Source organism: Hibiscus syriacus, unplaced genomic scaffold (assembly GCF_006381635.1).
Source record: "Hibiscus syriacus cultivar Baekdansim isolate YM2019G1 unplaced genomic scaffold, ASM638163v2 tig00110384_pilon, whole genome shotgun sequence".
NCBI lineage: Eukaryota > Viridiplantae > Streptophyta > Magnoliopsida > Malvales > Malvaceae > Hibiscus > Hibiscus syriacus.
The window spans coordinates 4,079,870-4,142,596 of NW_024062715.1; the positions used below are offsets into that span (position 1 = coordinate 4,079,870).

Below are 62,727 nucleotides of genomic sequence, written 5' to 3' on the forward strand. Positions count from 1 at the left end.
TCATGTTTTTTTTAATGTTTTCAAAATGCCCCACAATTTAAGCATGACCTTCAAATAGGATGCGGACAAAATAGTGCAATTGTTACACTTCATTGCTAGACTTCTTAGATAGCATTTCTGTTTTGGTTATAGGGAATCTTCTATTTTTTTCAAGCTTCATAGATTCCATAAGCAGAGATAGTACAAAAATATTGATCTAAAAACAAAATTCTTGAGTGCTTTTTTGTGGTCAACTATAACAGATGTTTATTGACTCCCTTAGTCCACCCTTCATCAAAACTCATTATCAATCCACACTTACTTTAGGCCTTATTGCCTTTATTTAAATTATACTTTGTCAACTTTGATATCCTCGCTTTAGATTTTGCTGGGAGATTCATCTCAACACATAGAGACTAGTGTCATGATCTGAATGTAATCGTATTCATAACGTTAGGGCTATTGACATGTCCCATTAGTTTAGTAGAATACCCTTAAAGTATTCAACTATTAGAAAGTTTTCGACTTGACAAATTCGAACGATACTCACTTCATAAAGCTCGGAAATTACCTCCATAGTTGTTTCAGGCATTACCTCCGAAGATTAATAGCTCACTACTTTCAGCAGAGTCCCAACAATATTAAAATTAGCTTTCATTAATTTACATTATTCCTTGATTTTTCAATTTTAAGATTTTCTAAGCTCGTCAGGAAGAATCTGTTACAGTTTGAATGCGAGTAAAAGTCAGGAAAATTCATCCTTAGAGCTCAATTTCCAAAAAACTATCTAGCATTGTCATGAATCAATGATGCTCCATTTTGTCCACTTCTATGCTTATCTGAGCATCTGATGGTTTCATTGTGTGAGGATAATGTCTCTTTGGGTAAAACATATGAGTATGAAGATGAGACAATGCTAAATGGATTTTATTTTTCTATGAATTTTTATCTTGTCATATATCAAATGGTTATAATCTCATTTTTTAAATGTGCATTTTACTATAATCTAACCTCATTTTTATCTTATTTATTATATTTGATATTTCAAAAAATTCTCAATTGCTCATAGTAGGAAAAACAAATGATTGTTATTCGATTGAAAAAAATTCGGACATAAAAACAAGACATATTATTCTCAAGCAGCACAACTCCATGATCTTTTCTTGTTTCTTTCCTGGGATGCCCCATTTACTACCAAGTCGGGATTTTGACTCTCTTTTAAGCCTCTTTCCTCAACCTATGCCACAGACTCCTATACTGAATTTTTTTCAATTAGTGGAGCTATCACACTCACTGGTAAGGAATTTGCACCATCATTGATTAAAAGCTTAGACATTTGGTTCAATCGAAATCTGGTCCCCATGATTGAATGCCCCACAACTTTTGGTGGCGTCTAAATCTTTAGGATAAGGAAGATGATGAGTTGCGTGATTAGAATCACTGGAGGTAATTCCTTCATGAATTTTTTCTGAATGTTTTTCATGATTAATGTATGTAAAGATGCTTAAATGTCATGCAAAATACAAAGATGTACCAAGGTTTCGCGTTGACTTATCTGGACCGATTTGGGTCACACACCTTGTTTTAGTTGGTGAGTCTCTCAGCAAAGATTTTCTGCATACACAAGAGCTCGAACCTGAGACCTTACTTAAGTGATATCAAGTTGCTTACCACTTAAACCAATCTCGTTGGTTATTTATTAAATTTTAAATCAATAATACTTTAACGTATGCAAATATTTTAATATTTACATCATAATATTGTACATTTATTCTTTATATAATATAAATATAAATATATTCTATTGTTTAATTAAATATAAACTAAACTTCGTAAAGTTGATGGATATTTTAAACCAAGCATTTTTCCAATCTTATTTTCAAATCTAATACCTTTTTAAGTCTGAACCACTAGTGTCCCTCACTTGTATCTTTGGATGGTCTAATTAGAACAAGTTTGGTAGGATTATAAAAGTAACAAAGATTTTCTATCAAATAAGGTTTAATAATATTTCAGATTCTAAAACTTTTAAATGAAAAAAAAATCAATATAGTTTCAAATTTATTTTGTACTTAATGTGATTTTTAAATTGAGAAAAATATTAATTTGGTCATTCGTTAAACAAAAATCGGCATTGAACGTTATAATATTAATGTGGTAGTTTTCGATATTGATAGGATCGTTCATGATATTGGCATGGTGATATGTTATGAATGATGATGTGGTAAAGGGAATTAATTTTTTTTTGAAAAAAAATTAAGGGTTTAATTGTTTTTTATAAAGTTTAAAGGTTTAATTAATTTTTAAAAACAAAAAAATATTTAAATTTTAAATATAAAAATCATTAAAATATTTTTTAAAAATATATAAAAAATACCAAAATAAATATTAAAATATCAAAACTATATTAAAATACTTAAATACTATTAAATTTTTAACAAGTAAAAAAATAAAAATTACTATAATATTTTCGACTAAAACGATGTTCAATAAATGAGTAACAGAATAGAGACAAATAATTTTACGATGAAAACGTTCAAAATTTTATTTTTATTATTTATAATTTATATGATCATTTTATATTTTTTTAATATAAAATATTTTTTTTATTTTATAAAAATATATCAAATACATTTAAATCTGATTTTATAACTTATGAAAAAAATAAAATAGATTTAAATAATAATTAATAAAATCAATGTAAATTACACAAATGGTCTCCAACTATAAGACATAGTTTTGTTGAGTATTTCGACTATTAAAATTTATAAAATAATATTTCTAAGCATATGACATTATTTTTCGTTAAAAATTTTAAGGTTGTCTGAACATAACGTTAGCATATTAATTAAGATATGATAGTTGTTTAAGATTTTAAGATCATATTTTATCATATATCAATTAATAAATTAATGTCTAACTTAGATTATAATAATTTTTGTAACGAAAAATCAAATGAAAACTAAGCAATAGTAAAATGAAGTTTTAATTTTCTGGATTCCTCTAACCATATACGGAGTGTGGACTTTTGAAGAGAACAAACAAATATAGTATAAGTGAACTATTCCCTATTTATATATACAAATTCAGAGCTATAAAAAAAATAGTAAGAAATTAAGAAGACTTTTTCTTTAATAAATGCGAAAGTGAAACCTGCGACCTAACCGGCCACCGTACCGTTTTGTTAGACAACCAGAGGTTAGGACCGAACGAAAACGGTTCATTTGTTCATCACAATTCAATTCCGCTTCCCATCTACCGCATGGCGCCAAAAAAAAAATCTAAAGGCAAAGCCTCTCTCTTTCTTTCATTTTTGCAGCCATTATTTATTTATTTATTTATTTATTTTTGCCTTTCATCTCTCATTTTCTTCTTCATTGTAAAAGGTTTTGTTTGTTTTTCCATTAAAGTTTCAATCTTTTTGTTAACCTCTATCTTGGGTTTCCTTTGTTCTTTCCGTTTCCATTTGTTAATATGGTTGTTCATGAGTGTTGGGTTATGGTTTTTGCCCTTGTGTTCTTATTCCAATCTCAGTTGTTCAACTCACAGAACCTGATATGTAATCAAAACGACTGGATTGCACTCCAGGGTTTTATGAGCAATTTGACAACAAAACTTGAAACTTGGTCAACAAATTCATCAGCTGTTGTTGTCACTGGGAAGGAATCACTTGTGATCATTCATCTTGCGGTGGTAAGTTCTACTGTGCGGCGGTTAAAAAACGGCTAAAAAACGATGTGATTGGTTAAACAAGTGACTGATTAAAATTTAGACCGAATATGTTATATCATTTAACCGGAAATATGATTAAGTTCAATAACATATTAGGTAACGCTTATATAATGTAATAGGTAGCGCTTATATAATAAAATAAACATTTAACCGGAAATATTATCAAGTATAATAACATATTAGGTAGCGTTTATATAATGCAATAGGTAGCGCTTATATTGACCTATTTTCTAATTAAACCGGTTTATTTATACCGGTAACATTACAAATTTACATATTATATTATAATTATCGGTTTCGATGTTTTTGGGATCGATACAATTTTAAATATACCGACACTTTATGCGTGCACCTCGTTGGACATTCATTCTGGAAAAAATTATCGACACATTTAAAAAGTGTCGATACATTATGTTGACCTGTTCTCTCATAAAACTGGTATATTTATACCGGTTATATTGTAAATTTACCTATTACATCATAATTATCATTTTCGATGTTTTTGGGATCGATACTTTTAATAAATATATCGACACTTTATGCGTGCACCTCGTTTGGGCATTCACTCAGTAGATGAATCAGGGGCATTGCATAATCTTATCTGGTCGGATTCTACATCCAGATCAGATTACACATGCTTCGGTGATGTAATTGCGTTCGACACAACGTACAAAGATAATTTGTATGGTCGGCCAATTATGCCTATTGTCGGTGTCAATCATCATCATAACACAATTGTGTTTGCTACTGCCATAACCACTGACGAGACGTCCCAATCTTTCGAGTGGGTGCTACAGAATTTTTTAGAAGCCATGATGAATAAATCGCCTATTTCAGTTGTCACTGATGGGGATAGGGCAATGCATATGGCTATCAAATTTGTTATACCTTATGCTAAGCATAGATTATGTTCTTGGCATCTTTCTCGCAATGCATAAGCTGCCATTGGTGACCCAAAATTTTCAGCAGCATTCTCAAAATGCATGGTTTCCTGGTGGATAACCGACTAATTTGATATTCAATTGCGTTCGGTTGTTTCAGAATTCAACGTCGAAAAGCATCCATGGGTGATTGAGAAGGGAAATACTCGGCACTTATGGGCACAAGAATATCTAACTGGTAATTTCTTTGCCAATATTCGCTCAACACAAAGGTGTGAGTCTATGAATTCTTCACTCGCGATTGCACTGAAACACAATAAGACATATTTAGATGTTGTTCGTGCAATTGAAGATGGAATTAGTATAATGCGTATAAACGAGTTGAAAGCGGATTACTTAAGTTCACAGACGAAGCCCTTCCATATCACAAAACTGCTTGACCTTGAAAGTCATGTTGTTAAGATTTATACGCATGAATCTTTTCATGCGTTCCAAGATGAATTTCAATGGGAGACATTGTACCGGATTCAGGAAGAGATTCAGTCCTTATCAGATGAATGTCAAAATTATATTTTGACAAAGTACAAAGAAAAAAAATAGGACATTTGAAATTAGTTTTGATTTTTGTACAAAAACCCTAAATTACTCCTGCAGAAAATTCAAAACCGTCTGAATTCCGTGTCGCCATCAACTTCACGTTTTGAAGCACTTGGATTACACATATTTGCCTGGGTCTTTGATTCAAAGTAGGTGGACTAAGGACGCGAAGGCTTCTGCACCCAGTTTTGTTGACTTGAATGTGCCTCCAGAAGTAATGCAAATGGCAAGGTTCGCTGCTCTACGTCCAACGTCAAGTAGGTTATGCTAAATTGCACAAAGACAGACGCGTCTTTCAAAACCGCAAGAGATGAGATGAAAAGACTAATAGAAGAATTTGAAAACTCATTTGGTTTGAATGATTCAGTCAACCAGGGCAGTGTAGTAAACAACATTCGTGACCCTCAACGAAAACAACGCAAGCGAAAAGAAGTACCAAAGAACATGGTCGAGAAGAAAATTAGGCGATGTGGGTTCTGCAACGGCAAGGGACATAAAAACTAACATGTCCTCAAGTAAAGCTCAGTTTGAATACAAGCACACAACCTACATCAACCGATTTTTTCGAAGATAGAATGGAATGGTCATTCAGTCCCGTACATGATGACAACGATCTCTATATATCGTAAGTTTCAACATGACTCCTATTGTGTATAAGAAACATGTACAACAACATATTGTAAACTTTTATCATCTCATACATAATTACATTCACATACAAAATTATAAATCGTATACAAAATTATGAATCATATACAAAATTTCCTCTCTTAGTCTATTTTGATTGTAGCTTACGAGATCGTTTAATATTCCATATGCATCATCACATAAATGCCAAACAATCTATAGACTAGAGTCTCCCACAATCATGGTCGGAATCAGTTCTGTAAATGGGATTATCCAGGTTAATCATGTTGACTACATAGCCAATAAAACTTGGGGGTCCAAATGGTAAGCTAGGAATTGGTAAGGTAAGCTTCCTTTGAGGATTTAGGGTTTAGAGCCCTCTAACGAAAGGAGTGCATGATTGAACATTACGTATAATAGTTGTATTCAGTTGTTGAAGAATTGTTCTTAATTTTAAATAAGGATAGTTGTAATGATATACGTTCACATTTCGGGACCAATTAGTTAGATGCATGCAGTACCCTATATCCTCAAGGCAGAGCACAAGAAATCTGGTACTTAAAGATTTACCAAGAGAGGTACCTTTTGCTCTAAATGAAGACCGAACCTAGAATCAACTTTGCAAATATGTCTATACTGCTGAAGAGAACCTGCTGAATGATAGGATTTGCACACAACTGCAAGCATTTTAAACCCTAAACCCAACTACTCACATGGAAAATTATGCAACATAGATGTAATCAAGTTTTCCCATAAAATGCTTGCAGTTGTGTGCAAATCCTATCATTCAACAGGTTCACTTTAGCAGTATAGGCATAATTGCAAAGTTGATTCTAGGTTCAGTCTTTATGCAGAGCAAAAGCTACCGCTCTTGGTAAATCTTTAATTGCCAGATTTCTTGTGCTATGCCTCGAGGATATACCGCATGCATCTAACTAATTGGTCCCAAAACGTGAACGTATATCATTACAACTATCCTTGTATAAAATTAAGAACAATTCTTCAACAACTGAATACAACTATTACACGTAATATTCAATCATGCACTCCTAACGTTGGAGGGCTCTCAATCTTAAACCCTCAAAGGAAGCCTGCCTTACCAATTCCTAGCTTACCATTTGGACCCTACAAGGGATTTTATTGGCTATGCAGTCAACATGATTATGAGCTTCCTTTATCCTTTCGCATTCAGTCAGACTGTAGAGATTTGAATCAATTAAAAGTTATTAAATACTTTAATCCAATTACCATTTCAAGAACAATTACATGAATACATTGATTCTTATAGGTCGCTTTCGATTTTCTTCAATATTGATACGCTGGGGCTCCATTCAAAAATAGCAAACTTTAAAACCTAACCCCTCTTTCTGAAGACTAACATTCTAAAAAGTTAGGGTTTCGACAACATACCTATCGAACACATGAAGGGAAAAAAGTGTCCAATATGGAAATCAATCAAAAACTAATTTGAATACCATAATATTGATAAATTTACATGAAGAACTGATCGTAACTGTTATGAACGCTGGTATTCATCGGAGTGGAAAAGTTCTTTTATGCCTTTAGGGTTTATCGATTTAAGGTTTATATAGCGTTACATATAAATATTGAACAAAAAAATGAGTAATTTAAAAAAAGTATCGACACAACTTTAAACATTGTCGATACATTATTGTAACCCCCTCAGACCGATGCGGGTAACCCGATCCGATCTGGAGTGTCACATTAGGGCCACCGGAGCAACACACTGTAAAAATAGCAGAAAATTTAAAACTTTTCTTAAAACGTGTAAAATCATAAAATGATTTATTATTATTCATAAATGAAATAGTTTTTTTAAACTCAAATATAAAACAAAATACAATCCACTTGCCCCCTAATCTCATGTACCATACTCTGCAAGCAACACCGAAAGAACTCCCTTACAGATGTTGATAGTTGTACAGAAACAATTCCTTTCACCTGCAATGGTGAGTAATAGAGTGAGCTTCGAAAAACTCAGTAATACAGAACTACCAGATGATGCTACATGACATGTAGATAAATGGGAAGCCTTAATTTCTTTATAGAATCAAATGTATACCAATTACGGAATAATCTGGGGTTCCATTAGTAGTTCATAAGAAACCTTTCATACAGTCACGTTTTCATGAGATCGAATAGGATGCCTAGTGTGTTCCATCAGTACGATAAAATCATAATAGGTACACTAGTCAAATGATAATTTAGTAAAATCTCATAAATCATACTATAGTGGAGCTTTTTAAACTCATATTTTAAAACCATCTTACTAAGATTTAACCTAAGGGAACATCTTAGGGCCTGAGATCCTACCCAAGAAAGTTCGGGTCCTACCTAAGAACACATCTTAGGGTCGCGGGCCTACCCGAGAATGATCTCAGGGCCACAGAGCCTACCTAAGAGTCACATTAGGTCCATAAAAAATTTTCAGCTTGATCAGAGTTGTACTTTACAAATCTGAATCTCCAAGATACAATTTATACAATGATACAAATCCATAAGCCATCACCGTTAAAGTCGGTGTATCCATAAAACAGTAACCATAGATTTCAGTGTACCACATGTTAAAACAATAAAACAATTTTTTTCAAAATATAAGGAACACACTAAAGAATCCAAATATTTTTCAGATGCATTTTGTAGTTATCAGTATGGATAACATGAACTTGTGCAATTTGATCGGATTACAAGAATAAGATCTTATTGAAGAGAATTGATTTTTAACCGATCTAATCAGACATTTCAGATTGATACTTTAGAATTCCACTAAGTTTCCATGTGCATCAGGAAAACGTTCAGGAAACTTTATACATAATAATTCTAAATTTAGATTTACTGCGAGTGATTCCATTACCCAAACAATCAGGGGTATTCAGAAATATACTTTGAATTTATAGGATTTCAGCCCAATTGAACCAAATGAGGTATTCAGAATCTTTTCCTTCTACGTTACTTGCGTTTTCAAACATGACCGAAGTGATTTTATATGAAAATATAGAATCGGAGATTCAAATCATTTACAATCTATGACTATCGATCGTATTATCCAACAACTCGAGTTACACAACTCCCAAACTGATGCATGTCAACAAGTCAATTCATTATCCTTCCAGTGTATTCACTCTTTAATACCATAATGCAGATCCATAGATCATCCCCATAATCATCGCTGAATAGATCTTCCAACGGTTTTTATTTCATTTCCACGTTTCATTGATATCAGAAAATACGAACGTACTTGATTCATGGTTCATAACCCATAAGGATGATTCATCATGTAAGTTTAATAGTGTTTTCAAACTCATCCAATCACCTATTTAATCCGCAGTCATTGAGGTTACTTAGTTCATTTAGTAAGCAAGTCTATCCCTGTTACTTTAGAGTTTTCCAGAATAATTCAAATGTTCCTGAATTTCAAATACATGTTGTACTTTCTTTCAGTTCAATTTAGTCATATAATAAAGTCATTCTGGTTTTCGTGGCTGATTTGTCTCACGAATACCCACTTATTAGTACGATATACGCTCTAGAGTTGAGCTGAGCCAAGTACTTCCAGAATTATCATCGATCCAAATTTGAGAATACGAACAAACATTCAAGTGGTACTTATATCATTCAGGTAATGATATAGAACTAGTGTTGGTTGATCACTTAAGCTGCGTTCTATAACTTTTACTGGTAGCACAACATCCATGTTTATTTGGATATCTTAATTAATCCATGACATTTACTTAGTCTAGGACATAAGGGTATATTGGTCTTTTTTATGCTCAATGATCTTCCATACATTTCAAAGCTTGAGGATATTCATTCATTCCTGGCTTGGTGATATTCTTTAATCATTTCCATTACAGGGGTATTTTGGTTATCTCACAGATCTAGAATATTTCAATCATTTCCTTCTATTCGGTCTTATTATTTAATTCAAACATACCATTTATGACAGTCCCTTCGAGCTATTTCGACGAAATATCACCATCGATAAATTATTATTCTTCATGTACTTATTCATCGGAGATTTCCAGGTTAAATGCCTTCCCAGATGTTACTAACGGATTATCAGGAATTTTCCATACCAAAATAGGATCTCAATAATCAAATCAGTAATTTATCAGTTTAAAAACAAATTCTCATGTTATTTCCTCATTCAGAGTCAACTTGGATTATTTTTACCTCTCAAGGGCATTTTCCTAATTTCTTAACCAGATAATTTTGGTATTAACTCTTAACGAAAATAATTATACTTTAGAGATTCAAATGGTTAATTGCTTTCCCGAACATTCTATGATCTCGAAATGATTCCTTAACAGACTTCTAGTATCTTGTACAAACCCTTTTGGGGTTAAAAACCAGTTATCCAAATTTTCTAATCAAAACTAGTATTTCTTTTGCACATCTATAATTTTATCGAATCAATATGTCTTTTCAGAGTTATTAACCAACTTCCAGGAACAATTATTGTCATCTTACAACATAAGGGTATTTTCATAATTTTACCCTACCAGAGTATTCTCATAATTTTCCATCCAAGTATCTTTAACATTTACCCTTTGATTATATGCTACAAATCCATGATAATACCTTTATCACTAATCACAGAACTCATAATTTAATTCTAACAATCCATCTATTTCTTATATCAGTCATCTGAGCCATATTCATTTACCGAATTTTTACTGTATTCGAATCATGTGTAGAACTTCATTAATTACCCATATGAGACCAAACAATTCCATTCATGCATTTACCAATATCAACATGTTCCATATAGCATGAAAAGGTAGTAATATATTACCTCGATTTCCGTTTCATACTGATCGACCATATAAATTACATTCGAACGCCCTCGATCTTGAAATCATCCTCCAATAATTCCTCATATGCATATAAACAAGAATTATATAAAAAATGAAGCTTAATTGTGAAAACGGATCGAATCGGGTGATTAATCAGTCAAAACAGCTTATCGGGTTCAAATTTGGAAAACGGACTTCAGATTCGGATTCAGGACGTCAACAAAACCCAAAATATTACTCCTGAAATCCAGCTCACCAACTTGATTTCTAGCTTCCAATCTTTTTCTAATGAACATGGACAATCTATCATTCAAATAATTTTCCTCGCCATAAAATAACTTATTAGAATCTAATTAAGAATTTGGGGACCCAATTGTTAAAACTAAAAACTTTATGAGTCAATATAATTTTTAATTTCTAAGATTAGGGACTAAATCGATCTTAATAAAACCATTATGCCATAATCATAACAATGTGAAAGCTAAGAAACAAGGTTGAGCTTTTAACAACTTGGATGGCTTACCTTGCAATTTCCCTTTCTCACTTTAATAACAACCCCCAAAAATCATGTGCACCCTTTTTTTTTCTTTCTAAAGCCATGTACACTGCCATTCATTCATTTCACACTTTATTTCCACGCAGCTTTCGCCAATTCTCATTTCTTTTTTTTTCAAGTCGTGCTCTGAAGGTGAACAAAGAACCTTCATCGGCGACAAGCAAACACCGACGACCACCGTGTCGATCGCCGTCTCCGATCACCATTCAAGACATAAAATACATCGTTCGAACCACCTCATGCTAATCGTCACGAATCCGACCTTCAATCATCCAAAAACATCATTAATCGTTGTAGATCTAGTGAAAACCATGAGATTTTCTTGAAGTAAAACATGTCGATATACCTCCGATGAGCGTCCAATGATGCAAACGTTCTCTCTGCTAACTCAAGATGAGAAACCTTATATTCTTCTTCTATATTCTTCTCTCTTTTTTAAATGAGCTGAAAGGTCTCCAACATCGCATCTATGTTCATGGTTGCATGTCTGGACTTCATAAACTTCATTTCATCAAGTGCAGCAAGGATGTCCATCTCTTATTGAGTGGCCTTAGGTGTCCGAAAAGGACATTGAACCTAACACACCTGACTAATTATCACTACCAGCCAATATACATAGGACCTTAATAATTACAATAATTGGGGTATTACAATTATGTAGACCTATTTTCTAATTAATTGGTATATTTCTACCAATTACATTGGAAATTTTCCTATTACATTTTATTTATCAATTTCGATGTTTTTGGGATCGATACTTTTTATAAATGTATCGACACTTTATTCGTACACCCCATTGGGTATTATTTCTGGTCGACACAAATTTAAAAAGTGTCGATACGTTATGTAGACCTATTTTCTAATTAACCGATATATTTCTACCGGTTACATTCTAAAGTTTCCTATTACATTATAATTATCGGTTTCGATGCTTTTTGAATCGATACAATTTAAATGTATCGACACTTTATGTGTGCACTCTTTTAGGCATTCATTCTGGACAAAAAGTATCGACACAAATTACACAAGTGTCGATACATGATGTAGACCTATTTTCTAATTAACCGGTATATTTCTATCGGTTACATTGTAAAGTTACATATTACATTATAATTATCAGTTTCGATTTTTTGGAATCGATACAATTTTAAATGTATTGACACTTTATGCATACACTCTTTTAGGCATTCATTCTGGACAAAAAGTATCGACACAAATTTAAAAAGTGTTGATACGTTATGTAGACCTATTTTCTAATTAACTGGTATATTTCTACCGGTTACATTGTAAAGTTACCTATTACATTATAATTATCGGTTTCGATGTTTTTGGGATAGATACAATTTTAAATGTATCGACACTTTATGCGTGCACTCTTTTAGGCATTCATTCTGGACAAAAAGTATCGACACAAATTACACAAGTGTCGATACATGATGTAGACCTATTTTCTAATTAACCGGTATATTTCTACCGGTTACATTGTAAAGTTACCTATTACATTATAATTATCGGTTTCGATATTTTTGGAATCGATACAATTTTAAATATATCGACACTTTATACGTACACTCTTTTAGGAATTCATTCTGGACAAAAAGTATCGACACAAATTTAAAAAGTGTTGATTCGTTATGTAGACATATTTTCTAATTAACTAGTATATTTCTACCGGTTACATTGTAAAGTTACCTATTACATTATAATTATCGGTTTCAATGTTTTTGGGATTGATACAATTTTAAATGTATCGACACTTTATGCGTGCACTCTTTTAGGCATTCATTCTGGACAAAAAGTATCGTCACAAATTACACAAGTGTCGATACATGATGTAGACCTATTTTCTAATTAACGGGTATATTTATGCGGGTTACATTGTAAAGTTACCTATTACATTATAATTAGCGGTTTCGATGTTTTTGGAATCGATACAATTTTAAATGTATCGACACTTTATGTGTGCACTCTTTTAGGCATTCATTCTGGACAAAAAGTATCGACACAAATTACATAAGTTTCGATACATGATGTAGACCTATTCTCTAATTAACCGGTATATTTCTACTGGTTACATTGGAAATTTACCTATTATATTATATTTATTGGTTTCGATGTTTTTGGGATTGATACGTTTTATAAATGTATCGACACTTTATTCGTGCACCTCGTTGGGCATTCATTCTGGTCAAAACGTATTGACACAACTTTAAAAAGAGTCGATACATTATGTACACCTATTTTCTAAGTAACAGGAATATTTCTATTGGTTACATTGGAAATTGACCTATTACATTATAATTATCTTATTCGATTTTTTTGGGATCGATACTTTTTATAAATGTATCGACACTTTATTTGTGCACCTCGGTTGGTCATTCATTCTGGAGAAAAAGTATCGACACAATTTAAAAAGTGTCGATATATTATGTAGACCTATTTTCTAATTAATCGATATATATATATACCGTTTACATTGTAAATTTACCTATTACATTATAATTATCTTATTCGATGTTTTTGGGATCGATACTTTTAATAAATGTATCGACACTTTATTCGTGCACCTCGTTTGGGCATTCATTCTGGAGATTACTGAAAATGATTTTTTAATAATTTGTTTCGATACATTTGCACGCAGATATAAAATACATTAATAACTAGTATTTATATTTCAAAAATCCTCAAATGTCTCGGTATACAGAGAAACAATATATAAAAGCCCGACCAATCAACCAACAATGATTCAGAGATCAAATGTCGTTATATATTCGGAGCAATCAACCTAAATGAAACGCGAGGGAAATCCCGACCATCATAATTTTGAGTAACAAACAGGAAGAATGGAAAGGCGAAGAATGTCTTCCGAATATTATCCATTTCATCTAGCTCACGAAGAAACGATAACCATAAACCTATACCGTCTGAGAGAAACGTACCTGGTGTAAAAGCAGCTGTATATTTAAAATCTCGAAGGCGATCCATTTGGTTCTCAAACATTTAAAGCATCAGAAACATTTTAGACTTATGATTTGGGTGCTATACGGGTAATGCAACAAAATGCATCAAAACATTCTCGAGAATTAAACGCTAGATCTTTTAATAATAATGTTAAATAATGGAAGATACACACGTAAAGCATAAACCCCAGTACAATTAACAATGTAAACGAATAAAAGTTCTCCGGTATAATGAAAATAGTCGTAAATGACAAGTTCAGACGCTTGTCATGTACGCCTCTTATCATTGCACTGGTAGAATTTTACCATTTACATTGATAATTTAGCAAAGTATCAATAGATTATACACGTGTTACCTTCAATTATTTTTATTATTATTACAAGTTGTAGCCCTCAATTATCGGGATTTTTAGTTGTCATTTGTTGCATTTCCCTTATACCACCCAGATCATACGTCCGAAACGTTTCTGACGCTTTAACTGTTTGAGAACAAATGCATCACCGTTGAGATTTTAAATCTACAGCTGCTTCTACATCAAGTATGTTTGGCTAAGATGGTTTTGGTTTAGGGTTAACCTACCTCAGTGAGTTGGCTGAAATGGATAGTATCCGGAAGGCATTCTTCGGATATCCAATCTTCCTGCTTGTTAACCAAAAATTACGATGGTTGGGATTTCTCTAGTGTTTAAAGTTGAAAAAGAAATGGAAATTAGGAATAATCAATGATAACATGCATATTGTCTAAGTTAATAAGTTTTGAAAAAGGTAAGTTGTTACCTTAGAAATGAAATTTGAAACACTCCCGATGCTTTCATTGAGTAAGTTGTTGTTTGGATGGAACAAACGCTCGGGCTAATATTTATAGTAGAGCCGAAATTTATATTGAAATTCAAACTCAAATTTAAATTTAAATTCAAACTCCAATTACATATGAAATGAACTTGAAATGCAGTGTTAAATTGAACATGGAAATTGCATAATTGATTTTTATTGTTCAAGTAACATGCATTATGAACCATCAAGCGGGTAAAAGACAATATTGATTCCGTTCAAAGCTGAGTTGTGAGTTGATGGGGTTGTCACACTTGTCATATGGGAAAGAGTACTCACATGGAAGAGATAGATAGATTGTTTTGTTATGCACAGCCCATCCGAATGGAATATTTACCATATAAGTCACATGTTATACTGTGGAATATTAAAATACACAGTTACTGTGTTATATGTTATAGTATTTTTGAATGAAATGAAAATATACACACAATATAATCAAACCAAAACATACATACACAACAAATTTATACATAACAATGTTCAAATAATGTACCAACAACGAAATTAATCCAATGAAAAAGGGTTATTTCTAACGAAGTCCGGAACATTAGGTGCCTTCAATAAATTTTCCAAATACTCTCGTATATTACCACCTTTTTTTGAGGACATATATCAAGCTAATGAGGTGCAATTTTACTAACAAGAAACTAAATTCGCATAAGAACGAATAAATTTGTGTCATACCTAGAGCATTGTCGTCCGAATGGGAAGCAACGTCGAAGGGATGTGGACATATGTAATTGTATTTCTATATAAACACATAAATTGTTAATCAATCAATGTATGAACACTTGTTTAACTGGAAAAACATATTGCATAAACGTAACTTACCAGATTATAAACCATTTTTTCCGCTGAATCATCGACCAACCGTGTATATAGGTCGTTAAAATCACGAAACACGTTTGTAGACACCCGTTTTTGACCGAGATTAAAAATATATATTATATTGATTATTATTATTATTATTATTATATTAATATATTATTATTAATAATACTAATAATTTATAATTACATATTTTGTAGCTCAAGCCCACTACAACAAAAGCAATCTCGGAGCCCAATGCAAATCCAATAAAAATCCAACAGCCCCAAAATAATTACAAGTAAATCAGTTTAAGCACAGGAGCTATTCCCATCCATGTGCATGAGCGGCAGCCAATCACGCCAACATCTCAAGCTATCACTATTGTTGGAGCCAATCTGCAACAATAGCCAATTTTTATCTCCAAAGTCAAAGAATCATTCATCCACCATCGAAAGATCAAGCAAATGTCAAAAGCAAGTTACCTACTTTCACTATTCATACCAAATAAAGCAATGAAGAAAAAAAAAAGAAAGACAAACGGATTTGGTGAAGAAAAATGGTAACATGTGAGTTTTCTGCTACCTAGAAAAGGGGGAGGAAGTGGGGAATCGGCCATTTTTCAGAAAAAAAGAGGTAACAGCAAGGAGAAAGGGGGGAACGAGAAATGAAGGAGAAAAAAAAGACCATTCGAGCAAGAGATTATCAACAACGAGGGTCTCGGTTTTCAGGGGATGCAAAGCGAACAAAGGGGGTGGTTCATTCACCTTTCGAAAAACCAATAGAAAGACTATTGTACCATGAATTTCACCATTGTATTCGGAAAAAAAATTGAGAAAGCAATAGAGATACAAGTTGAGGTTCAAGGTATTTTTTTGATTAGTTTTCCCGTTTTTCTTTATGTGTACATTTGTTATTTCGAAACAAAAAAAAAGCAGAATAGAAGAGAGGTCTACTTACCTGTTTCGTTTGAGTCCTTGCCGGTGTAGGGAGTTTGGTCTTGTTAAGTCGCTGGAGAGATACAGAGTCATAAGGGTGGTCATCGGTGAGGTTTGGGACGTTCCTCGGGTGTTGTTTGGTTTCGTTTTGGTCCATAAGTCAATGCTTGGATGCTTGTGATTTTGTCTCCATATTATACCCGTATTTAATTTCAGTCCTAAATGGTAATGTATTCAGTTTCTGCTTGTTTACGCATTTGACTTATATTTTTAGGCATGTTATGTTTTAGTCCTCCAGGTGTTTTCTTGTGGGTTTCTATTCGTGTCCTCTAGGTTTACTTATTTCTTTTTTCGACCTAGATTAGGATGTCTTCGGTTCTATTTTGTTTTTACATTTAAACTGTAATTTGTTGAATTTGTTTTTTTAGTCCAGGAGCGAGTTATTTTGGGTTTTGATGAATTTCTGTATTTAACCTTTAGTTTTATTTCTTGTGTATTTTAGCCTTTTGAACATGACTTGTTTCTGTTTTGTGATTTCGTTTTTATCACTAGTTTATATATATATATGTTCGTTCTAGCCTTAGATGTTCATAGTTTTTTTTAGTAGTAATGTCTATATTTTTAAATGATTGGTTTTAGGCCATAATATTTTGCTTCATTTCATGTTGGTAACCTCCAATTTTTGTTATGTTTATTTTAGCCATTACATTGCTTTCTTTAGTTTGTATGTGATTTATCTTGGTTTAATTTTGGCGTGTTAAGCATGTTGTAGCATGTTATTAAATTAATTGGTCTAAGACGTGCCATGTTTGTATTTGCTCCCTAAATCTCATTTATCATAGTCTAAACAAAACATGTTTTAATTCAATCCTACGTGTTTATGAAAGCATGTTTTTAGATGCCATTATTTGTTTAATATTGACATCATTTGTCGCATAATTTGTATGTTAACCTCGTGTGCATGACCCGACTTCATTAAATAATCAGATTAAGGGTAATATTCTTTTAATTTAAAATTTGTCAGAATGGCTTCTCCCAACTTACTAGAGAGTTGTTTTGGCAATTTTAAATTAAAATTGTATCCCGTCAGTAACGCTTAATTAAATTTGGATTAATTACTTTAAAATTTGGGAATGAAAGAAAAAGAAATATTTGGCTATTTAAATTATTTGAGAAAAGATCGTTAGAACTCACCTGAAGATTTGGTCTCGATATTTTTAAATAATCGAATATCTTTTATCTTTCTAATGACTTGGTAATTTTAAATTAACATATTTTGTTGCTTTTCAATGTTATAAAATCAACATTTTTGTTGTTTAAAGGGATCATTAATCAAATTAAATTCGAACTTGTGAAATTCTTTGCAAAGACATTAATTAATCGACTAGGTACCGATTTAGGGCGTTATGGGGGTGCTAATCCTTTCCTACACGTAACCGACTTTCGAGCTTGGATTTTGGTAACGTAGACCATAAATTTGTCATTTTAATTAAAATTAATTTTTATTTAAAATGGTAACGTTTTTGGGTGCCCAATCACACCCTAATCAAAGATTGGTGGCGACTCCTCGAACCATATGTTTTTATCGTAAAGGGATTTCCAAATTTTTGAAACGAGAGGTTTTTTAAATCGCATTGTTTTTAATTAAAAATTCAAACGTAAAGAGAATAATTACAAATGGTGTGGTTTTCGAAATCTCGCTCCCCCACGTTAAAAATCGTTTCGACAGCTTGGCGACTCCGCTGGGGAATTTTTTTAGAGAGTCAGGCCGATAATCAATTAATTAATTGTCTTTGCAATTGAAAGTTATAAGTTCGTTTTAACTTGGTTTTTGATCCCTTGTTTGTTTTGAATTTTTTGTTTGCATTTTAATTTGTGATTTGGTTAACGAATAAATAGTTGTACTAACGTGTGATTTGCATGTTTCAGTTTTCTAACCTTTGCTTTAGTTTGTTGATTTTCTTGGAATCGAGGCAAAGGATTATGAGTTTCCCCCATTGTTGCTATAACCCTTCAATACTTAGAGCCTTCTAACTGTGCTCTATCCCGTTAGGTAGGGGTGAACGCTACGCTTACGTGAGAAAAATTACTTTTCTCCGCATGGGCTTTAGCAATTAACCTTTGGGGTACATGCCTTATGTTTACGAGTGAAACATTGAGTTTCTCGCATGGACATAGGGAAGTGTATCCTCTCGAATTGAACTTTATCTGTTTTAAGCCTATAATGGGTGAGGATCGAGGGTCTGGCAAGCTCAAGGGGGCACCAGCAAAGGACAATTCGAGGACCCTTTTAGTGATACCAAACTCTGCCCATTTTATGTTGAATCTCTGTCCGCAGACACAAAGAGGAAACTCATTCTAGCCTTTTCCTCGAAGTTATTTATTTTTGCAAGAAGTATGAGAACTAGAAAAACATGCGGTTAGGTTTTATATTTTCGCACAAAGCATGTGAAGTAGATACCATGCGGGTAGGATTTTTTGTGAATGACAAAGCATGTGGGTAGATATAATGTTGGGTAAGATCTACTAAAGCATGATTGGGTATCTAGCATGTGAGGGTAGGTTTTATTTGATGATTACGGTATCCACTATCTTGTTGTTTATCTTATGTGCACTAACCCATTTTTGTTCTCTCTATTTTATTTTGATTTTATTGCATTTGCATCCTCATATCATCGAGGGGTGTTAATTTGCAAGTGATTGACTAATAAGAAGGCTGACCATATTGAGGCAAGAAATTCTCCACCATGTAGTCAAAACCGGGAGATCCAGAGATGTTCAAATGATCCATGAAGAAGGGCACCCGAGGAATGAAGAGATCTGAAACTGGTTGGAGAATTCCTTTAAAGGTGCAAAGGCCAAGATGTTGACTCAGAAGATATATATAGTCATTTATAAGGACGAGAAGACCATTCATAAAGACGAGAAGAGCATTCATAAAGACATGAAGACCCTTCATAAAGACATGAAGATCATTTCACATTGGAGGTAAGAATGAAGATTTCAAGATTCAATTTAAGGACATCTGACGTCATCAAAGGTGATGGAATACGCCAACAATTTTGGAGGTGCAATACCAGATCCCATGAAGAGTACGACTTGAGGAAATGAAGAGATGAAGAATCACAGTTGTATTTTGATTACATGGTGTACTTACTGAATTCTTGTTGTCTAAGTGAATGGTTGTTCTATAAGTGGTCACTTTTAGGATTAACACCTCGTGCATTTGCATTCTGCATTTTGCATTTTGCATTGCATGTATTTATTTAAGCATTTTATATACATTAACTATGAAAACACGAAAATAACTTATGGAAGATTTTTGTTCAGTAATAACAAGATCATTCATTCATACTGTTCCTCATCATCATGAACAAATAAATGGAAGTGACAGAGCAAGTTAATGAGAAATCACAAGATCAGTTGCAAGAACAGTTGGTCGGGTCACAACAAGATACGAGGAATCAAGCATCGGGTTCTCTACAAGATGCATCGAATCAAATGATCAAGATGCTGACACCACAAGTTGCTGGTAAAGAGAAAGTGGAGGATAAAGAAAATCAATGTCATCATACTAATGCATCAAGAATGATAATTTTCCCCGGAACATCTAACTCAAACCAAGGGAAAAGACTCGTCAATTATGAGCAATTTGAAAATGAATTCAAGTGGTTGAATGAAGCCGTTAAAAATATGAAGGTTGTCAATGCCACTCACAAGGAGTTAGAAGCCAGAGAACTCAGCTTGGTCCCTGATTTGGTCATCCCACATGAATTTAGGGTGCCTAATTTTGAAAAATATGATGGCACTAGTTTCCCCCTAATTCATCTGAAAATGTTTTGCATAAAGATGGAAGGGTACTTAGATGATGATAATTTGTTGATTCATTTCTTCCATGACAGTCTTGTTGGGCCAGCTATAGTATGGTATAACCGCTTGAACAGAGAGCAGATCAAGACATGGGTCAACCTAGCTGATATTTTTCTGGGGCAATATCAATATGTTAAAGGCTTAGCCCCAAAACGCCATCACCTTCAAAAGATAAGGATAAAAGCTAATGAGAGCTTTAAAGAATATGCCCAAAGATGGAGATGAGTGGTGGCACAAGTTCAGCCTCCTTTGCTAGAAGAAGAAATATCATATGTGTTTCATGATTCTCTCCCAGCTCCTTTCTTTGAGTTAATGCTAGGAAATTCGATGAATGATTTCAAGGATCTTATGGTGGCTGGAGAATCAATTGAAGATGCAATCAGTAAAGGAAACTTGAAATTCACTTCCAAAAGCCCGAGAAATCAAGAGGGAAGAGTCAATGAGGTGAAGGAATGACACGTCCAGAGCTCTCACAGCCGTAAGAGAAAAGGGGCAGTTGGTTACTCGAGTCGTTCAAAGAAAGTCCCGAGATCAAAAAATGCTTTGAAAGTGCTCCAAGCTTCTATCGCGGATCTGTATCCCCATTTGATTAAAGGTCAATACCTCACACCAAGGCCAGTGAAAGTACAACCAAACTCTTCTGCTCACAGCTATGATCAAGATAGTGTTTGTAATTTTCACTTGGGGGCATTGGGGCATTCAACCAGAAATTGTAGGCCGCTGTTAAAGGAGATAGAGACGCTTGTAGAAAATGGGACATTGACACAAGAATTGGTGGAACAATGGATGACGAGCTAGAGTGGGGCATCGGAGTGCAACGTATAACACCCGATCGAGTCAAATGCCACTCCATCAGAAGAATAATGGGGGCATCTTAATTATACAGAAATCATTTTGTTCATCACGAAACATTTTGTCATTTGCAACATCTTGTTTGAACATGTTTTTTGGACTTTCTCATCAGGTTTTTTTATAATGATATTTAAGTGAACTCATGTTACTTTAAGGATGGTGAGCATTGAATCGAATTTATGACTTGAAATTCCTTGAATATCAATTGAATTAAAAGCTCTTTAATGATTAGAGTTACAAATCTTTGACAAAATGACAAGGTTGAAATATGATAAAATAAGGACCCTGGACCTTACCCCCAGAAGATACACTCGAACACCATACCCTTTTATTGCAGGGACCGATATAGCCTTCTCCTATCATAAAGGAATGAACCATAGGCTTGGTATTCAGGTATGCATAGGAGCGGACAACATGGGGCATCTTTTGTGTACGATGTTACAAAACTGTCTAGACCATACTTTTGTTGACGACGTTCGATGATGATTATGATCTTTACAAATGGAATAGTCGAGTAGGTGAATCTAATTTAGGTCAGTTGCTTGGAAATTGAACTCTAACGATGAGATTTTTTGACTTTCAACAACACCTAGACTATGACAGGTTCTTCTTGACAAGCTTAAGAAATTGAATATGCATACCCAACAAAATATATATATAGAGATATAATATATGGGTCTATAATAAAGCTGAGCTATTCCGCTAAGGCAATTGGTTATAGAGGAAACTCGAAGGCCCTGGCTTTATGAATAGATTATATTCAAACCATGACCTTGATCGGGTACCTGGCAATTCGGTGTATGCTCCACTGTGATTGTCAAGTCAAAGACTTTGTGATGAGATGAACCCTTCAGCTAGCCCGATAAAGACAAATTACAATAAAGCTGATTTCAGCTAGCCAAAAAATGGTAAATTAAATCAAGTTTATCTAAATAAGGAGTTGCGGTAAAGATGGACTAAGGGAGTTAAGGAACACCTGTCACAGTCAATGTCACACGAGCACTCAGAAATTTCATTTTTAGATCGATATTTCTGCACTACCTTGGTTAGAGGAGTCTATGAAGCTTGAACAAATGGAAGATTTCAGAGAACTGAAATGGAAGTGTTCTAAGAAGTCTAGTAATGGATTATACTAGTTGCGTCATTTTGTCCGCATCCGATTAAAATACCAAGCCAGGAAAGAAGGGCATGTTGGGATATTCACAATGATCAAGAAAGAAGACATTCTGGTAGTAGAAACCTTAGAAAATAGGAAGCCAACCTGAAGCCAACCCGTCAATTTTGACACTTGTCAAAGAGCTATAACCCTGAAAACATTAAAGAGCTATTGATATTTTTGATATGCTGTGAAGTCATGTTTATGATTTGATTCGATTGTGATCCTGAATTAAAGGGCAATGTTTTATAAAATTCTTTCGTTCTTTGATCTTTGAAATAGGAGAAAGAAGAAAAATATTTTCAAACAAGATAGTTCAAATGTGATAGGTCCTTAAAGTTGGTGAGGCTCATTGTGCCTCTATTTGAGAAGAAGAATAAACAATCTCAGAACATGAAGAATTCCGCAATCTTGAAGTAGATGGTCTAAAGAGATCAGAATGGATGAAGAATAAGAGCTTTTAGAATTTCTAGATGACGTTGTCAATAACCCATCAAGAAGTAGATGCTCGCCATATTTGAAAGGGGCACATATCTCTGCCCCAATGAAAATGCAAGACATTGTGTTAGAAGCGTTGATCACTTCTTAAGTAGCATAAAGAAAAGCCCTCAGACTATTTGACAACACTAGTGTATAGTGACACCAGAATGAGAACGTCAAAGTTAGGATATTTTGGGCACGAAGAGATCCATGAGTACCCATTTTGGGGCACGACTGAACCCACATCAGGTTGAGACGACAAGATTCTGACCAAGGAGGCATGAAGAATGAGCCTTACAAATTGAGGTGTTGGGGCATTTTGAAGGCCCGTACTAGTATAAGATTATTGGGGAACTAGTGAAGTCATGTTTAAGCTAGAGGTATTAATGTGGGGCATCTTTGGAAGCCTATAACGACCAATGGAAAGATCATTGAATTGAACAAATAGTTCTGATAGGACATGAATGTATGAAGAGTGAAAATGATGAAAGAGTGACAGTAGGGTTTATTGTATATGATCATCTTGTCCATGATCAGTTGCATTATTCTGGTGATTTCAAATGCATTAATGTTGGTGAACCAGTATCTCACTTTAATTTCAAATGAGTTTTGGTATTCTTGTAATACCACGTGAAAACTCTGAGTGCAACGCAAAGAGCTTCCCTGGTTGAAAGATTTGGGTAGAAGCCTTGTGAAAAGATGAATGTGTGGTCAAATGTTTGACGAACCAGTGAGTATGGTGATGAATCAGTGTTGCGATCATGGGTTGTTTCCATTACCCAAGATGAAGTTTGCCTTCTACAACGCCAAGGTTAAAAATGAGAAATGATGAAGATTTTTTTCCACGGAAGAGGCAATGGAATTTTAACAACAAGAAACTAGTAAAACCAACTAAGGTTGAATGATGGGTTGTTGTTAAACCTCTCGACCTGATATGGTATAAATGAGACTTATTTGATATTTGATTAAATGGGGTGACATGAAAAATTGGGATAAATCCTCCTTGTGATGTGTTTCAAGAGGCAAATCAGAATAGATGCGGACCTCTATGTGATCTTTACGGAGTTTGGCGTAGTCATATGCACAGTCTCCGAAAATGAGGTAACACGGTCATATTTTTACCATAATAAGAATTTGAGAGAGAAAATGTTTTCTCCGAAGTAAAGAAAGAAAACAAAGACGACAAAAAGATAGAAGAAGATCAGAGGGCTCATAAAAAAAACAAGTTGGAAATTACGAGTTGCTACACGGATATCTAGAGCAAACCATGGAAATGAATGATCAAATGGAAGAAGATCGAGCCCACTACTCTGGAGCCAAGTGAAGATTGATTCAACATTTATCCATTCATGAAGACATCATTTGCATAAAAGAAAATGCATTACACTGATACATTGAATTGCATTTGTGTTTTATGCATAAATACATGATTTTGACAAATCTTCAAGCGAAAAGAGAAGATGCAGAATGTTAGAATCCCGATGATTGAAAGGAATATTACAAACCTCAAACGTAAGGAGTTGCGTTTAAAGAGCCATACCCTGAAGAACAGAGAGATCTAGTCCATAGAAGAAGCATTGCTTTGAAGTGAAGACCATCAGATGTAGAAGAAAAACAAGGATTTTCGTGTATGAAGAAAGGAATCAATCGATTAAAGTGACTTGCACATAGTATATTGGGGCAAGTCATTGTTAAGGCTTCACCGAAGAATAGTGAAGCAGAATTACACCAGAAGATGTTCGAGTTCCATCGAGGTCAAAGGAGATGGTGTTCCTTCGAAGAAGAAAATATTTCCCAATGATAATTGATGATTGAAGATATTGAAGCATCAAGATGAGGATGACTAGTTTTGAAATCCTAGAAAGAAGGATGACGACAATTGGGCTAAAGGAGATTCACGTATCTAATGGTTTCCAGACAAGTTTTCGCGATGGAGATGAATTTTCAGAAAATTTCTAGAACTCTGAATTTTTTAGTATGATGTTTTCAAGCATACATTAATGATTGATAATGTTTTATTTTCAGGTTCGACCTTTGAAGCAAACCAAACTAAAGCCTTCACAAAAAGTGGTGAGGGAAAAGAAGATGGTGTGAGTCTTATACTCTCTGAAGAAATAGGGGGAAGACGTGATTGATGAAGATTGTGGGTCTTATACTCTCTGAAGAAATAGGGAGCAGACACGTTTGAAGATTTTCAAGTTCTATACTCCCTAAAGAAATAGAGAGCGAACCTGTTTGAAGATGTTCGAGTTCCATACTCCCTAGAGAAAGAGGGAGCGAACTCGTTTGAAGATGTTCGAGTTCCATACTCCCTAGAGAAAGAGGGAGCGAACCCGTTTGAAGAAGATATTTGAGTTCTATTCTCCCTGAAGAAAGAGTGAGCGAACCCGTTTAAAGATGTTCGAGTTCCATACTCCCTAGATAAAGAGGGAACGAACCCGTAAGAAGAAGATGTTTGATTTCTATACTCCCTAGAGAAAGAGGGAGCGAACCCGTTTGCAGAAGATTATTCGAGTTCTATACTTCCTGAAAGAAAGAGGGAGCGAACCCGTTTGAAGATGTTCGAGTTCTATACTCCCTAGAGAAAGAGGGAGCGAACCCGTTTAAAGATGTTCGAGTTCCATACTCCCTAGATAAAGAGGGAACGAACCCATAAGAAGAAGATGTACGAGTTCTATACTCCCTAGAGAAAAAGGGAGAGAACCCGTTTGAAGATGTTCGAGTTCTATACTCCCTAGAGAAAGAGGGAGCGAAACAGTTTGAAGAAGATATCCGAGTTTTATACTCCTGAAAGAAAGAGGGAGCGAACCCGTTTGAAGAGATGTTCAAGTTCTATACTCCCTAGAGAGAGAGGGAGCAGACACGATTGCAGAAGATTATTCGAATCTTATACTCTCTGAAGAAATAGAAAGCATACACGATTGTTGAAGATTGCTTGAGTCTTATACTCTCTGAAGAAATAGGGAGCAGACACGATTGCAGAAGATTATTTGAGTCTTATACTTTCTGAAGAAATAGAGAGCAGACACGATTGTTGAAGATTATTCGAGTCTTCTCTCTGAAAAAAATAGGGAGCAGACACGATTGCAGAAGATTATTCGAGTCTTATATTCTCTGAAGAAATAGGGAGCAGTCACATTTGTTGAAGATTTGTTCAAGTCCTATACTCTCTGAATGAATAGGGAGCGGACACGTTTGTTTGAATCTAGTTCTATACTCCCTGAAGAAAAAGGGAGCGAACCCGTTTTCAAAAGATTTCTCGAGTTCTATACTCCCTGAAGCAATAGGGAGCGAACCCGCTGGTCGAATATTGTTCAAAGAAGAGGGAGCAGATCCCTCAGCAAGTTTTAAAGCACGAAGATGGAACTAGACAAAAACTGGTTGTCTTTTTTGTCTTTGCCCTATTCTTGTTAACACAAGAATGCGCAAAGAGGGGCAACTGTAGACACCCGTTTTTGACCGGGATTAAAAATATATATTATATTGATTATTATTATTATTATATTAATATATTATTATTAATAATACTAATAATTTATAATTACATATTTTGTAGCTCAAGCCCACTACAACAAAAGCAATCTCGGAGCCCAATGCAAATCCAATAAAAATCCAACAGCCCCAAAATAATTACAAGTAAATCAGTTTAAGCACAGGAGCTGTTCCCATCCATGTGCATGAGCGGCAGCCAATCACGCCAACATCTCAAGCTATCACCATTGTTGGAGCCAATCTGCAACAATAGCCAATTATTATCTCCAAAGTCAAAGAATCATTCATCCACCACCGAAAGATCAAGCAAATGTCAAAAGCAAGTTACCTACTTTCACTATTCATACCAAATAAAGCAATGAAGAAAAAAAAAGAAAGACAAACGGATTTGGTGAAGAAAAATGGTAACATGTGAGTTTTCTGCTACCTAGAAAAGGGGGAGGAAGTGGGGAATCGGCCATTTTTCAGAAAAAAAAGGTAACAGCAAGGAGAAAGGGGGGAACGAGAAATGAAGGAGAAAAAAAAGACCATTCGAGCAGGAGATTATCAACAACGAGGGTCTCGGTTTTCAGGGGATGCAAAGCGAACAAAGGGGGTGGTTCATTCACCTTTCGAAAAACCAATAGAAAGACTATTGTACCATGAATTTCACCATTGTATTCGGAAAAAAAATTTTGAGAAAGCAATAGAGATACAAGTTGAGGTTCAAGGTATTTTTTTTGATTCGTTTTCGTTTTCCCGTTTTTCTTTATGTGTTCATTTGTTATTTTGAAACAAAAAAAACATAATAGAAAAGAGGTCTACTTACTTGTTTCGTTTGAGTCCTTGCCGGTGTAGGCATTTGGTCTTGTTAAGTCGCTGGAGAGATACAAAGTCATAGGGGTGGTCATCGGTGAGGTTTGGGACGTTCCTCGGGTGTTGTTTGGTTTCGTTTTGGTCCATAAGTCAATGTTTGCATGGCTTGTGATTTTGTCTCCATATTATACCCGTATTTAATTTCAGTCCTAAATGGTAATGTATTCAGTTTCTGCTTGTTTACGCATTTGACTTATATTTTTAGGCATGATATGTTTTAGTCCTCCAGGTGTTTTCTTGTGGGTTTCTATTCGTGTCCTCTAGGTTTACGTATTTTTTTTTCGTCCTAGATTAGGTTGTCTTCGGTTCTATTTTGTTTTTACATTTAAACTGTAATTTGTTGAATTTGTTTTATAGTCCAGGAGCGAGTTAGTTTGGGTTTTGATGAATTTCTGTATTTAACCTTTAGTTTTATTTCTTGTGTATTTTAGCCTTTTGAACATGACTTGTTTATGTTTTGTGATTTCGTTTTTATCACTAGTTTATATATATATATATATATATGTTCGTTCTAGCCTTAGATGTTCATAGTTTTTTTAGTAGTAATGTCTATATTTTTAAATGATTGGTTTTAGGCCATAATATTTTGCTTCATTTCATGTTGGTAACCTCCAATTTTTGTTATGTTTATTTTAGCCATTACATTGCTTTCTTTAGTTTTTATGTGATTTATCTTGGTTTAATTTTGGTGTGTTAAGCATGTTGTAGCATGTTATTAAATTAATTGGTCTAGGACGTGCCATGTTTGTATTTGCTCCCAAAATCTCATTTATAACAGTCTAAACAAAACATGTTTTAATTCAATCCTACGTGTTTATGAAAGCATGTTTTTAGATGCCATTATTTGTTTAATATTGACATCATTTGTCGCATAATTTGTATGTTAACCTCGTGTGCATGACCCGACGTCGTTACATAATCAGATTAAGGGTAATATTCTTTTAATTTAAAATTTGTCAGAATGGCTTCTCCCAACTTACTAGAGAGTTGCTTTGGCAATTTTAAATTAAAATTGTATCCCCTCAGTAATGCTTAATTAAATTTGGATTAATCACTTTAAAATTTGGGAATGAAAGAAAAAAAAATATTTGGCTATTTAAATTATTTGAGAAAAGATCGTTAGAACTCACCTAAAGATCTGGTCTCGATATTTTTAAATAATCGAATACCCTTTATCTTTCTAATGACTTGGTAATTTTAAATTAACATATTTTGTTGCTTTTCAATGTTATAAAATCAACATTTTTGTTGTTTAAAGGGATCATTAATCAAATTAAATTCGAACTTGTGAAATTCTTTGCAAAGACATTAATTAATCGACTAGGTACCGATTTAGGGCGTTGTGGGGGTGCTAATCCTTTCCAACACGTAACCGACTCCCGAACTTGGATTTTGGTAACGTAGACCATAAATTTGTCGTTTTAATTAAAATTAATTTTTATTTAAAATTGCAACGTTTTTGGGTGCCCAATCACACCCTAATCTAAGATTGGTGGTGACTCCTCGAACCATATGTTTTTATCGTAAAGAGATTTCCAAATTTTTGAAACAAGAGGTTTTTTAAATCGCATTGTTTTTAATTAAAAATTCAATCGTAAAGAGAATAATTAAAAATGGTGCGATTTTCGAAATCTCGCACCCCCACGTTAAAAATCGTTTCGACAACGTTCCAAACATTATTGAGATCTTTACAGTAGGTAACATTATCGTCTTTTTTGCACTTTGCATTATCCTGTTCACAAACAGTCGAACATAAATATATAGGAATCATAGACAAATAAAAGTCAGCAAAGTGTAATGACATTCATCTTACCCAAATGAATAGAAAATGGTCAGACAACAAAGGTAGTTTCTCAATTACACGGTCAATGTTATGCCTGAGATTGTAATCAAGTTTGAATGTTAACATTTAATTGTATATTAACGATTTTGGCTATAGTAATTCAATTGTTCAACAGTTCTAACCTCATCTTGGAAGACCAAATGGCAACAACAAAATTACCTACATAAAAATGCATAAATTCATAAAATCCTATTCTAAGGATAAGATCTACAACATGAAGAAAATGAGATTAAAGTTGTACGCTTATATGTTAAAATAATGGATACAAAAGAATATAATTAAAACCTTTTGGATGTCTTGGGATGTAGGCAATGACACCATTGACATAAAAAATTACAAGTTTTCTTGCAGGCGGTGTTGCAGACACGATATACTTGTTTGGATCATTATCATCATCACCTTTATCTTCATCGTCATCTTCATTGACCGCTTAGTTGTCCACATCTATTAAAAGAAAATAAAATACATTTTACAACGTGTAAATGTTTAGAAACATAAATAATTAATTACCTAACTCGTTTAATTTCGTTGACGTAATTCATCATGCAAGATGGAGACTTCATTGCGCAATGATGTAATATCGGCTCGTATTCCGCTCACAAGGGAATCAATATGCTCCTGAAAATTAACCATGTATTCCATCACTGTCTTAATTATGACATCATCTCCACCTGGAGCTTCTCGAGCTTCTTCCATCATTGCGTCTCCTATTGGTTTGTCGTCTTCATGGCTAATGGGGTCGATTTCCTCCCTCTATTGATCTAATCGAACATCCTTGACACGCTTCCAACCGACCTTGTCAACAAAATCATATCCTGATCTAGTAATAAATATCATGTCAATCTTGCGAGTTAATCGAACAGGGACGTCAAGAGAAAAATCAACTTTTTTCTTATTTAACAGATGGGTGATGACACATCCATATGGTAGTGAAGTTGAAATTGATGCTCCCTTTGTGACCATATATACAACTGAATTATATATAAGTTTAGCAATGTTTGGAGTCGTTTTGGATATATACTTTGCTATCCACCAATAATTGTTGTCTCAAATCATTGAATGTTTTCCCCTAGTAGACCTAATAAACCAAGTGAGTATTTTGTGAAACACTCTCGACTCTACATCTATGTGAATTGGTCTATTTCTAGCAACCTGTTGTATTGTAGGTTCTAAATCATTTTCATCTAAATCCCCTTTATTCTCTATACCTATACCCTTCGCAATAGTATCTGGAGATATATATATATAATTCCCCATGAAATAGGTATTAATTCCTATTATATTACTCTTATTAGGCTCACGCTGGAAGGAAGCATTGTTGTAGAATACTCTAACTAGGTTGGGTAATATTTTGGTTCTACACCAAGGACCCCAAAATATAAATATTGATTTAAAACTAAAACCATATTTATCATTGAACAAGAAACCCAGGTCAATGACACGTTTGGGAGGAATCTTCCTTACTTTGAAACTCCTCTTCTATCTATCTTTCTCCTCATCGGATCTAAAGTTCAGAGTTTCGAACGACCTGATTTGATCAGAAGAAGCGATTGGTTGAAAATGAGGTTATCATTGAGAAGAGTTTAGTTGAGAAAAGCTTTGAGAAAGACAGTGCCTCAAACGCTGACTTTTTGGAGCCATTTTGGGTGTGGATGTTGTTACATTGTAACACAAACACATTAAGGGAAAAAATAGTCCAAACTGGAAATCAATCAAACCCTAATTTATGGCAAAACATCGATAAATTTACCTGAATATCTTATCGTAACTATTATGAGAATGTTGGTATTCGTCGGAGTCGAAGAGTTCTCTTATGCCTTTCGGTTTAGGGTTTTTTTTATTTGGAGGTTGTATCGATTATAATCTATAATAATGAAGGGAAAACAAAAATGTGAAATTTAAAAAAGTATTGACACAAACTTAAAAAGTGTCGATACATTATGTAGATCTATTCTCTCATAAAACTGGTATATTTATACCGGTTATATTGAAAAATTACCTATTACATTATAATTATGGGTTTCGATGTTTTTGTGATTGATACTTTTTATAAATGCATCGACACTTTATGCATGCACCTAGTTTGGGCATTTATTCTGGACAAAAATTATCTACACAAACTTAAAAAGTGTCGATACATTATGTACACCTATTCTCTAATAAAACTGGTATATTTATACCAGTTACATTGAAAAATTAACTATTACATTATAATTATGGGTTTCGATGTTTTTGGGATCGATACTTTTTATAAATATATCGACACTTTATGCGTGCACCTAGTTTGGGCATTCATTCTGGACAAAAAGTATCAACACAAACTTAAAAAGTGTCGATTCATTATGTAGACCTATTCTCTCATAAAACTGTATAATTATAATTATGGGTTTCGATGTTTTTGGGATCGATACTTTTTATAAATATATCGACACTTTATGCGTGCACCTAGTTTGGGCATTCATTCTGGACAAAAAGTATCAACACAAACTTAAAAAGTGTCGATTCATTATGTAGACCTATTCTCTCATAAAACTGGTATATTTATACTGATTACATTGAAAAATTACCTATTACTTTATAATTATGGGTTTCGATGTTTTTGGGATCGATACTTTTATAAATGTATCGACACTTTATGCGTGCACCTAGTTTTGGCATTCATTCTGGACAAAAAGTATCGACACAAACTTAAAAATGTCGATACATTATATCGACATATTCTCTCTTAAAATCGGTATATTTATACCGGTTACATTGAAAAATTATCTATTACATTATAATTATGAGTTTTGATATTTTTGGGATCGATACTTTTCATAAATGTGGCGACACTTTATGCGTGCACCTAGTTTAGGCATTCATTCTGGACAAAAAGTATCGACACAAACTTAAAAAGTGTCGATACATTATGTAGACCTATTCTCTTATAAAACCGATATATTTATACCGGTTACATTGAAAAATTACCTATTACATTATAATTATGGGTTTCGATGTTTTTGGGATCGATATTTTTTATAAATGTATCAACACTTTATGCGTGCACCTAGTTTGGCCATTCATTCTGGACAAAAATTATCGACACAAACTTAAAAAGTGTCGATACATTATGTAGACTTATTCTCTCTTAAAACCGGTATATTTATACCGGTTACATTGAAAATTTATCTATTACATTATAATTATGGGTTTCGATAATGTTTGGATCGATACTTTTCATAAATGTATCGACACTTTATGTGTGCACCTAGTTTGGGCATTCATTCTGGACAAAAAGTATCGACACAAACTTAAAAAGTGTCGATACATTATGTAGACCTGTTCTCTCTTAAAATCGATATATTTATACCGGTTACATTGAAAAATTACCTATTACATTATAATTATGGGTTTTGATGTTTTTGGGATCGATACGTTTTATAAATGTATCGACACATCTGTTTACCTATTCTCTCATTAAACCAGTATATTTTACATATTACTTTATAATAATTGGTTTCGATGTTTTTAGGATCGATACTGACAATAAATGTATCGACACACTTTTTGGAAACTTTACGTTTGGGAACCATACTGGAGAAAATGTTGGAAACAAATCTGTGTTTATTAATTTTGTCATTAAAAAAGTATATATTTACCACCTACATTGTAAATTTACCTATTACTTTAAAGTTATTGAATTTTGTGGTTATTGTACATACCTAAAACGATATCCATATATCGTAATTATCAACATGACTCCTAATGTGTATAAGAAACATATACAACAACCTACTGCTAACTTTTCTCATCTCATACAAAATTATAAATCGTATACAAAATTATAAATCGTATATAAAATTATAAATTTTATACAAAATTAACCCTACATTTACATCATCGCTTCCTTTTGTTATTCTTGTGTGTCATGGCAGTTTTTGTCATCTTCTCTCTTAGTTTATTTTGATTGTGGCTTACGAGATCGTTTAATCTTCGTATACAATCCCAATCTCCAACAACCTATATTCAAATTGTTAGTACGTTAAGTATTGTAAACCACAGCGATCAATCTACGACTTTTAACAATTTAACCACAAACTAATTTTTAATTCCACTTACAAAATCACCAGTTGCCCCTGTAGAACCAATCGATTCCATATGCATCATTACATAAATGACGCAATCATATCAGTTACAAAATTTGAATACCACACATCTCAATTATGAAACCTGCATAAATTAAGCTTTCTATTTATGATAACATCGTATACCCATTCAATTCCTTATTCATCTTATGCTCCACAAATGTGAAATTTTTCAAGGGGACCTTTCCTAGAGAGCCACATGCTTCTACCCAATTCTGTTTCTTATTAAAACTATCTAATATTTTCATTTGCATTAAAAAATATGAAGTTATGATCCAAACAAATTATGCATTATAATTTACATAATTTCCTTTCATACATACCAATCTCTTAGAATCATTCACTCTCTGTTTAGCTGCTTCATATGTAAACAGACTATCATATACCGTTGCAACACGTTCTACCATATCCAACACCAACAGATACCAATGTGAATTATGGTAGTTTATTGTGATCATGATCTGCAACAAATTTCACACCCAATTTGACAAAATTCAACATTATATATCCGAAAACATCACTTGTAATTCGTATCGTGTCTTACCTTCTCACAGTCGGTGAATTTCACATAGTTATCCAATATGGGACCCCAAAAGCTCGCAATACCCTCAAATATTACTTTTTTGTTTGTCTCCAATGCCTGTTGTTGTAATTACGCAACAATCATTATTAATTTACCGTCTATAACACTATTTTCAATATTTATTAATTTAACTCACCGCTAAGTGGTATGGAAGGTAATCAATCCTCCGGAGTGACTTTTTCGCATCGTAACATACTGTCCAGGCAAGCAAATCAATAACCTAACAAAATTAATTACATAATCAGAACATATTCATTAGGTTTTAACATTTTGTACTTTCTACTTACCACACCGCCAACCCATTCCGTAGGCTTTAACGTTGCAACGTCGAATACACTAGTGTATTGATTTCCCATTGAGATTACAGAAAGACTGTATGAATCATTAGGATTAATATCTTGTCATGAAATATTTAAATATCACTCACAAAGCAATATATTTCACTTACTCCGATTCTAACCCACTATTCCATAAATAATCACACATTGCAGCTTCGAGCTCATCAATTCCGCTTGGAATATTCTCTTTTTCAACCTACAATTTTGCATACAAATTTTTGTCACAACAACATGATAAAAATCAAATTAAGTTTTCTTTTATTCAACTTACCTTCTGCTTCTTCTTCTGGGGTACAGGACATTCTGAATCCAAATCTGCATCTATAACACTCTCCAGTGTATAGATCACATCGACATCCTTCCTCTTCATTTCCTTCATCTTTTCTTCTTCCTCCATCTTTTCTTCTTCATATGTTTTCAGTTCATCGTATTCTTGCTCTACATAACTCTTCATCTCTTTTATTTCACCCTTCATTTTTTCCCCTTCATCCAAGTTTTTCTCAACCACCCCCTTCACTCCCGTAAGTTCACTCCTCAATTCCACAACCTCCTTGACCACTCCATCAATTTTTTCACCCGTCACCATCTTAAGTTCACCCCTCAACTTCTTTCACCACTTCACCCCTCAACACCTAACTTCTTTCACCACTCCATCTATTTTTCCTTCCACTACCCCCTTATGCCTCTCAAGTGGTTCTTCGACTCTTGATTGTCTTTGCAGAATATCAAAAATGAATTTTTTTTATATCAGCTAATTTAGACATCAAAATGTCAAATTTACTCTGTTTTCCCTCACCGTCATCCCCTGACCTTCATCCCCCTACAACCATCTCTTCTTCCTTCTCCTCTGCCTCCACTACCTCCTCTGCCTCCTCTACCTCCTTGCTAATAACCTTCAAAATTAAATTATAATATTAAGACATTGATTATATTCTTAATATTATTTAATTACATTAATTACCCTTTCTTGCTTCCTCGGTCTATCCAACTTCAACTTCGCCATCACTCTAACCACCTCTTTCTTCCCCTATGTACGGATGTGTGCCACTCCGGTTCTTTCATAAGCCGGCACACTATCAAAGCCCGACCAAAAATCGAATAGTGCAACCTGCATTTATAATAAAATTTATCATTTTATATAATAACTATACTATCATTTTATATAAAAAAAACATTCATCAACTCATTTACCTCTAAGATTGCTATGCACCCTTTGAGGTATCTCTGGGTGCCCTTTTTAAAGGTGATTATTGATTCAATCAATCTCGAATGGACATATTCAGCCCAATTGAATTCACCCTTCAAGCCTTTATCACAAATGAGCTTCATATAGTCCTTGTTCATTGACGTATCACCCGTTGGACAAAGAAATATCCCGACAAGGTACAATAGAACTCAGGCCTTCAGGTCATCCCCCTCGTAAGATCCACTTTTGTTTTCCTCTTCAAGTTCAGCATATGTCAGCTTCTGCTTCAAACTATATTTGGAGGCAAGTGCTTTCCAGTTCTTACTCTTAGAGACTTCTACAACACTTTTGCCTTCATTACCTACCCCCAAGACGGCTGTAACACATGGGATCCCCAGAGGAAATGAATAATCACCATATTTAACAATACATTGTTCGACATTAAATTGCTCCATCAAGGATCGACACAATTTCCTACGAATAGGTCTATCCCTTACACCTACCAATGATCCAAACCCTATTTCTTCTAGCACATTCAACTGATCCTTCTCCTTAAGGTGTTTAATTAATGAATTCACCCTTTTAATGCTGCACCTTGTCGACACTTCCTACATTTTTTAACAATATATTATGTTATTGTTCTTATATATTTTTGTATCAACATAAATACAAGTTTAATGAATACCTTCTTTTCATGTTCTTTCCTCCATTCTTTGTATTCTTCACTATCCATCTTTGACTGTGCGATGTAAGGTTCATTCTCAGCATCACTCATCGAATTCTATTTCTCCAACACATCATTTCTCACCTAATATTAAGCATAAATGTTTCTTAATCAATACATTAACGCTAAATAATACTCAATGTCAATTTCAATTTACATACCGAACCGATGTGTTTGCCAGCTTCCTTCATCCTTTGGCATTCGGTCATACTGCCAACATTTAAAATTTGTAATCAATTTAAAGTTCTTAAATACTTTAATCCAATTACCATTTCAACAATAATAACAAAAAGACATTGATACTTACTAGAAGTACATATATCCACCCTTTAGTTGCTTTCGAATCTCGACCTCAATTTCAAAGTCATCTTCGCCACCAACAATTCCAAGATCCTCTGACTTCATTTTTCCTTCATATATCAGTTTACACAAATCAAATCAAATATTGGTTACATACACTTTATTCAATATACAAATATCGATAACTACTCTTGTAGTAAAACGGTTTCCTTCAAAAGAATTTGAATGGCCACTACAACAAGTGTCGACATATTTATACAACCTACAATATCATTTTCTATCTATAATATTATAAAGAGGTATCCATATTTATTTTCTACCTATAATATTATATAATCGATCCCATATCCTTCTCGGCTTATATTCAAAATCCCCACACTAAACCCAAAAACCCTAATCCTTATTTCCTTCAAACGAATGGGAACACTCAATACTCCAAATATCGGCACATTTATACAACTTATAATATCATTTTCTACCTATAATATTTAATAAAAGTATCGATATTTATATTTTACCTAGAATATCACTTTCTACCTGTAATCAGTCTCAAATGCTTCTTTACTTAGAAAACCCCAAACAATATATAAAAACCCTATTTCTGATTACTGTAATAATAAAAAACTAGGGTTTCGACAACGTACTTTTCGATTCGACTGCAGAAACAAACAAACAAACTTCGCTTTAGAAACGCCTTCTGAAATGCAGCAACAATTACGCTTTGACTTCAAAAACTCGTCTGTTTAATCTATTTTTCAGAGGATATTTAGCTATGCCCTTTAGGGTGTGTTTGGTTCACGAAATGTAAGATTACCATTGGGAATAAAATATTACCAGGGAATAGGATTACTGGGAATATTGTATTTTGTGTTTGCTTGGTTTAGCAGGAATGTAAGATTACCGTGTTTGGTTAAAGGAATAAAAGATTATTGGAATGTATATTTGACCAAATTGTTCTTATCATATATTTGTTTTTTTTAACAAGTTGGAAAATATTTATATATTTTCTTTAAAAAATTTAAATTCATAAAATTTATATATTTTTTTTACAAAATTAAAAATATAAAAAGGTTTAATGAAAGGGTAAAATTTTATTTTAACCTCTTAACTTCATATAAAATTTTAATTATAGATTTTTTGTAAATCTAAAATAGTTTAAGGATAAATTTGTAATTTAACATTCGTAGAATTTTTATTATTCAATGACAGAATAAGAATATTTTTGAAAAGAAAAAAAATTAAGGGCATTTTAGTTCAAAACGTCGGTAATCCAACAATACCTAAGGAAAGGGAGGTAATGACATTCCCGGTAATATACCCCAAAAAATCTACTATTGGTAATATAAGATTACCGGGAATGACATTCCCGGCCAACCAAACGGGAGAATGTGGATTCTATTCCCATGGGAATCTCACATTCTCATGAGAATCTCACATTTCCCAACCAAACACACCCTTATATTTTCACCGGATATGTTATTTATATTTAATCGATACAACTACCCAAGTGTCGATACTTTTATGTCAGGTCTCGATACATTTGATAGGATAATTACCTATTTCTTTGAAAGTATCGATAATTTATTACACGTACTTATTAAAGTATCGACACTTTCAATATATATCTGGTAGCACTTTACCGATTTTGTCATTTCGAGACAGGTTTTATCATATTTTTACATTTTATATCGTTATGGATCGATACATTTTTATAAAGTATCGACACTTTATAGGCGCTATTACTGCTTCTCTTTTAAATTCCCAAAGTGTCGATACTTATATGAAAGTATTGACACTTTCAATATATCTGATAGCGCTTTACCAGTTTTGTCATTTCGATACCGGTTTTGTCATATTTTTACCTGTTATATCGTTATAGATCAATACATTTTTATAAAGTATTGACACTTTATAGACGCTATTACTGTTTCTCTTTGAAATTCCCAATTTGTCAATACTTATATTAAAGTATCGACGCTTTCAATATATCCAGTAGCGCTTTACCGGTTTTGTCATTTCGAGACCGATTTTGTTATATTTTTACCTGTTATATCGTTATGGATCGATATATTTTTATAAAGTATCGACACTTTATAAGCGCTATTATTGCTTCTCTTTTAAATTCCCAAAGTGTCGATACTTATTTCAATCTAATCGATACTTTCAACATATCTAGTAGCGCTTTACCGGTTTTGTCATAATTAAACTGGTTTTGTCATATTTTTACCTGTTATATTGATATGGATCGATACATTTTTTATTTGGATCGACACAAACCGACAAGCTAAGTTTTCCAGTTGCCAAATTTTTTAATATTTCTTCATGATTTACACCTACTACATTATTATTAATCAACATTTCCGGTAGCGCTAAACCGAATTTATTAAATATCTTTTAATGTATTCGGTAATATCGTATATTAACCCGCCTTTCCTGAGACAATCCCTCTTCCGGTAGAGTAATCAGCACTACAGCAAAAATAGTTTTTAGCGGCGGATGTACCGGCGTTTTTACTGCAAACGCAGGTAATTGTTTACATATAGCGGCGTTTTTGAACAAACGCTGCAAAATACTATACTTTAGTGGCGTTTTTATAAAAACGCCGCTAAAGAATCGTAATGTAGTGGCGTTTTTATACAAACGCCGCTATAAACTAGTATTTTAGTGGCGTTTTTATACAAACGCTGCTATAGACACGTACTTTTGTGGCGTTTTAATACCAAACGACGCTATAGACTCATACTTTAGTGGTATTTTTACATAAACGCCGCTATAGACACGTATTTTTATGGCGTTTTAATACCAAACGCCGCTATAGACATGTACTTTTGTGGCGTTTTAATACCAAACGCCGCTATAGATTCGTACTTTAGTGGCGTTTTTACACAAACGCCGCTATAGACATGTACTTTTGTGGCGTTTTAATAACAAACGCCGCTATAGACTCGTACTTTAGTGGCGTTTTAATACCAAACGCCGCAATTGTCATATAACCTAGTGGCGTTTACGTAAAAAAAACGTTGCTACTGAAAACTACTTTAACATATCGAAACAAAGCCCTAATTTCATAGATTCAGTCTGGGCATCGAAATATATCTCCCCTCCCTTTTATCTCTTCGCATCCACTCTCATCCTTTGATCCTTCGACCTCCATTGTTCGATCCATCTTCCCCTTACATTCAACCCAGATATCTCCATTCTTTTCATTCCCCTCTTTCATTGCTTTTAGACATCTCTCTCTTCCATTTCTCTCTGCAGGCACAAGGCGCAACAATGGCTTCCAAATTTCTGCAGCTCTATGGTAAAATTCGGCTTTTAAATTCCTTCAGAAACCGTTTATTTCGTATTTCTTGAGTTTATTTGCTTCTGGTTTTGATAGTCTACGATTATAATATCAGCAACAGTGATGTGAGTTTTGAGTTTAAAATAATAATAATAATTATGGCATGATTATAATATGATTAGGAATGCATTACAACTTTACCAATGTAAAAATGTTTTAGTTTTATTTGATTGTACTAGGACTAGTAGGACAAGTGTAGAATGTTTTGTTCAATCATTTGATTGTTAATAGAAATCCAAGTGGGTGTCAGAAACTAGTTCTAGTTTAAATTTATTGTAGACACATGTCCTTGTACTGATGGTCCAAGTTAAAATCTCTTGGATTAATGGGTTATTTTCTAATACTCTTAGGTTCGGTGGTTGGGAGATGATTGGTTTCTTTACTTGAAGTAAGGTTTCGAATAGATGAGAATATAAGCTTCATCTTAAATATCCTTTTAATTTTTGCTTCTAATCTTGTTTATTTGCTTCAATTTTTGATTTTATTTCCATATTTGAGTTCTTTCTCAGATATTTTATCTTGTTAACCATCAAGCCTTTTTTTGCAGGTCTCTCTGGATCTTGTGAAAAGTTTATATGCAAAGTTTATTGATTGGGATTCTGAGATGATAGATTATGAGACTGGTATTCCTTCACATGCAACGAAGTAAGTATTTTTTCCAAGAAATCAATTAGTTGGAGTGCCCTTCTTAGTATACAAAGCTGGTAGCTAAGTTGATGTCACTCAAACTGAACATTATCTGTTCAAATGTTTGAGTCTTGTATGACTTGGCACACTTAACTCTCCTTTTGTTTATCTTTCTCCCTTTTGTTTTTACTTTTCACAACTCTTACCTCTCTCTTTTTTCCTTACTATATTATTAAGTTTATTTTTACAACTAAAACTTTGTTATATAGGAGTTGTTTTTGAAAAGAATTATATGCAATTATTTGGCTACATGGTTGGATTCTGCCATAGATTTTAGTGAATGTATATATTTGATAAAATTGGTTTGTTTTTATGTGGCAGCACAGCAATAAGTGAGGACCTTGGACAAGTTGAGTACATAATGACTGACAAAACTGGAACACTAACTGAAAATAGAATGATCTTTAGAAGATGCTGCATTAATGGCATTTTCTATGGAAATGAGAGTGGTGATGCGCTGAAAGGTTCGTTATCTATTTTTCACCTTCTTGCTCATTACCTAATCTTTTCTCATTGAATCCATTTTTAGGTTCATATTCTCATTAAATCCATTTTTTAGGTTTTCATTTCTGTTGAATGAAATTGTCTTGCTTGAAATAATCAGGGACAGTCTGATTTTTTATATCTTGCTAATGAAAGCTGATATTTTATAATTGAGGGGGGTCCAAAATTGGGAATGGAGTTTAATAAGTTATTTTTCCCGTGGGCCGTAAATTCTATGTTTAAGATGAGAATACAAATTTCATCTTTAACATCCTTATTTTGCTTCAAGTTCATAGCTCTTGTAAATTCTGATTTATCATTTCAAATAGTCTTTAATAAGTTAATTTTTATGGTTTTAGTTTTTATTCTTGGAAATAACATAATGACTTGAAGCAAATTGCATGCTTTTAGATAAATGAGCTCAGTATTCTTAATATTTTATGATTCTTATTTTGCTAGAAATAGTTTGAAATTCATTCGGAGGATCTTTAAATCAGTTAGAGTTTCTTTTGGTTTCCAAATATTGAAGACATTTTCATGTAAACTATGATTATGACTGATTTTGCCACGGGTGCACAGATGATAAGCTGCTTAATGCTGTTGCTGGTAGCTCTCTTGACGTTATTCAATTTGTCACAGTTATGGCTATATGTAATACTGTTATTCCTATAAAGAGGTGATTCTATCTTCTATCTTGGTAGAATCTTTTAGCTACAATTTAGAGATAGATCATAACAGTGTCATAACTTTGTTCTTAATTTCAAAAATTCTGTTGCATACATTTGCTAATACATATCATCCTGACATGTTTTTATCATCTGTAGCAAAACCGGAGCCATCTTGTACAAGGCACAATCTCAGGATGAAGATGCTCTTGTTAATGCTGCTGCTCAATTGCATATGGTTTATGCCAATAAGAATGCAAATATTCTAGGTAAAAATCCGTCCCTTTTTGATGTAAAGAAGTTGATCGCTAGGATGATTATTTATGGTTTCCTGTATTAAATACTGTACAGAGATCAGGTTCAATGGTTCAATAATTAAGTATGAACTATTGGAAATTTTGGAGTTCACTTCTGATAGGAAAAGAATGTCAGTGGTTGTTAAAGATTGCCAGAACGGAAAAATTTTACTTTTGTCAAAAGGTGCAGATGAATCAATTCTCCCTTATGCTTATGATGGTAATGTTTTTTTTTCAATCTTTTGCTCATCATGTTATTATTTTTAACTTCAATCTATTTGTTTGATGGTTGATTTCATTGGCAGATAGATTCTTGTTTGTCTGCATGATTTAATTTTTTGATGATTGTTGCACCTATGTGCACGGATCGCCTTTTTTCTTTGAGGAATATCTTTGGCTTACTGGCATAAATAACTGTTGCTATCCTGCCTTGAACAATGACCATGTGCATCGATTCGAGGATGGGGTGTTGGAGGTTTGGATCTTGTAGTTAAGTCCATGTTAACCTATATATTTGTTTCAACTTCAAGTCTCATTCTTGTCATTTCATTTTCATGAACTTATATTTTTAGGTTTGGAATTTCTTTAATATCCTTTTTGGGACCTCATTCTAATCAGAGAAGTACTTACTAAATTTTAGAAGCTAAAAAGGTTTCTTATGGTGGCTTCTGTTGTTTCTGTCTTTATCACAGGTTATCTCCATTATGGGTCTTGATGCTGTTGGGCTATTACTTTATACATTTATGGGACTTTGACTGTTTTCCTAGTTGATTTCCCCCCGCTTTTGTATATAATTTATGGATCATGCATCGAGAATCATAAACTTGCCTTACCCCTCATCATGCTGGCTTGCTAATATATTTATATTTTTTAATGATTGGAAAGTTTTTGTGGGGCTTGTAATGTATTGAGATTCACCGATATAAGTTCTTGTTATTGCATGTTAGAAAAGGTAATTTTTAAAAGGACAATAGATATTAGTGACTGAATCGGTTGGTTTTCTATATGATATAATCATTACCTTTTCAGGGCAACAAACAAGAACATTTATTGAAGTGGTAGAACAATATGCTCAATTGGGGCTACGTACTTTATGCTTAGCTTGGCGTGAATTGAAAGAAGATGAGTATCAAGAGTGGTCTTTGATGTTCAAAGAGGCTAGTAGCACATTAGTTGACAGGGAGGTGAAGTACTATCTAATGATCTTTTTGTGTTCTCCATTTGTTTATGTTTTACCTTATTGCACACTTTTGGTCAAGTTTGGTGATGAGTGACTCAGTTCCTCTTATCAACACATTCTGCAGTGGAGGATTACTGAGGTTTGCCAAAGATTAGAATATGAGTTTGAGGTTCTTGGAGTCACTGCAATAGAAGACTGTCTACAGGTGAAGTTGAGCTATTAAATCCAACTTGCATATAAAACCTTTTTCATTTATATTTAAGTCAAATATACATTATATCCATGGAATGTATTTTGGATGTTAATATTTGTCCCTTTATTTTATTTTTAATTGTTTTAGGATGGTGTACCTGAAACAATTGAAACACTCAGGAAAGCAGGAATAAATTTTTGGATGCTGACCGGAGACAAGCAGAATACTACCATACAGATCGCCCTTTCTTGCAATTTTATTTCCCCTGGTAGGTTAACCATTTACATAAATTTCAATTCATTGTGTGAATTACATGTTCGGCTGTTTATGTTGTTTCAAATATCTAGGTCAATTGGAAGGACTAGTTTTCATGGTTCCTAAATGTTTGAAACTATGCTACTTGTATGATTTGTTGCTTGGATTGAACAAATACATTTATTCAAGTTCTCATTTCTTGCATCTCTCCACATGCCTGCAAATACTTCGTGTTGTTGACTGCTGGGACTGACCATGCAGAAATGTGTTGTTAACTTTTTTAACGTAAGATATAATGGATTTTCATATAAACTGATGATTTATTTGGATATGAAACTAGAGATCGGGTTTGCATTGCCATGGATGGGGCCTTTTCAAGTGGCATGCCAATTGGAGTAAGATCTCATGAAGCAAAATATCTGTGCAAGAAATGACAGGACGATACTAGCTCTGCATCATTGTTTTCCCATATAAACTGGATTTATCTCTTTGAATTTAAGCGCCTCATTGTGACGAAGAGTTTTGAAGAATGTGTAAGATTAGAAACAAAATATCTTAGATATTATTGTTTATTATAGTTAATAATGTTGAACTACATTATATTTTACGTTAATGTAAACTTTGATTTATTATTATGGATTTCATTTTTCTTGTTATGGATTTTAAGTTTGTTGTTATTGATGTCAAGTTTATTGGAAAATGCTACAAGTTAAATTTGGGTAATAAAAGAGTAGAAAACAACATTTGACAAATTAGTTTTAATTTGCAAAATCAATTTCTTTTAGCTATAGAGAGGTAATTAGCGGCGTTTGTATCTTAAAACGCCGCTATATACCAGATCTTTTGCGGTATTTGTGGGAAAAACGCCGCTAAATATCAAGACCTATTGCGGCGTTTGTGGACAAAACGCCGCTAAATATCAACACCTATTGCGGCATTTGTGGAAAAAACGCCGCTAAATCTCAACACATATTGCGGCGTTTGTTGGAAAAACGCCGCTAAATCTCAACACCTATTGCGGCGTTTGTTGGAAAAAGCCACCAAATATCAACACCTATTGCGGCATTTGTTGGACAAACGCCGCTATATATCGTTACCTATTGCGACGTTTTTTGTTACCAAACGCCGCGAACTTTAGCGACGCTATTTGCAGCGGCGCTTTTTGCGGCGTTTGTTATAGCGCCGCATGTGTTTTTTGCGGCGCTTAAAAACGCCGCTATAGGTATAAAAAAATGCCGTAAATGTACAGTTTTGCTGTAGTGCAAGTTGGAACTTTCCAGGGAAAGATTGTCAGGAAAATTATCATATTCTTTAGCTGGTTTGGATCAGCTTAAAACTCTCAATCTTTCCCACAATTTCCTTAAGGACTCATTGCCACTGTCTTTGTTTCATATGCCAAATTTGGAGCAACTTGATTTGAGCTACAATGGGTTCTCTGGACAAATCCCGGAAAGCATCAACCTTCCATCAATTCAAATCCTTCAAATTTCTTCGAATTCCTTGGATGATCCCCTTCCTTCACATATATGTGTTAATTCGACTCGAATTTGGTTAATAAATTTGGAAGTGGGCTATTTCTCTGGTAATATTCCACCAGGGCTTGGAACTTCTTCTTCCTGGGAGCAACTTTCTCTCGGCATGAATGATCTCACTGGAGGGATATCATAAGGCATCTTTCTGCTTCGAAATTTGAGCCTTTTGGAGCTTCAAAACAACAACTTTGATGGGAAGCTTAGTCCTGATATTGCTAATCTCTCTAAACTTGTTCGTTTAGATGTTTCTTCAAACAATTTTTCTGGAGAAATCCCGGATGTGTTCAGTCAGCTTCATGATTTTCAGTTTCTTGTTGCTTACTCAAATCAGTTTACCGGTGGAATTCCAAGTTCATTGTCGAATTGTCCGACCATTAGTTTGTTAAATTTGAGGAACAATTCAATGGATGGTCCTATAGTTCTTAATTGTTCAGCTATGGTTGCTTTGAACTCACTTGATTTAGCTACCAATAAGTTTACTGGTCCTGTGCCTGATAATCTTCCCTTGTGTAGACAATTGGAAAATGTCAATCTTGCCAAGAATAAGTTCGGTGACCAAGTCCCCGAGAGTTTCAGAGAATTCCATAGCCTCTCTTCTCTTTCCCCCTCGAATTCGAGCATCCGGAATCTGTCATCTGCTCTTCGAATTCTGAATCAGTGTCAGAATCTGACTACTTTGGTCCTCACCTTGAATTTCCATGATGAAACATGCCTGATGATCCTGATCTGCATTTCGAGAACTTGAAGGTTTTGGTTATTGCAAATTGTGGGCTGAATGGTTGAGAAATAGTACTGGTTTGCAGTTGTTGGATTTGTCAGGAACCATTTGGTTGGAACGATCCCGTCGTCGATAGGAAGCTTTACGGATCTGTTTTACGTCAACTTATCGAACAATTTGTTTACCGGACAGATTCCGAAGAGTTTGACCGAATTACCGAGCCTCATTTATAGAAATATCTCACTGGAGGACCCTTCCCCGGATTTTGTTTTCTTCATGAAAAGGAATGAAACTGCAAGGGGACTGCAGTATAATCAAATTTGGAGTTTTCCTCCAACACTCGACTTTGGTCTCAACTTTCTTAGTGGACCAATTTGGCCAGAGTTTGGGAATCTGAAAAAACTTTATGTGTTTGATTTGAAGTTGAATAATTTCTCTGGACCGATTCCGGAAAATTTGTCCGGGATGACCAGCTTGGAGATTCTCGACTTATCTCATAATGACTTATCGGGGACCATACCGTCTTCGCTGCAAAGTCTCAGTTTTCTGTCCATTTTTATGTTGCATGTAACCAGATTAATGGGAAGATCCCTTCCGGAGGTCAATTTCCGACGTTTCCGAGTTCGAGCTTTGACAGGAACAATCTTTGTGGTGAGCACTGGTCCCATTGTCAAGATGTTACTACTGGCGAAGATCCTGATGAGTCTCCGAGAAGATCAAGTAGGAACAACAGAGGTACCATTGTTGGAATGGTTGTTGGAATCTTTTTCGGGACAGTTCTTCTGCTTGGTCTTCTGCTTGTGATTGTGTTGCGTGTGAATTACCGCAATGAGGTCGATCCTGAGAGAGAGGTCGACCCTGACTCGAACGATAAAGATCCAGAAGAAACCGGTTCAAGGCTAGTGGTCCTCTTCCAAAATATGGAAACCTGAAAAGAGTTGTCAATAGACGACCTTTTGAAATCGACCAACAATTTTGACCAAGCAAATATCATCGGTTGTGGGGGCTTCGGTCTGATTTACAGAGGCATCCTCCCCGATGGTCGTAAGGATGCAATTAAACGGCTTTCGGGTGATTGCGGTCAGATGGATAGAAAATTCCATGCCGAAGTTGAAGCACTTTCAAGAGCTCAACATCCAAATCTTGTCCACCTACAAGGGTATTGCATCCCAAAAACTGACAGGCTACTAATATATTCTTTCATGGAAAATAGCAATTTTGACTTTTGGTTGCACGAGAAGGTCGATGGTAACGAGGCTGCAAATCGCATAAGATGCAGCCAGGGGTCTAGCTTACTTGCATCAGTCATGTGAGCCTCATATTCTTCACAGAGATATAAAGTTGAGTAACAATCTTTTAGACAAGAATTTTAAAGCACACTTGGCGGATTTCGGTCTCGCAAGGCTCATACTTCCCTATGATACACATGTAACCACTGATCTTGTGGGCACATTGGGCTACATTCCTCCCGAGTATGGTCAGGCGTCCGCTGCAACCTACAGAGGCGACGTGTACAGTTTCGGGGTCGTGCTTTTGGAGTTTCTGACCGGGAAAAGGCCGATGGACATGTGCAAGCCGAAAGGATGTCGGGATTTGATCTCTTGGGTGATTCACGTGAAGATGGAACACAAGGAGAGTGAGGTTTTTGATCCATTAATCTATGACAAGCTGCACTAAAAGGAAATGCTGCGGGTTCTTGACATCGCATGCCTTTGTTTAAGCGAAAGTCCTAAAGTACAGCCTACGATGCAGCAGCTGGTTTCTAGGCTCGACAACGTCGACGTCGGCATGTAGCTCCGCGGAGCAACTATGGGAAACTTTGGTTGTACAGGATGAAATATTTCTCAAACGTCCATTGTTGCAGAAGCTGAAGTTTTTCGTAGTGACATGATCCTTTTGTAAATATTATCTGATTTTGGAGGGATCTAACACAAATTTTGTGGGAAAACTTTTGTACGATTGTTCACATTCTTACTTTGGGAGATGATCAAATGCCTGCTTCCACAATGTAAAATAAAATAAATTTTGATTCGAAATGTAGAGTTTGATATGTCAACTGCATTGTAAAAAACACTGGATTTTGTGTTTCAAGAATATTTGTTAACAAAGGTTTCACTGAGCTGCAATGACGAATTTCTATTTCAAAGAACATATTTTTGTAGTCAGTGACAAGGGTCAGATTTTATATTAGGAGGTGAAATTAAAAAATTTTAAGGGATGAATTTATAAAATTTTATGAATGAAAATAAATTATCAATACAAAATATCTAAATTATATGAGAATTTGAAGTTTTCGGGAGCCGTCAGCTCGTTTTGTCCATCCCTGCTGGTAGTGAATCATATGAAAAATGTTTAATAAAGTGAATTTTTACCATTTGAATTAGCGTTTAGAATGTTGTTATGGTTTCCTAGTTTAGGTGGTCTGGTTTGGTTAGGTTAGAAAAACCTTGCAGACTTACATTGGCAGTTGGATTAAGTGAAGATTTTTTGTTCCAAACGATGGAGAAATTTTTGATTCAGTGATAAAATAAAATAATTTAATGAATGCACACTCAATTTTTTTTCTAAAATAGACATTTTACGAAAAATAAAATATATTTTTATTTTTTTAATAGTCTGAAATAATTATAATGTAATATTTATTCAATATTCTTTTAGTCTATTAACATCGCGCACTCATCCTAAAGATGTAGCTACTCGAATCTAGATCCTCTATGAAGAATAATATTTTCTTTTATCATTGAGCTCATTCAATTGATTTAAATATGTATATTTTTAAAATGTTACAAATTACCTATAATTTATTTTCAAAGAAAAGGAAACCAAACTATTTGCAGCCATAGTTTCTGTAATACCCCAAATATCGAATCAAAGACTTTATTGAAAGAATTTAAAATTTGAAGATTTATTTAACAAATTGATAAAACATGAGAATGATTTAAAATAATGATTTAGAATAAATTGTAGCAATGGAAGATTATGAGGGCATTTTGGTCCTTTAAAAGAAAAATGAATTTAAAATTTATTTTAATAAGATATAAGTAAAGGGGAAGGGAGAATAGGTTACCAAAAGTTATCATCTTTTTCTTCTTTCTCTTCCCATGAAAAAGCTCTCCTCCATAACTAAAGGTAAGTTTCAATTTACTAGTTTATTCTTTCGTTTTTTTGTTGGCTTTTGAAGCATTGAGTATAATAGAAACTTAAGGAATGATTAAAAAAACTAAGTTATGGATGAAATAACAGAGATTGAAGAAAATGGGTTTTTGAGTGTTATGTTAGAATATAAGTTAGAATATGAGTTTTTAATGATGTTTGTTAGTATATTTGACTTGTCAAATATGCAAATAAGAGATTGGTGGTATTGGATGGGTTTAAAAACATGTTAGAAAATGTGGTGTGATTCTTAGAATCAAATGATATTGAAAGATGCTAGATGTTTTAAGTAACTAAATGGAGGAAAGTTAGTATAGATAAGTAGGAAAGAGTTAAATAGTATTGTTGGGTGTAAATATAACGAAATTTTACCCCATTTTGCTAATAATCGGGTTAAAACTGAAAATCTGGGCACGGGTATTGGTACTATAGAACAGTACCGATATTATAGGCTAAAATGGGATAAATCAGCTGAGTAGTATCGATATTGATTCAATCAGTATCGATACCGAAGAGGGAGTATCGATACCGAAGGAAAGTTATCGATACCATTTCAAAACAGAATGCGAAAATGGTATCGATACCATAATATGATACCGGTACCATAGTATGGTAGTATCGATACCATGGTAGGGATATCGATACTGAGGAGCCATAAATTTTAAAATAGGTTGATATTGTTGTAGAAAAGTTAATAATATGTACTCTCGAGTAACGTTTGAGTATAATTGTTAGCAAAAATACTAACAATTGATATTGTTCGTGTCTTTATTATATGCTTGAGTAGATCGAAATCAAGCTCGTGAGTCAAGTAAAACTAAAGACAAAGGCAAAGTACCTGAGTAATCAACTTTGCATTTTGGATACAATAACGAGGCAATCTAGGTGAATGCATTTAATTATGTATGTATATGTTACGGTAGTCATAGTTTTATGATTTATTAATGTAAGTATGGTGATTACCAAATAGCACTAAGTGTGCAAAAACCTAAGAAATTCATACTAAGTGTATGAATTTCCGTATGAGCACTTTGTGTGCAAAACTAAGAAATGCATACTAAGTGTATGAATTTTCGTATGGGCACTTTGTGTGTAAACTAAGAAATTCATACTAAGTGTATGAATTTTCGTATGGGTACTATATGTGCGAACTAAGAAATTTATATTAAGTGTATGGAGTTTTGTATGGGAAATATATGCAATTATCAAAAGTTCATAATAAGAAGGTGAATTGTCGTATTGTTAGTGGGTGAGTAATCCACGTAAATTATAGTAAAAATTTAGGATTATTGTATGGGCACTATAGGTATAAACCATAGAATGTATAATGATTGAAAGGGGTAATTGATATTATGAATTATTATTATTATAGTAGAAATTGGTCTAAAATAAAATATTTGAGGCCTAACTGTGCATTTGACAAAAATGTGTCAATTATGCCAGTTAGATGAAAGGCTAAGTGTTTTTTAGGCTTAATCGTGCATTTGACAGAAATGTGTCAATTATGCCAGTTAGATGAAAGGCTAAGTGTCTTTGAAGCCTAACTATGCATTTGACAGAAAGGTGTCAATTATGTCAGTTAGATGAAAGGCGAAGTGCCTTTGAGGCCTAAATGTGCATTTGATAGAAATGTGTCAATTATGCCAGTTAAATGAACGGTTAAATACTGTTGAGTAAAAGATGAATAGCCTAACTGTGCATTTGACAAAAAGGTGTCAATTATGCCAGTTAGATGAACGGTTAAATATCGTTGAGTAAAAGATGAATGACCTAGTTGTGCATTTGGCAGAAATGTGTCAATTATGTCAGTTAGATGAACGGTTAAATATCGTTGAGTAAAAGATGAATGACCTAGATGTGCATTTGACAAAAAGATGTCAATTATGTCAGTTAGATGAATGGTTAAACACTGTTGAGTAAAAGAATAATGGACTAGCTGTGCATTTGACAGAAAAATGTCAAATATGCAAGTTAGATGAAAGGCTAAATACCTTTAGGTAAAAGACGAAAGGAATTATAATGTATGGTGATATGAATGATGCATAAGTGTTATTAAGGGATGATATATATATATATATATATATATATATATAACGTAAACAAAACATAATGGGCATGAAAAGATGCTCAAATGAAAATATAAAACGGTGTATTAACAGTAATTAAGGTGCAACCATAATGATTATAAAAGATACATGATCAATTGGCACCTTAGTACAATACATATATAGTACTTTCACATTTAATGTACATAGGGAAAATTAAGGAATAATAGGGAAAATATACAGAAGGATAGATATGATGGTCATACTAAGAATAATTTCTATGATGGTATGAAAGAATTATGGTCTAACTGAGTAGGGCTTAACCGGTCCTTAAAAATGATGCAATCAAATTCTTCATTCAGTATTCATAAGATAATGTTGTATAATCGTAATATCTTTACAGTATTACTTCTCACTAAGTAAATACTTAACGTGTGTTGATTTCACGCGTAGGTAAAGGCAAAGATTAGTTGCATAAGGAATGCAACAATAGAAGCAGCTTTCATCAATTAAAGGTTGACTCATCAGTAACATTATGATAATCTTATTCATTTTGAGAACTTAGTTGACATGTAATTAAACTAAAGTAAATATTTTGTAATGTACTTAAGTGATAGTTGTAGTATTCTACTTCTATGAATATCATATTTTGTAGTAGTTCAAATTGAAATAAAATTTTACGGGTTTTTAAATAACAAAAAGTTTTATAAAGTGATGTGACATCTGGTGTATGGAAAGGTATACGAGATATGAGTATGACAGTTTCCATTAACATTGATTGCATGCGATACCATTGAATTATACATTTTTCTAAACACCAAAATCTTGGTCAATAGGGTGGAAAACAAGCAACTTATTGCTCTAACTTACCTTTATAATGTCGAGTTTTTGGTCAGTTCTATGGTAGTCACATGGTCAACTATTTCCCATTCTATGTTAATCGAATTCGATATTTCTGATATGATTTATTATTTTATATACAATATTAATATGAATATAACACATCTATAAAATGAATTTATTAAATGATTTCAATTATGTTTAAATATACGTTGTCAATAAGTTAAAAATAAATATATACTGTTAAAAAGATTATACGTATAATAAGCTTCAAATCAAACTTGACGGTTGTAATAATTAAAAACCATCTTTTTAACAACTATGGTCTTGAAAATTTCCATTGGTAATTGATGTTTTTACAAGCAAAACAGATTTGCAGAAATTACACGTAACAGAATTTGTTCATATAAAAGTAAACGCTGCCACTAAGGAACAATAACAATGTCTTTAATTTTCTATTCATCATCGTCACCAACCACAACAGCAAATATTTATATCGGTGCAACCACATCGACATGCTAGCAACATATTAGGTGTTCGATTCGGCATCGTCTTCCGTTTCGCGGACAGCTTGAAGAGGACTGCTACCAAACATAAGTCCTCTATCGGAGAGCTTGTTCAGAGGACCATCTCCGAATAAACATACCTGTGGTTCAATCTGATTCATGCGGTTCCACTCGTCGTCCGACAGAGACCAGTTGAATATGTCGATATTTTGCTTTATCCTGTCGGGTTTTAGGCTACATGGTAGGACACTGGTTCCTCTTTGAAACCCCCACCGTAGAATTACCTACGAATGAGCAATGCAGCAGACATTTCCAACACATATTTAGACATGAACATAGAGATATGACCCTCCACAGGCCTTTCAGATACATGAAAAAACTAAGAACCAATGAACATGCCCCTGTTCGATACATACTCATACCCGATACTCACCTAGAGATTATCAAGCTCGGGAAATATAAAGATGGATGTTATGATCAAGATAGACTTGGGAAAGCTTATCGAGCTCCAGAGATAAGCTCAAGCTTTAATCCAAAGTTGGTTACTACAGAAATTATTCATAAGCTAAACGTTCAAGCAGTTGAACATACAAGACTGACCTAGAGATTCAACAATTTTAACCATAAAACATATGGTAAGCGTCGGGTAGGGGGTCTCCTTACATTTGATGGTTGATGCAGAATGGCAACTAGTTTGAAAATATTGCACAAAATGGAACACCATTGAAGCATATAAAAGTGAATCCTACAAGATGGAACTTTGTTTTCTCCCATGAAGATATCGATATTTTCCTTTAATAGCACTTTCGTGCTCCTTCGAAAGATTAACCCGCAATAAAAATTATAAAAATGACTTTTCCTTGGGGAAATAAAAGACAAACAAACAACTTCAGTAACTTTGATCAAGCTGTCCTTTAAGCTTATACACTATAACCATAAACAAGCTCTTTAATTTGTTGCAAACAAGATGAATTCACCTACTGCTAAACCTTTGCTCAATAAGTCAACAAACAAGATTAAAATTTATGCTAAAGGTATTCATTTAGTTCGATAAGTGACAAAACATGGGCTCTAACCAAGCTCTTTCATCTACTGTGTAGCTCTCGAGTTTGAGTAGATCCTGAGTTAGACACATTTAAATATTGTATTTATAAGCCTTCATTATATATTTATGCACTTTCATACTCTAGTACTAATCTAAACATAATGAAATTGTGTTTGTGACTGTATCTTTCACCTAATGCTCGAGTTAGGAGTCACTCAAACATAGAAACGAATAGTTGAATTCATTTTTCAAATGCATGTCTCATTTGTTGGCTACTATCAGTTTCAGAGTGGTTCGAAGTTTCAATGAGTCCGGAACTTTTTTTTCTCCAATTTCACTAAGTTGTTGATGTCTTACATTGATGAATGAGGTCAACATATCATCGACAATTTCGAATAGCCTACTTTAGGTCCGAAGAAACATAGAAAAGTTAAAATATAGATTACATTGCTATAAAAGGCATACCTGCTCAGGTGTCTTTTTGTGCCTATCTGCTATCTCTCCAACCACTGACAATTTCAGCATCGGTCCATGTACTGATCTAGACCTCCGGAATGAAATCCGAGGAGTTCCGGGTTCATCTTCCCCACCTGATCCACTATCGGACACTCCGGGACTTGAAGCAGGTACTCCTAGAGGTGTGTGAGCCGATACATGGATACCCTTCAATTGGCAGAACCTCACCAGTTCATCTTGCCTCCAAAATGGATGCAACTCCACCTATTAAAAAGGTATGAATTAGTTATACACCTTGTTGAAGAATTTCAGCAGATATGGAATTCCCAAAATGGAGAGCAATAAACGAGAACAATAAAGGCCAATAACTGTGATTATCAATCAAACTTCCGAACAACCGCCTGCCAACTACAACATAAACAAATATTCTAATGCATACACTAATAAAGTTTGCCTCGAACGTCGGATGCAGATTCAACTATTCGAGAGGCATTACCTCATCCTGGATGGCGTACAGCTATGGTTAAGGAGATGACTACTCTAGATGACAAAGGTACGTGGACCTTGGTACCTTTGCCCACTGATAAACAAGCTATTGGGTGAAAATGGGTATTTCCTGTCAAATTCAATGCTGATGGCTTTGTTAATCAATTGAAAGCTCGTCTTGTTGCCAAAGGTTTTGCTCAGACCTATGGAGTGGATTATTATGATACATTTTCTCCAGTTGCTAAACTAGCCTCTGTTCGACTATTTATCTCTCTTGCAGCTAGTTTTGATTAGTCTTTGCATCAGTTGGATATAAAGAATGTCTTTTTTATGGTGATCTTCAGAAGGAGGTGTATATGGAACAACCACCCGGTTTTGTTGCTCAGGGAGAGTATGGGAAAGTATGTCGTCTGAAGAAATCTCTATACAGCTTGAAACAAAGTCCTCGAGCTTGGTTTGGGAAATTTAGTCAGGCTATTGAGAAGTTCGGGATGCAGAAAAGCGAGTCAGACCATTTTGTTTTCTTTAGAAAGTCTGATGGATGCATTATCTTGTTAGTGGTCTATCTAGATGATATCGTTATCTATTGAAATGACGCTAGCAGAATTTCATCTCTGAAGTTCTTTCTTCACACTCAGTTCCACACCAAAGATTTGGGGATGCTAAAGTATTTCTTGGGAGTTGAGGTGAATAGGAGTAAAAGAAGAATCTTTATATCCCGAAGAAAACATGTGCTTGATTTATTATCAGAAATGGAAAAATTAGGTGCTAAACCTTGTAGCACTCCAATGGTTCCTAATCTACAATTAACCAAAGAAGGAGAATCTTTTGATGATCCTGAGAAGTACAGGCGAATTATTGGAAAACTGAACTATCTTACGATAACACGTCCTGATATTGCGTATCCGGTAAGTGTTTTGAGTCAGTTTATGTCCTCTCCAACTGTTGATCATTGGAAAGCAGTAGAACAAGTTTTGCATTATCTGAAAAGTGCCCCTAGACGTGGAATTTTATATAGCAATCATGGTCATACTAGGATCGAATTTTTTCAGACTCAGATTGGGCAGGATGCAAGGAAGACAAAAGATCTACCTCGGGATACTGTGCGTTTGTTGGTGGTAACTTGGTTTCATGGAAAAGTTAGAAACAGAATGTGGTCTCACGATCCAGTGCTGAAGTTGAATACAGAGCAATGCCCAAGTCCGTATGTGAAATTATATGGGTATATCAGCTCCTCAATGAAGTAGGAATTGAAGTCTAAGTACCAACAAAACTCTGGTGTGATAATTAAGCTACGTTTCATATTGCTTCCAACCTTGTCTTCCATGAACGAACTAAACATATTGAGATTGACTGTCATTTCATTCGCGAGAAGATACAACAAGGTCTGGTCACTACTGGATACGTGAAGGCTGGAGAACAACTGGGAGATATTTTCACAAAGGGTCTCAATGGAATCCAGATCAATTATCTATGTAACAAGCTGGGCATGATTAATATCTATGATCCAACGTGAGGGGGAGTGTTACAGATTATTAGGCTAACTTTTAGGAAAAGTATATATTCCACTAATCGTAATATATTTAGTTACTTAATTTAGATATACTAGCCTGTGTATATATAACCCTTTTCCATTGATGAATAAAATACTACGAGACTATTTTCTCTATTGATTCTACAGAGAGTTGATATCTTTCATCATCTTTTGTCATACCAGAGTACCGGAGCTCACGACTCCGACCTCCTAACTCGACAAATAAGAAGAGAATTTAGAAACCTCTAGCTAAGTAAATGCAAGCAAAAGTTCCTGATTTCAGATCTACCATTTGAGTCTCCAACAATTATTCCAATAATTACATTTCCGAATTAACCTATGGACAAATATGCACACAAAAGTTTCAGAGTAATAGCAATGAGGTTTTCGATCCGGTTCCATAACTAGTTATGAATTTACTTCACAGTAAACTTGTTAACAAATCTACAAAAAGATAGAAAAACACAATAAATCCGAAGTTGAAAAAAAAGGGTGAAATCTGTCATACCTGATTAACTGCAGGTACAATTTTGGCGAATTTAAGCAGTTCTTTGATCTGATTAACACCGAAATTGCTAACACCGATAGCTCGAACCAAACCGGAATCAACTAAGCCTTCCATGGCCTTCCACACCTTCTTCAGCCGATTCAAAAACTGCCTATGCTCACTCCCAGACTTCAATGGCGGATCAGTGGCATCGCCGAAACCGGAGCTCTCGGGCCAATGCATCAAATAAAGATCCAAATAGGAGACCCCAAGATTCTTAAGAGACACCCTAACATAATTCTCAATCTTATTAAGAGAATTCATGGTACAATAAAGCTTCGAGGTTAAAAAAACATCCTCTCTTTTCAAGGATCCTTTGAAAGCTTCGTTCAAAGCTTCGCCAACTTCGATCTCATTGCCGTAGAGATGCGCACAATCTACGTGTCGGTAGCCGACGGACAATGCTGTTTTTACGGCGTCAACACAGAGGTCTCCTCCGCTCTGCCATGTTCCAAGACCAATGGCAGGGATTTTAGCTCCAGTGTTCAAAACGAAGAAATTCCCATGAATCCCAGATTTCCCTTTCATTTTCCTATACTTCCTCACCCACCAAACAAGAAGAAGAAAAAAAGGAAGGGGGCAAGATTATCAAGTCCCAAAATTTTAACTAAATAAACCCAAATCACCAGAAACACTCCAATGAACAAAAAGCGAAAACCCCCAAATTCTAAGGATTGCAGTAAGAAAAGAAACTGGTTCAGCAATAAGAACAAAGGAACAGTTTTTTTATCCGAAAAAACAAAACTTTACTTCAAATGGAAGAGAACTCGGAGTCTGTTTATCCGTTAATCTGAAAGAAACCAACAATGGGTCATTCATCAAAAAAGACCTTAACACAAAACAAACGAAATAAACAAACCTTGAATATTCAGGCAACCATCACAAGAAACCCAGGACTTTTTTGTTGTTGTTCCTTTCCAGTTCCTATATTGTGTATGTATGCAAAGATATATGATACAACATTACAGCTAAATTTCAAAGAGAGGGGGTCACGGTCAACAACGGCAACACAAGGGAAAAAACAATCGAAAACTAAAACTCTCTATCAACAGATAAAACAAAACTATTAGTATAATATATATATATATATATATATATATATAATAGATAAAGTATCAAAATATCAGTCTTTATATATATATTTTTTTATAGAGAATATAAAGAAAATAAAAGACAACGTGAAATTTATAATAACACTTGAAACATTGAATAATATGCTTGTGCAGAGAGAGAGAGAGAGAGAGAGAGAGAGAGAGAGAGAGAGAGAGAGAGAGAGGGGGATATGTACCTAACTGGCTTACCTACCAAGTTATCAATTTTACTTATTACGGTCAATGAACATTGTTGTTTAAGATACTTTTATTTTTAATAAATTTACAAATATTATTATTTTTATGTATATTTGGTTTTGTGTTTAAGCTGTAATTATAGGTTTCAACGTGAAAATATCGCTTTTACTTGTCCTAAGCTGTTGTTAAAACCAAACAGTAATTGGTTTTACTTGTGTCTAGCTTTTTTTCTTCATTAATTAAATTTTTCATGAGTCATTTTTGTTGCGGAAGACGACGATCAGATAGAACAAAATCGTAACTGATAATTTGAGAAAATAATAAATGAAGATAAAGAAGACACAAAATTTACGTGGGAACCCCCTAAATAATATATGGTAAAAACCATGGGCAACGGTAGAAGAATTTTACTATGAGAAAATAGGAATTACAACTTCTCTCGATTTACCAAGGAGAAAACAATAACAATTCCCTCTTGATAAAAAAAAGGAGAAAACAACTCTCAAGAAACTCTCTAAATTTTCTAGTATTAGGAGAAAGCTAGAATGATTTTGGATGGTTTTGAAGCTAAAAGAGCTAGGGTATTTATAGTTGAAGCTTAAGGACTAATCTTGTAAATACCCAAAAGTACAACGACTAAATTATGATTTTACCATTATTCAAAAATCAACAATTTGGTGACAATTAATGCACATGCACCGAAAGTTTTCATATCTTCAACTTTTCACTGAAAAGTTGCCATCAATTTGGCCACTTGCATGTTGAGTTTACTTTTCAACGATCTCTCACTTAAAGATTTGATTGGAACAATCATATCGTCACACCATTGTTTCTACCTTGTACCTTCATGTTGCTTACGTTTCTGACAAACCACAAGAGGATTGACACCAAGTAAATTTATCAGCGTTGATCGCTTTCGTCATGAAATCTGCTATGTTGTCTTTGGTATGGATCTTTTGCATATCTACTGTTCCTTCTTCCACCTTTTCACGAATGAAATGGTATTGAACTCGTATGTTCTTTGTCCTTGAATGAAATGTTGGATTCCTTGCTAAATGCAAGGCGCTTTGACTGTCACAAAACAGAGAGACATACTCTTGATTGTGTCCAAGCTCCTACAATAACATCTTCAACCAAAATGTTTCTTTACTGGCTTGTGTAACTGCTACATATTTTGCCTCTATTGTAGATGTAGCCACAACTTACTACAATTTTGAAACCCAACTTACAGCTCCACCAGCAACTTTGAACACATATCTTGTAGTAGATTTGCTTTTATCCAAATTCCCTGTATAGTCAGAATCTACATGCCCATTGATTAGTAAGTTTGATCCTCCATAATATAATCCAACATTTGAGGTCTCTTTAATGTATCTTAGGATCCTCTTTACTGTATTCCAATGCTCTTTGTCTGGATTCGCCATGTACCGACTAACCACTCCCACTGCTTGTGCAATGTCTGGTCTTGTGCATATCATAGCGAACATCAAACTTCCCACTGCTGATGCATACGGTATTCGAGACATCTCCATCCTCTCTTTTTCACTGATAGGACTCATATTGGGGGATAATTTGAAGTTAATAGGAAGAGGAGTAGAAATTAGCTTACAATCTTGCATGTTGAATCGTGACAAGATCTTCTTCAAGTAATTCTTTTGTGAAAGCCAAATCTTCTTATTACTTATGTCTCGATGAATTTGCATCCCTAGAATCATGTTTGCTGATCCCAAGTCTTTCATTTTAAATTCCCTAGTCAGTTGTGCCTTCAATTCTTCAATATGATCTTTGTTGGGTCCTGCAACCAACATGTCATCCATAGACAACAGCAATATAACAAAATCGTTATCACCAGACCTCTTGAAATAAGCACAAGGGTCTGCATTAAGTCTATTGTATCCAAGGCACATAATGAAGGAATCAAATCTCTTATACCAACACATTGGCGCCTGCTTTAGACCGTACAGAGATTTGTTCAACCTGCAAGCCAAGTTCTTCTTTTCTTCTTCTTCAAAACCTTCAGGCTGGAGCATATAAATCTCTTCTTCAAGATTTCCATGAAGAAAAGTTGTTTTAACATCTAGCTACTCTAGATGTAAGTTCAATGTAGCACACATTGCCAAAACTACTCGAACTGTTGTTACTCAAACCACAGGAAAAAAGATTTCATTGAAATCAATACCTTCTTTTTTAGCATATCCTTTGACCACGAGTCTTGCACGATACCTCTCCACTTGATCGTCACCATTTCACTTGATTTTAAAGACCCATTTATTACCAATTGGCTTCATTCCTTGTGGAAGTGGAACAAGGTCCCATGTATGATTTTTATGAAGGGCTTCAATTTCTTCTTGCATCGCCATCATCCACAATGAAGCATCTGAGTTGTTTATTACCTCCTGGTATGTTGATGGCTCATCGTCCTCTGTTAAAAGACAGTATGAAATATTATCTTCTATAACATAATCTGAGTGCCAATTGGGACATCTTCTCACACGATCTGATTAACGAGTTGTTGAAGCTTCAGAACTCTATGGTTCTTGTTCATCGTGTGCTGGTTCTACTTCAGAAGAATCTCCTTGTTCAACCTCATTTTCCACATGTATCTGCGTAGTCTCTGACTTTTCAGTGCTATCATAGTCTTTTTTTCTTTTTAATTTATCTTATACAAAGATAACATCCATGTTGATGATCACTTTGCAGGCAGTGGGATCCCACAAGCGATACCCCTTTACACCATCAGCATAGCCCAAGAATTTGCATTTCCTGGATTTTGGATCCAGCTTTGAAATTTCTTGGGAGTTGTACATCACGTACATAATACTTCCAAATACATGGAGGTTTGAATAATCAGTGGTTTAACAGTCCACATATCCATTGGTGTCTTCAGCTCTATTGCAGTTGATGGAGCTCGATTACCAAATAACAGGCGGCATTGACTGCTTCTGCCCAAAATGATTTTTCTAGGCCTGCATCCCTCAATATTGCTCTTGTTCTTTCTAACAAGGTTCTGTCCATCCGCTCTGCCACTCCATTTTGTTGAGGAGTGTTTGCCACTGTGAACTGTCTTTTGATGCCTTCTTTCCTGCAATAGTCATCAAATTCTTCACTTATGTATTCTCCTCCATTATCTGTTCTGAAACACTTGACCTTATGTCCAGAATCAAGTTCCACCCGCGCTTTGAAGTTTTTGAAAGTTTAAAACACGTCTGACTTTTTCTTAATAGGGTACACCTAACATCTCCTGGAGTAGTCATCAATAAATGAGACAAAATATTTAGCTCCGCCTATGGATGTAACTGGTGTTTTCCATACATCAGAGTGAACCAATTCTAGAACACTTTTGCCTCTAGAATTTTATGTGTTGAATTTCAACCAGTGTTGCTTACTTGTTATGCAATGTTCACACAAAGTAAGTGATATATTTGTTAAGCCTGGAAGTAGTTTTTGCTCCACAAGGACTTTCATTCCTTGTTCTGACATGTGTCCAAGTTTCTGATGCCATAGCATTGCAGAATCTGAACTACATGAGGCAACAGAGGCTTCTACTTCTAGCAAAGTCTCTCCCTTCAGCATGTACAAGTTTGTTGATATCTTTTCGCCTTTCATTACCATAAGCGCTTCACGTAACACCTTCATGATTCATTTATGTGTTTCAATCTTGCTTGCATTATTATCCAACAATCCGTAGGATAATAAATTTTTCTTCAGGCCTTTCACGTGTCGCACATCTCGAACAACTTTAATTATTCCATCATACGTCTTCAATTTGATGGTTCCCACGCCAATGATCTCTAAGGCATGATCATTGCAACTATACACAGATCCTCCTGAGACAGGTTCATAATGATGAAACCATTCTTTCTTGAGGTAATGTGATATGTTGCTCCCGAATCAATGAGCCATATATATGCATATCTCTTTCTACCTTCTAAGGTGGTTAACGCTTCACAGTATAGAGCATCTCCATCATCTGAAGTGTTTACAGTATTACCTTGTGGATTGGAGTTTTTATTTAGAATCTAATAATCATTCTTCAAGTGATCCTTCTTTCTACAGTTGTAGCACTTTAAATTCTTTTGTTTCTCGACTTTGATCTACCATGTTTGTGACTACTTCTTTGGCCAAGTTCTATTGATCTCCCTCTCATCGTTGTCAACGCTTCTGCTTATTGTAGATTTACTTGTCTGTCTTCCTTGTTCTTGTGCCGATTTTCTTTTTGTAGAACAGTAGCTGCAACGTCATCGAAGACTAGACTGGTGACATTACTGTTTGTCAAGTTGATGATGTGTTGATCATACGAATCCGGTAGACTTTGAAGCAGAAGTTCAGCCCGTTCTTGTTCTCCTATTGTACATCTTAAGGATGTAAGCTAAGAAAATAAAGTGTTCAGTGTGTTTAAGTGTTACGTCACTGAAGTAGGTTCTGGCATACGGAGAGTGTATAATTTCCTCTTAAGGAAAAATTTATTGTGCAACGATGTGGCCTCATACAATTTGGTGAGATGATCCCATATCTCCTTAGATGTCTTCTTCTCCTCGATGCTTGACAATACTTCATTAGCTAATGTTATATGAAACTTTGCCACAACATTCTCGTCCATTTCGATCCATTTGTTGTCATCTGTGAAATCTATTGGCCTTTCATTGATAGTTGCTAGACAACCGTCTTTCCTCAGGATAGCCTTCATCTTCAATTTCCACAATGAAAATTTTCTCCCATTGAATTTTTCAATATCAAATTTCGTTGCCATAGCTTCTATTACGGATAGCTCCCACTATTTCACTATCGTGAATAGTTCTTTGAAACCTTTAAAGAATGGGCAATACCTTCTTACTTTCTTATGTTGGAGGATCCATCTTTTGGTGGCAATCACAAAGAGAGTAAGCATATATTACACACTCAAATCTAGCTCAGATACCAATTGTTGCGGAAGACGGCTATCG

General features: G+C 34.3%; 1 protein-coding gene and 1 pseudogene across 1 annotated transcript; one reads left to right on the plus strand and one right to left on the minus strand.

Moving 5' to 3' along the window:
- The first annotated feature begins 3,453 nt into the window (after nucleotides 1-3,453).
- LOC120122157 lies at nucleotides 3,454-47,842 on the plus strand (annotated as a pseudogene).
- A 4,530-nt stretch (nucleotides 47,843-52,372) lies between these two features.
- LOC120121965 (aldo-keto reductase family 4 member C10-like) lies at nucleotides 52,373-57,258 on the minus strand. The gene is made up of 3 exons (XM_039141225.1): nucleotides 56,457-57,258; nucleotides 53,938-54,192; nucleotides 52,373-52,711 (listed from the first exon to the last, which is right to left on the minus strand). The coding sequence occupies exons 1-3, from the start codon at nucleotides 57,021-57,023 to the stop codon at nucleotides 52,451-52,453; spliced, it is 1,083 nt and encodes a 360-aa protein (XP_038997156.1). The 5' UTR covers nucleotides 57,024-57,258; the 3' UTR covers nucleotides 52,373-52,450.
- Nucleotides 57,259-62,727: the final 5,469 nt, after the last annotated feature.

Coding starts and splice junctions, on each gene's coding strand:
- LOC120121965 (XM_039141225.1), bottom strand. CDS start 57,023: ATGAAAGGGAAATCTGGGATTCATGGGAATTTCTTCGTTTTGAACACT. Junction 54,193..56,456: donor TTGTACCTGCAGTTAATCAG/GTATGACAGATT, acceptor CCTTTTTAATAG/GTGGAGTTGCATCCATTTTG. Junction 52,712..53,937: donor ACAAAAAGACACCTGAGCAG/GTATGCCTTTTA, acceptor GCTCATTCGTAG/GTAATTCTACGGTGGGGGTT.